This window comes from Lytechinus pictus, chromosome 3, assembly GCF_037042905.1.
Source record: "Lytechinus pictus isolate F3 Inbred chromosome 3, Lp3.0, whole genome shotgun sequence".
NCBI lineage: Eukaryota > Metazoa > Echinodermata > Echinoidea > Temnopleuroida > Toxopneustidae > Lytechinus > Lytechinus pictus.
Genome location: NC_087247.1, coordinates 76607371 through 76679459, shown reverse-complemented (window position 1 = coordinate 76679459; position 72089 = coordinate 76607371). Strand labels below are relative to the sequence as shown.

Below are 72089 nucleotides of genomic sequence, written 5' to 3'. Positions count from 1 at the left end.
ATTACGAATGTATGCGGATTACTCACATCAAGGAGCTGCCCAAGCATGTCATAAAAAAGCACTGATGAGTGACAGCATATGATAGACTGCAATTAGAACTTATTTTGCCCTTCTGACAAAATTTAAAAGTCAGCTATTTACTCACTTGAGTTATATTAAAAATATCCTGGACTCATGGCTGTTAGTGATTCCTGAGCAGAGATAAGATATGAAACAAAGTTAAGGAACAATTACTGTATCATAGCATTCAGATAAGGCAAGGCACATCACCTCATTTATGTTAATAAATGTGCACTATATGCTTCCAAGTCTCAAAGCAATCCAAAGGTGCACAAACTCATGACACCATGCCCTTATAATTTCATGACTTAAGTGATATGATGTAATAGTGGTTTCATTATTACATCATGAGTTATGTTATTGTTGAATGGTGTCATGAGTTTATCTGCAAAATACAATACAAATCTGCAAGACAATGTGCGCCAACTTGTTTTAATTTCTGCTAAATTTTCATCAGTGTTTCAATGGTCCACATTTTACTGTCCCATTGTAACAAAGAAATGCCCCTTGCCCCTACAATATTGTTGAGACCTATGTCTCATTGGCTTTTTTGTCACACCATGTCAAGGACAAGTCAACCCCAACAAAAGTTTGATTTGAATAAAAAGAGAAAAATCCAACAAGCATAACACTGAAAATTTCATCAAAATCGTATGTAAAAATAAGAAAATTATGGCATTTTAAAGTTTCACTTAATTTCACAAAACAGTTATATGCACACCCTGGTCAGTATGCAAATGAGGGAACTGATGACATCACTCACTCACTATTTCTTAATCTTATGTATTTTTTATATGAAATATGATATATTCTAATTTTATCCTCATTTTCTTGTGAAACAAATTTTTATTTCTCCCTGAATATGTTGAATTACCATGGCTTAAAATTTTATGGTTCAGTCAAGGTGGTCCTTATTGTCAAATCTGCAAAAATTGAAATAATGTATAACTCGAACAATAAAAAACAAAAGAAATAGTAGGGACATCATCGATTCTCTCATTTGCATGTGACTAAATTGTGCATATAACTATTTTGTGAAATATAAGCGAAACTTTTGAATGTCATAACTTTCTTAAATTATCAGCATTATGCTTGTCTTATTTTTCTTTATTGATTCAAATCAACATTGTTATGAGGTGGACTTGACCTTTATATGGCAAATAAAGGTAATGGGTTGTTGTGTTTGCAGTCTTAGGATGAGAATAAAAGCCGTTATTAAGTTACTTGTATCATTTACATGATTGGTTATGTGCTAAGAACAAAGCAGTGGCGTACCTAGGATTTTCCGAAGGGGGGGGGGCAAATTCGTCCGCCAAAAAATTTGACAAGCAAAAAAAAAAAAGATCTTCAACAACAAAGGATTTCGTACCAGAAAAAAAATTTGACAAGCAAAAAAAAAAAAAGGTCTTCAACCACAAATCAACCACAGATAAAGGATTTCATACCAGAAAAAAATTTGAAAAGCAAAAAAAAAAGGCCAAGTTCAAAGGAGCAGGCCACTTGTGGCTCGTCAGGGATCAGTCCCTTGCATGGGTTGTGATTCATCAGGGGGGGGGGGCAATCTGCCCCCCCCCATAGGTACGCTAATGCAACAAAGGTATTTTTTAATGTACAAAGGGTGATGGTTGTATCAGGCTTTGAGAGTTTTATGGTGCAATTGAAATATATGTATATGTCCATGTTTGTACAATGTAGATTTCCAGTATTGTGGGTTGATTGTGTGTTATTCAGGAAGTTAAAAAGTGTAAATGAATTATTTTCAGTCACATTCTCAAAATAACATTTAAAGATTTATATTTGAATATATTTTCAGATGGTATACATTTCAGTATATAACAAATATAACAAACCCATCATCTAATTGTCCATCAAGTTCAAATATAGTCATTCATATAATACAAATTTAGTTCACAAGAAATTGTATGAAATGAAATCACCAAGTGCTTTCTATGGCGAACAATCAGATCATGTTTGGTTGAATAAGTAAACCTACAACTCTAGTAATAAAAATGTATTTGTATTTAATTTCAGGGTAATTAAGAGAATTTAATTAAGTGTAACCAAAAATATGTAAATATGATTTTATACATTCTTAAATCTGCTGCTTTGTTTGAAAATAAATAACTAAAAAACAAACATATGTCTAATATCCTTGATTGACTACTGTTAACTCTGTATTAAGTACAAACTATATTTTGATACTTTTACATCAAATTTGAGCTAAGAGGTCAACATAAATAAACAAGTGGAATACCTCTGGAAGTCCTGCCTACATTACGATTCAATATAGCAGCACTGAGTGCTGACTTTGAAATGACTATAGAATGATTATTCACAAAAACCACCATTCATATTGTAATAAAATACAATGTTCATTGATCCTAAATGATATTTGACCATGATCATGTGACCGAAGACTTGTGCAAGATGATCAATGAATCAGTGATACCTGATTACCCTTATGTCCACATTTCATGAACTATTGTAGATCCATAAACTTTCAAAGTTATGGCAATTCAACACAGCCAAAGTTGATTGACCTTGGTCATGTGACCGGAAACTCATGCAAGATGTTCAGGATTCTTGATTATTTCTATGTCTAGGTTTCATGAACTAGTTCAATATACTGTCTAAGTTATGATGACATTTAAAAAACTTAACCTTCGTTTAAGACTTCAATGACGACGGTGCCGTCACCGTCTGAAAAGCGGCGTCTAGTCTCGCTCTACTATGCAGATGAGACAAAAATGAAGAGGGGGAACATTGTGGAAGTGGAAATAGTGACAATCTTCAATTATTTATGCTGCCCATTGTGCAAATTAATGGCATAGGAGATTTTTCCCGCTTACTTTGCCTTTATATAAAATTTAATAATGGTCAAATTAAATGACTAAGAACCCTTAGATGATCCGATGAGGACCTAACGTACCAATATAATTTTGCATGATAGAGTTGCACACATTATATCTTCCTCATGCAACCTTCCTGCAATAGTGAACATGGAAATTCATCGACTTGAATTTCAAAATCTAATTTAGATGACTTAATTATTTCGAAGCAAAATACAATACAAGGTTTCTTTGCATTAAAAGCAACTTCCTACTATGGTAAAAAAAAATGTTATTGGCAGCTGAGCACTGTTCGAAACCCAGTCATTACCATATTTACAAGGTTGCCATAATAGTAAGCTTTAGACAAAGTGACTCAAAATTTAATCAGAAAAATTTCACAAAAACTTGACAATCAAAATATATAAATACAGTCATTGTTTATTACAAAAAGAGGCAAGAATATTTATTCACTACAAGTCAGGAGTGGGATATCAAAACTACTGTTGAGGTTAAACAGTAAATGCTTTCTGAAACTAAAATCAATACTGATAAGATCAATTAAACTTTTCATTTTGCTGAATAGTCTCATTGTATAGTAAATCAATATAAAAAAAGATACATATCAATTGTTCTCTTTCAGACTTGTGAGGTGATGAAAGAATTCAATGGAATTTCAATAAACAAAGGATTTCAAAAGATTCTCCTCAATATACACACTGATTCTGTGTATTGACTAGACATGTATTTTCTACTGTTGAGTTTTAACTTAATCCATGTTCAATTACTCCTCCATTAATGATAAAATACACCCTATTATAAAAAGAGCCAATTAATATACTAAGAGAAGTGCAATGAATACTCTCATTGTTTACAAAGTAAGCATAAAAAGGGAACAGGATATCAAGTTAAAACAGTTATATAGACTATAGAGCATTTGCTCGTTGTGATGTCACAAGCAGTCACACTGGAAGACCAAACAATAGGAGACTTGTGCTACCAGACTCATGATATCACAGCTGGATGAACAGGTTTCTATTGTATAATCCTCCAACGTGGATGAAGGATGAAGTCACTGGGAATGCTCTATACCATGAGTAAGACACAACAAGGTTTTACAGTAGAAATTATAAAGTTCGCTACAACTATTTCTAATTTAACATTCCAGTTTTAAGCCATGACATAACTTTAGTTGGACCAGACAGCATTTGCAATAAATGGTACTGCTTCTTAGAAAATTGTGGAAGACAAACTCATGCATACATGAATCCTTGAGTAAAACTGAAGTGTAGTACACAGCAAAGAAGGAAAAATGATTTCACAAAAGTGCACTGTGAATAGTGAACCACTATCACTTTTAAATCAAACAAAATACAAAACTTGAGAAAAATATATAGATCCAGTAAATATTTAAAACAAGTGGAGCGCCTCTGGCGGCCTCACCTGCACTAGCAGCAGTGCTGACTTTGAAAACTACCATAAAATGATTATTCACAAAGAACACCATTCATATAATGATATGATACTATGTTCATTGACCCTAAATGACATTTGACCTTTATCATGTGACATAAGACTTGTCAGTGATACTTGATTACCTCTTGGCTGTCAGATGGTAAAACGGTCTAACTCGAAAAATTTGACTTTTTGAGGTAAATTCACTTTCCTTGTAAAGTGAGGGCGCTCTTTCCAATGGTGCTATCGAGAAAATCCCATCATGTCTTGATTTAGAAATAATTTCCGCTATCTTGGTACTCTTTTGTATTTTTCCCTCAGATTTAATGGTAAAATGGTCTATCTTTGAGTTAGCCCATTGTCGGAAATATCGTTTAGAGGTAAAAAGAGCTATCTTTGATATAAACCTTTTACCCGTCTTAATTGAGATTTTTTGATTATCGCTGTCAGATGGTAAAATCATGGACCTAGTAGGTCCATGGTAAAATGGTCTATCTTTGAGTTAGACCAGTTTACCGCCTCGTCACATGGCCATCAGATGGTAAAACGGTCTATCTCGAAAATCGCTAAAGAATGTTGTGCATTGGCGTAAGATGGTCTATCTCAGGCTATCTCGAAGATAGACCATTTTACCATCTTATGATGTGTAGTTTGAGTGTATACATGTGCTGTGGTTAAACAGTCTATCTACACAAAAATCTCATTTATTTCATAATTAAAACCCCAAATAAGCTAAAAATTATTCAGTTATTAGTTTTTATTGTGCTTCTTATTTTCTTATTGCTAAAAATGCATTATTTCCATCTCATAAAAAAGCTCAAACCTCTCAACTTTAAAGTCATTTTTCTCACAACAGTGATTTTCGAGATAGACTGTTTTACCATCTGATGGCCGCTCTATGTCAACATTTCATAAAATATATCCATAAACTTTCAAAGTTATGATGGCAAATAGACAATTACCCCCAACATGGCCAAAGTTAATTGATCTTAAATGACCTTTGACTTTGGTCATGTAACCTAAAACCCGCACAAGATGTTCAGTGATACTTGATTAGCAGCAGTGCTGACTTTGAAAACTACTATAAAATGATTATTCACAAATAACACCATTCATATAATGATATAATACTACGTTCATTGACCATAAATGACATTTGACCTTGGTCATAAGACTTGTCAGTGATACTTGATTACCTCTATGTCCACATTTCATAAAATATATCCATAAACTTTCAGAGTTATGATGGTAATTCAACAAATACCCACAACATGGCCAAAGTTCAATGATAATAATGATAATAGGCATTTATAGCCCCATCTATCCAGAAATAGTCTACATGTATTCCGAGGCGCATTGTTTATTGTTATTATTACCCCGGCTTTAGCTCGAGCTGCCTTTCAGCGCTCAGTGCATTCAAGGAATTAATCCTGCCGGGTACCCATTCACCTCCCCTGGGTTGAGTGCAGCACAATCAGGATAAATTTCTTGCTGCAGGAAATTATGCCATGGCTGGGAATTGTACATAATAATTGTACATATATATTGCACAATTTCTATTTGTTTCATTTACAAGTTTTATGAAATAGATCCATAAACTTTTAAAGTCATGATGGTAATTCAAAGATACAAGTTCACTGACCCTGAATGACCTTTGACCTTGGTCATGTGACCTGAAACTCGCACAGGATGGTCAATGATACTTGATTACTCCTATATAAATTTCAAGAACCAGGTCCATATTCTTTCTAAGTTATGACATTTTAAAAACTTAACCTTCGTTTAAAATTTCAATGACAATGGCGCCGTCAGAAAAGCAGCGCCTATAATCTTGCTCTGCTATGCAGGCGAGACAAAAAAACCATAAATAAAAATCCTGATTAATGATACAAATCCCATTACAAAACTATTGCACTTCATTCAATTTTTTTTTTCTTCAAACGTTGCATCATCCAAAATAATAGATATACATGTAAAGCAAGGATATGACTAGAACTGCTTGATTCTGCTTTAAAAGTATCCATTAAATTGATTTAACTCACACAGTAAATATTTCTATAAAACTATAAAACAGCACGACTCAATCACACTTTCGCATCTTTCATACAATATCTCAACAGGGTAACAGAACTGGTTGAACTGAAGTGTCAATGAAAGTATTGAAACATGCACTCAGCTCTGATAAAAACTACCAGTATGTGTATGCCATGGTCACTGCATGTTTTTAGATAATCAAACATGACTGTAAGTCAAAGTATTGAATTATCATACACATTTTAAGATGTATGACCTCTGTGACATACATACATGTACATGACCTTCGATAACTGTTCCCCAAAACTAATCAGATCATTTGAAGCTGATACCTAAATTGGTTATTGAGCTAGCACAAGTACAAAGCACTTTAAGGTATATAACAATCTATGTAATCTTGAACCTATGACCTTGTGACCTGCAAACGTATCAGATTATGATCACTCCAATATACATACGGGACTAGGGGTCAAATTGACTCCCCCCCCCCCCCCCCTCAGATCTCGCCCGCTGAATGCGCGATCGCAGCGAAAATTTGCATGCGCATAGAGCTGGAAGGAAACTACAAGACTGTATAGTAAAATTTTCAAAAATCAATTGTTTATAGTTTTTATTAAGTAATTATGCAAATACATTTAAGTGTATGAAATTTGCCCTAAATTTGTTTTTTTTTATGTTTTTGCCTTTAACCCAATTTATATAGCTGGTAGAAGGCTAATTTTGGGCGAGAGTATCAATTTTTACATTTCTAACAAATATCTATAAAAAATTGCAAAATATAATTAATTTCTTATGTATTTCATTGGTTTTTTTTATTCTTATGTATTTCTTATTTTTTTTAACCTTTGTTTTTTATTATTTTTTCCAATTAACTTTGTCAGGGACCGTTTTGTGATCATAAATAGCATAAAATAAAACCATTCAAATCAACAAAGTACAAATAATCATACATTTATAATTTTTGGTTGAAAAACACAATTTGCATTGACTTTGTACACGGAATCACGTTATTGAGCATTTTGGGGTCTGACATGCACTTACAAAATGTTGCATAATTTCGGAACCATGTATCCCGGCATCGCAAATTTGGTCTCAAAAGATGTAAAAGACTTGAAAGTAAAAAGTCAGCGAGCGATGCTGTCAAAAGGTTTTGCGCTACGGCGTAGTGACGAAATTTGTCGATGGGGTCAAATTGACCCCCCCCCCCCCAAGTTTAATAAGGGTTAAAAGGCCTACCATTGACAAATCATGGGGAAATTGAATCAGTACGAAATTTGTAAAAGGCCAGTTGACTTGCATAATATAATACGTCTGTCATGAGAGCCCGTCGGACTAATGCAATAAAAGTTTAGACAGCACAAATTTGGCCATTATTTAATTATAAATTTGATCGTTATTTACTTCGGGTTGTTGCGGTTTCCAACAATCCCAATTCCTAGACCCTAATAGCAGGTCTCTTGATTGCTAAACCAAAACAAATATCCTCTGTGAAGTCACATGTTTCAACACAAAAACATGCAGTTCACTTCTGGTTGGCGAGTCTACTACATGTCGGGGAAGGCGGGGTAAGTTGAGCATAGGGGCAAGTTGAGCCACCACCCCCAGGTCAATAATGAATGAGTCGGACATTGTGGTGGTGTCATGTATTGATGACCCATTATATAACCCTTTACCCAACCACATTGTTTTCGACTTTGAAACAAAAAATACTTTTTTAGACAGAAAAATACAAATTTCCGGAAAAATAGTAAAAAAGGGTGTGAAACAAAGGAGTGCTTTTTACCCACACACGTCTTTAAATAAAATAAAGAAATAAGAACAATATTGTTAGTCCAGGTATGGATCTTCATTCTTGTCATAGTCTTTTAAATGATGGATGCATATTAAATGTGTGGATGTGAAAATATCGCATTAAGTTCGGACTGGGGTACTTTGAGCCAGCAACCATGGGGCAAGTTGAGCCTTGGTAATTTTTATGGTGATAAGAATTTTTAAAAAATAAAAAAAAAATTGAAAAGCCATTGATATGCAGGCAGAAAGGTGTAAATTCACATGACAGTTCTTTTACTTTTAGATGATGTTAGTATTTATAGAGAATTAGCAAGTGAAAAGTCTTGAAATAAAAAACTGACATGCTGCTTCTTCCTGCATACATTTTGTACATAGTTTTTGTGGCTCAACTTACCTCAGAAGGTGGCACAACTTACCCCACATATGGGGTAAGTTGAGCCATTTGACATTGTTTTTTTCAAAGGTCACAATAAATTTCAGTGTGGGGGTAGAAAGTTATATATAGGTGAAAAATATTTCAAATCTAATTTAATACCCCCATCTCACTAGGAAGGCGATTGTGGCGACCATGGCGATCTATGTAAATCCCGCAAATCGTAGCAGAATCTTCCTCGAATTCTATTTTTAGCCTGCTAGACGATTGCATTGCGACTTCTATGCGACCGACCTGCGCTGAAGGCGATGGTAATACGCTGAAAGTACGACGATGCCACTTTCTTGCGACGATTCAAGCAGATGTGATGCGCTGCTTCTGCGATCAAAGCGATCGTACAATGAGGCTCATACGCTAATAAGGACCTCGGTACGGTGGTGCTACGAATGAAGCGATTATGTTACGTTCATGATGGGCTCTTGAAACGATTTCAAGCAATCGGCATACTAATCGCGGCACATGACACATTTTTCAGTCGATTGCAAACCTCCGACCAACTTGGATGTCCAGAATTTGGTTGGACTTATACATCTTGGCATTCTAAAAGAACATCAGTTGAAAGTTGAATGCGAGGACAGGAGAAGGAGGAGGCCAAAAAGATACAGGGTCCGATCCTGGCTGTCACCTAAGTCATAATATACAATATTTTAAAAATTTCATTCAAAAGCTGTCGATGAGCCTAATAGTTAATATGAGGGATGCATCCAGAATTTCATAAAAGAGCATACAAATCTTTGATATTCTGTTTATTTTTTTCCACAAAGTTTGTCACTCAAAAATATTTGGTAAATTCCTTTCAAATTTGCTGACAAGAAGTAGTCTACTGATGTGAGAGCACTCATAAAAAGGGAGGGGGAGGGGGGCGCACAATGCCAGAATCTCCCTAAAGATTGCCTTTCCCAATCAATACATTAGTGATCGAATCATTAACAAAATTTGATGTTGTCTACTGTCACTGTGGTTAGAATTCAATTTATTTTCAAAACATAATCAATTTATTTGTTTTTGCAGAGGTAACCCATTTCGTCATCAAGACATGTGAGCGTCTTTTTTCTCTTTCCAGCTGGCTCAGCAGTAAGATTTTCATCCTCCTCCTGTACCCCCTCCTCTTCCTCCTCTACCTCCTCCTCCTCTACCACCACCATAACCCCTTGATCTTCCTCTTCGACCGCCGGCCTAAGAGGGGTAGCTTGGGCAGCTTTCCCTTTTCTGGTCCTTTTTCTGGGAGGTATGTTTGAAAACGCCGTGGTATCGCCTCGTAATCTGTTGCAAATATGATAATCCACCACCATCGGCACGGTGTTTTATAGCAGCGCAGACGGTTGTTGCGCAATCGCTGCCCAGTCATCAGCGGCGCAGCAAAAGCGCAACGCGAACGCCTGTAGCGGGCTGAGAACGTGTGCCACATGCCACCCAAAGAAGGAAGCGTCGTGGTGGAAGCTGTGTGAAGCGTGTCGAGCGCAAGGCAGTCGCCTTGTAAACGGAAGCAGCGTAGCAGAATTGTCTTGGGAACGGGCCTGAAAACCACGGGCGATCGGTGCCGTAATGCGCTTATACTACGCTTTATGCGTTGGGGCTCCGTTACAGCTACGAATTTGTCGTTTGTAATACGCTCACGACTCGATTGTGATGCGCTTTAGCACCTCCGCGATCTCGCTACGTAAGTTTTGAACATGTTCAAAATTTTGTGGCGACCAGGAAGATGGTGGCGATCCTTGCCGCTTCAGAAAAGATCAAGGTACGACGGAGAAGATTGAAAAGATCAAGGCACGATCAAGCTATGTTATACCACGCTTTGTCGATTTTAACGATCGCAGTGGAATCGCCATCTAGTGAGATGGGGGTATAAAGGCAAGGTACTTATGTCTACAACATTATTAGTCATATCAATTCTAACATACAAAATACAAAAAGTGTCACAACTTACCCCGCATTCCCCTACCTATCACTCTCCCATTAGACCTCCCAGACATGCCAGCATCTATTAATAACAACCCCAGGCAGTCTGGAAGAAGGCCTTGTAATTGCTCTTCCATATCATAAGCTGTTTTCTCATCGAGCAAAATTTGAAACAGGGCAATAAATCATGGCACTTGGAATAGACTATCCTTGTAGTGAAAGTAAGCCAAGTGAAAGACTTGATTCCCTTCTCTGTTCTGAGATAGGCCTTGATTTCCCCATGATTTGTCAATGGTATGCCGCTTTAAGGTATACAAAAGACTATGTGATAATTTCAACCTCTATTACCTAAACCCTAATCACATCATTGTCACTCTGAATTATTGTGCACACGAATGACATTTCTTGACTTGACATATCACAAGAACAAAAATGGGACAGACAGAGCACTCAAAAGCACAATGTCTCCGACATCACCTAATATGGGCACAGGCAGCTCAAAGCAGTCATTTTTATCCCCTAGAAATAAACATACAAAGCGATACTTCACAAAACCTGTTCCCATTAAAACATACAAAGATATTTCTTTTTGCTGATATACATTAACTTCTTCTTCATCATCTGTTAGATACTTTTGTCAAGGAATATAACTTAATAATAAATGTAAGGTCTTTGTTGGAACATGGTGTTTGAATAGGTTCAATGGCTACAGAGTTGAGTGAATAATCAGTTATCTTAATTGTTAGGAAAAAGTATGCAAATTTTATTGAATTAATTCCAACATAATTGTCAAACTTATCTGCAATATATGGATCTTCATTTTTTTTTTTTAATAGATTTTTAACATTTCATTCTCTCTACCAAATCAGAATGAATGATATTCTTCTCCTAATTGCAGTCTCAGACAAACAGAAATAAAACCTCTACCTGGAACTTAACAGCACCCAATTCTACCATGTCCACAAGGTATCTGAAAAATTACCATAGAAGAAGTAGAGTAAAATATTTGAAAACATATGATTGTATCTATCTGTTTAACAGTTCTCTCAAAGAAAAAACATGCACAAGATCTAATAACTGTACAGTAGGTTAACATCCAAAACCATTGCAGGTTATCCATCTCCATAATGCAGGATTAATTGATACATAACTGTCCACAAGTGTCCATTCCATTCAGGTAACACTTACTTGATCCTAGCAATACTTAAATAGAAGTGTGGCTTGGTACCATGGCAGCGAAAGAGTCTCCAGTATGAATTTCCCTCATTTTACAATGTAGTAATTGGTAGGCACAAATGGCATCTTAGTAACCACCCCATCAACAGTCTTCTTACGCACTTGGAACTGTACCTTTGTTCCATTCTTGGCATGGGCTGCTGACACATATCCCATGACAATATTGGCCTTCAAGGATGGAGATGGGCACCCGCTGGTCACATGACCTATACACTCGCCAGATTCACTGTAGATTTCCCCTCCTATAAGATAAAGAGTGAAAATGAATGAAAGAAAGAGTAAAATGGCTGAAAGGGAGAAAGTATAAAATAAAGAAAGTCTATGTACAACTGTGTGTCAAAATGCCTATTCACTAAAATGCCTATTCACTTTGATATGGCCACTGGTAGCGATTAGAGTAGTGAACCTATTGTTCAAAGGGAATAGATGACGTATTTGATCACAATTCAATTCAATTCAATTCAATTCAAGGTTTATTAAACACATGAGTCGCAGCCAAATGGCTGAATTGGTCATGTATACAAAGTAAAAACAATTAAAAGACTCATTACATATTTCAAACATTAAAAAGCAGTACACCTTTGTAAAAACTGACATGAGAAATATGTGTATAGGCAAGAATACTTAGGCAATGAAAATTTACATACATGTACATAAGATAATGAGGAAAATGTACATTAAGAATAATAAAAAAAAAAAATAATAAGTAAGCTGTAAAAGATCAATAAAAATATATGTATATTAAATAAAAGAGTTCATGACAAAACTTGATATTGCAAGTAGGCTGGTATTTCTTTCAAATGAGCAATGGGTTTATTGATTGGGCATGTCTTTATTCAGGAGATCTATGAAATATGGTATGGGGCTATTGCGAAATCGATTTGTCTTACATTTGTATTGCTGATATCTAGGAGTATGTCGGAGATTGATGGTTAAGTTTTTTGGAGGAGGTAACCAGGTACTGAATGTTGGATGTTTGGTTAAAGACATTGCGAAATCCAGGCTGAGTTTCTCCCTTCTGTATTCCAGAGTAGGAATTTCACATGATAGGCAAGCACTGGCATAATCTGTGTAGTTTGGGCCCAACATGATTCTACAAGCTCTTTTTTGAATTTGCTCTAAACTTCTTACATGTTTCTTTGTAAGCCCATTATTAAAAACTGGGGTGCAATATTCCATAACAGGACGAATGTAGCCCATGTATACCAATTTCAGATCCGATAGAGACAGCCCATATCGCTTCAAAAGCCTAAACATGTACAACTTCCTGTTACATTTTTTGATGATTTCTATGATATGTAGGTCCCATTTTAGATTGGATTGGACGATTACACCGAGAATTTTAACAGATTGAAGTTTTTGTAGAGGTAAGTTATCAATATAAAATCTTGGCTCAGCAGGAGGATATTTGGAGAATGTCACAACTAGTGAAGAACATTTTGAAGGATTCAACTTCATGTGGTTTAGGGAGGACCACTGATCCAGATTGTATAATGTAGATTGTATGTCAGAAGGATAATTTTCTTTACGACATTCCAACAAAGTAAGGTCGTCTACATATTTATAGCAATCGACTGATGTGTTTTCACAAGCATCATTAATCATAATCAGGAAGAGGATAGGACCTAATTTAGTCCCTTGGGGCACGCCAACGTGATTGGGTAAGTAATTAGACAAAGTGCCTTGATATTTTACACATTGTTGACGATTTTCCAAAAAACTTATTATCCATTTAATGATACAAGGTCGTACATTGAGTTTGATCAACTTCCTAACGAGGATGTTATGATCCAGCCTATCAAAAGCCTTTGTGAAATCAGTACACACAACTGTGGATAGACTCTTGCTCTTTTCGCCATTCTCATACATTTTGTGGAGCAAACTCACAAGATAATGAGTGGTCGAAAAACCAGAGCGGTTTCCGAATTGTCGTGAGTCAATTTTGTCAGTGATATCTTTAAGAAGCCATTTGGCTATAAAAGATTCTGCAATTTTAGCAAATTGACTTGTTAATGCGATTGGTCTGAGATTGTTAATGGTTGCCGGTAATGATTTCGGAATTGGGGTTATTTGAGCTTCTTTCCATTGTTGTGGTACTATTCCCGTTTGGAATGATAGATTGATCAAATCAGTTAAAGGTACACACAATTCATATGCAAATTCTTTCAAGATTCTGAGAGGTAGGTCATGAGTTAATCCAGCTTTACCAATCCGCAATTTCCTGAGCTTTAAGTACACATCATAAATTTGAACATGAGGACATGAGCATGGACATGGTAAGAAAGCAGGTAAAGACGCGTTGTCAAAAGGGGGAATGTCAGCTGCGATTGAAACAAAATGCTTGTTAATCGCATCCGCTACCAAATTCAGTTGATTGGGATCAGTACCAGGGATTTCGATATTTACCGGGTCAGTATTCCTATTGGTAAGCACTTTTATTTGCTTGTACCATGGACCTATTACGAATGGACATTCAACGAATCCCCTCCTTTGACCCAAAGACCGTCGCCGCTAATCCTTTTATAAACAGAGCGCTGGCAGCTGACACCCATCAAGCCGGTCGTAAAACACGCTCTCACTGATGGACAGCCGACATCAATTGTACGCTGCTCCTACCCATTGCGATGTTGTTCGTTCACTTTATCAAAAGCAACGCACAGCAGCGAACGTTAGCGCTATGAAAATGATAGCAGAAACAAGAAAACAGGCGTGCATAAACGTATTTTTTACGTACATCGCTAACAACCGGAAATGAAATGCATTGACATCACCTTGCAGATCCGTATATCTACGGCAAAAAAGCAGTTGAAATTCGACGAAAAAATCTGCGGAAAAAACGTTAAAACTTCATCTTTTTCGGACAGTATTGATGTCGATAGTAGCGCTTACCTTCGGTCAAAAGTTGATTTTCATTTGGGCATAAAATTCCACAGGATTGATGAAATTTCACGGGATTTTTTTTGATGGACAGACGACAATCGCACATTATAGACAGCCTAAAATAATGTACTGAAAAACCGGATATGAACTGCGCATTGCATTCTAGGTAATGTAGGACTTTCCCTATTGGCAATCGGGGCTACAACATGACCGTCTTTGGTCGAAAGAGGGCCAGTGATCAATCGGTGACGATCATCGGGCGAAAGGAGCTTGTGTAAACAATCGCCCCGGGCGGTCGTCGTAAAAACCGCGTAAAGAGAAAGTTAAGGGTTAGACAGCAATTTTGACAGCTGGAAACAGGTGGTGGTCATAAAATGCTCTCGTTGAATGTCCATTCGTAATAGGTCCATGCTTGTACCATGCTGATGGATTGTCGGTTTTTAGATTACTAACACGGGTGCTGTAATAATGACGTTTAGCATCAGATAAGGAGCGAATTACTTTATTTCTGAGCTTGCGCCATAATGTTTCGTTGCCTTTCTTGAAGGCCTTTTGCCTACTCCGGATCAATGATTTGACATATGAAGTTATCCATGGTTTATCAACGTTATAGGAACGTACTTCTTTCGTTGGTAAGTACCGGTCTAAATTTGCCATTGTTTCGCTTAGTAATAACTCACATTTTTTGGATGGATCTTTCGTTTGGTAGACTTCTTCCCATGTATGTCCTGTGATCCATTGTCCGAAATCCCTCAATCCACAATCACCTACCCCACTTGAATATAATACTAATATATGTTACAAAAATGTACAAACTAATAAAATATAGAATTAATACTTCACTTTAAAATTGATTGCTCCAATATATAGACGGTTATCTCTAAAACAATTAAAAATTTACGTAATAATTGAGAAGAGACATTTGGATAATGGAATTTGGAGCATATAATGTAAGAATGAGCAGAATAATGAAACTAATTTTGAACCCGTTATAGAGAACCACAAGTTATGGCAGGAAAACAAAATTATCTTCAGCTATGATAATGGACTGCTTAGGAAGAATAAATATCTGAAAAAGAGTAATCTCACCTCGAATTGGCGGTCCAGATGACACTATTCCAATTCTTTTCCTGCTTGGCTTTTCTTTTATTTGTTGTAGGATATGATTTGCTGCTGGAAAGTCACCTAATTGCCGTCTCCTCTTACCTGAAATATAGCAAGATTGAAATGAATATCATATGACTTCACATCATACCTCCTAATGTAACTGTCACTGTAATCTTATCAGAAGCAGTTCATCAATTATAGGTCAATATGCCATCACATGATCATAACTGCGAGGATTGCATTTGTCATATCTAGGATTTAATGTGTAATAACTGGGTTGTAATGTAAACGATGGAAGTATATTCACTTAGGTGATGTCAGGTAGTTTACTTGATGTATGTCCTTGTGTGTACTCATCTAGTCACACACCTATTTTAGTTCTCTATTATGAGGCAAAAATTGTAAGTTTATCATAAGCCACATAAATGCATATTCTGATGGTGAATCTACACAGACTGTGATAAAACAAATATTGCCTGGTCTATATGTTTAATAAATAACATTTCAATTCCTCTGCGAAACTATGTATTTCCCTCGGGAGAATATTTTACCTCAGTGCTGCACGCTTCGGGCAAAATATAATCCAATTGGGCAAAATATAACTCTGTCGGGGAAAGGAAATGCTAAATTCAAATTCTAGGTAGGCAATATTTATTTAAAATCTTGGCCCCAATTCCTACACTAAGATTAAATGTAACATATGTTCTGTATATAATCCAGAACTACACACAACAAACAGGCAAAAGTTTTGTACAAGTATATTGTATATTCCATTCCATTCCTAAACCAACATACTCTTAGTACAAAAGATGGTAATAACCACCAATAATTCAATGCACAGTATGCAATTCAATTAAATGTGAAAGTGTCCAAATTGTAAACAGTGGCATTGGTGTACATGTAATTGTGTACTTCTTCATAGAAGATGCAATGCGCACAATCACTAAGCATGTAAATTGCTTTTTTTTTTACACTTTTTTTTGGGGGGGTGGGGGGGTTCAATTTTAACCATTAATTTAGTCCATGACTTAAAAATTTGGATTTTGTTCTCTCCTCTTTATACATGTCAATGTTAAATCAATTTGAAATAAATAATTGTTAGCACAGTTTAATAATTTTCTTGTTCCAAAAATCAAATGAAGAACTGTCAAGATTGAGAGTTAAACTGTGTACTTGTAACAATTCTTCCCAAGACAATAAATACAACCTGATATAATGACCATAGGTGAGGGACAGATGGATGGAATAAACATGTACCCATGTAAATCATTACACTAATCTAAAATATAAAATATGCAGTCTATAGATAAAATCAGGTGTTAAAAAAAGGTGAGCATTGTCAAACAATCTACGGGTTAGACTTCTCACCTATAGTCCACACGAGAGTGGCTTCTACAGGAGTTGTATCATCATCAATGTCATTTCCATAGAGACATAGCCCGGCTTCTAACCTAAGACTATCCCGAGCACCAAGACCTGCCATGATCACTGATCCATCAGTTGAATCAAGAAGAGTTGAAGTTAATTCCACTGATCGCTTACTAGGGACAGAGATCTACAGTTAGAAGAAACAAAGTGCTGCAGGATTTTAGAATTGTTTGGAGTCTAGTGAATATACAGTGCATCTAAATAAAACAAGGCAAAAGCGATTTTGTGTCTCGCCCACTTATGAAAATAACCAGAAATATCGTGATTTGCGAGGGCACGCAACAGAATTGTATCGAAACTTCATTGTGAAATGACTGGGATGGAATAACACTTGTCATTAGAGCCTTGCACGTAAACTTTAATGTTGACCTAAAAATGACCTTTGACCTTACCATGTGACCTCCAACTGCAACATAACATGCAGGTCGCCTAAGTACATCTACCATCCAAGTTTGGTTGAAAAGTGACTTACGGTTACGGAGTTACATGTAGGTTTCATAAGAGTCTTGCACGTAAACTTTAACGTTGACCTGAAAATGACCTTTGACCTTACCATGTGACCTCCGACTGCAGCCTAACATGCAGGTCCCCCAAGTCCATCTACCATTCAAGTTTGGTTGAAAAGTGACTTACGGGTTGCGGAGTTAGGTGTCATAAGGGAGTCTTGCATGTAAACTTTAACGGTGACCTGAAAATGACCTTTGACCTTACCATGTGACCTCCAACTGCAGCATAACATGCAGGTCCCCCAAGTCCATCTACCATCCAAGTTTGGTTGAAAAGTGACTTACGGTTATGGAGTTAGGTGTCATAAGAGAGTCTTGCATGTAAACTTTAATGTTGACCTGAAAATGACCTTTGACCCTACCATGTGACCTCCGACTGCAGCATAAAATGCAGGTCTCCCAAGTCCATCTACCATCCAAGTTTGGTGAAAAGTGACTTATGGTTGCGGAGTTAGGTGTCATAAGAGTCTTGCATGTAAACTTTAACGTTGACCTGAAAATGACCAATGACCTTACCATGTGACCTCCGACTGCAGCATAAAATGCAGGTCCCCCAAATCCATCTACCATCCAAGTTTGGTTGAAAAGTGACTTACGGTTGCGGAGTTAGGTGTCATAAAAGAGTCTTGCATGTAAACTTTAACGTTGACATGAAAATGACCTTTGACCTTACAATGTGACCTCCGACTGCAGCAAAACATGCAGGTCCCCCAAGTCCATCTACCATCCAAGTTTGGTATAAAAGCGACTTACAGTTGCGGAGTTAGGTGTCATAAGAGAGTCTTGCATGTAAACTTTAACGTTGACCTGAAAATGACCTTTGACCTTACCTTGTGACCTCAGACTGCAGCATAACATGCACGTCCCCCAAGTCAATCTACCATCCAAGTTTGGTTGAAAAGTAACCTACGGTTACGGAGTTAGGTGTCATACATAGAGATATATACTAATAACGCTAGAGGGCGTACTTCGTCAAATCTCTGTGATTACGCGGAGACCAGCCGCCATTACTCGATAGGTCTTCGCAGCCTGCCATGCGCGTACAGTACCTATGGGGCATGTACAGTGATAGCACAGAAACGAAACAAAATGATGACATGAGCTCGAAAGCAAATAGAAAAGCAAAATTGTAAATCGCACTGGATTAAAGTTCAAATTAACAAAGAATCTATCAAAACTGAGGACAAAACTGCCTATATAGACCTATCTATAGGGCATAATCCTACAAATAATACAGTCCAACGATATACCGTAAGTAACGGTGTATTAACCGCACCCGTGTATAAACCGCACCCCCAACTTTGGACTAAAAAAAAAAAAAAAAAAAAAAAAAAAAAAAAAAAAAAAATCCTCACATTTACATGCATATTTGAGGTACGAAGAAACAAAAACTAAGTTAAAGATTTCAAAGTATTCAAAGAGATTACCAGTATGCAGAAATCTGCTGTTCTTGATCAATTCATCTACAAATGTTAGCAAGAAAGAAAGGTCCCGCCAATATTGGCAATTTACACACTCACTCACCTCACAGTCACAGTGTACACACACACAGCACTGCCTTTCTTGTACATGTACATTTCAAACTTCGATACGGTACCACTACCAGTACATCTTATCAAATTGTGATCTGTGTCTTTCACATTTCTTGCATCACAACCTCACAATCACTTTTAGAATTTGTCTAGCATTCGATGTCTTAGCATGAATTTTGGATACGGGATTACAGGAAGGTTCAAGAAACAAAGAAATTTGTATTTTTTCCAGTTGTTTGACGGCTTCGTGCCGTCTCTATCGTGCGTGGTGCACGGTGTACATGGTATCTTATGAAAAGCAAACGGGAAAGAAAAAAATAAGCTGGCGCGAAACGGGACTTTGAGGGGTTAAATTAAATGAATAGCGCCAGCTTAAGTCGCACTAAAACCAAAATACAACGCAAGCTAGCTCTTGGCTCTCGCTCAGCTGTGACAAATTATTACCGAGAATGCTTGGCGTCTCTATGAACTTAGCCAGGGAACTTCGCTGCTTTGAATCGAGAATAAAGTCGAAATTAGTGTCATGAAGGTGGGTGCATTTGTTACGACAGTATTTGATCATAAGATCATAATAATCGCTACCCATTACCCGCGGCTCATACCCCTCTAAACGACATTGCACTGGGCGGCTACGGCCGGCCACTCGATGTGTTGTGAACTGGCAGACTTCTTACATGTTCGGGAGTGGCTACGCGGGCGGGCTCAGACCCGTCACCGTGTATAAACCGCACCCCCGACTTTTGCTTATATCCCGCCGAGAAAAAGGTGCGGTTAATACACCGTTACTTACGGTACATCCCCAATCGTTTTTGCTTTGGTCATAACATTTCGATGTATCATATATATGACTTCTATTTTCTGATGATTTGGAAGGGATGAATATTAAAAATAACATGCAGCTAGGCCTAGGCATATCGTTCTAGGTCCTGCAAATTTAACATGATCTGGTGTTCAAGTTGACCTCAGAAATTTCATAGGCCCTTTCACAGTGTCTGATGCATCCGAGACACAAGGTATCGAAAAAAACACGATTGCATTTTTTTTTGAAGTATAGTTTCCTAATTACTATGATGCTGATTGCTGATAATTTATTCCTTTACTTTTGATAATTTTTATAATTTATTTTCCATATAGATCTACACATAGAAATCATATATCAGATTTCAGATTCAGATTCAGATTCATTTATTTCACACCTCTTTGAAATACAAAAATACATAAATACAAATAAAAATCTTATACGACAGAACAGATATTGACAAGTATAAAGTATAAGTAGTCATAAACAGATAGTAAAACACAGTAAATAAAAACAATGATTTCCGCTGTACGGCGGATGTGGGGGAAAGACAGAAAGCCATTGGCCTATCGAGGTCTATCCCCCTGATTACCGTACAACAGGAAAAACAAAACAAACACAATGCAAGAAAGGGGATAACAGAGGAATTAAAATCCTAACTAGCGGGGGAGAGGGGGGGTGGCAGGCAAAGGAGGGGACACAAGTGTTAATTATTTAATATTGTATAATATTGTATTGTAATAAGTCATTATGGCGTATATACACATAAATATACTGATACAGATGTATATATAACATTTAGAATTTCACTTAATTATTCTATATTTTATGATAAATATGAATTAAAAGAAGGAAAAAAAATATATTTGCACCAGCATGCTGTATGACATAAGAAGCAGATTAAGCTATAGTACAGTATGTAAGAGAGCATGTTTGTATTTTCTCTTGAATATGTTTAATGATTGACTATCTTTTAAATGATTTGGAAGGCTGTTCCAAATCTGGGGCCCTTGATAGCATATACTTGCTCTGGAAACATCATATTTAAGAAGTGGAATATATAGGTCTGTAGTATTTCTGCAGTTATATTTATTTACGTTATAGTTATAGAGGAAATATTCATTAATTGAGAGAGGAAGTAGATTATGTATAATAGAATACATAAAGACTGCAACATGAAACTTATAAAGGTCATTCAAAGGGATAATTTGTAGTTTTTTTAATAATGGTTCGGAGTGAGCATAATAATTTGAGTTTGTTATAATGCGGATAGACTGTTTTTGAATTTGAAATAATCTTTGGAAAAGGTATCTATGACATTGTCCCCATACAGTTATACCATAAGTAAGATGCGAGAAAATCATCGAATAATATAAATTTACAAGGACCCTCAGTGGGAGGAGGTCCCTTACTCTGTATAATGCTCCAGTAAATCTTCATAATTTCCCTGAAATATAGCCGACATGATCTTTCCAAGTTAATTGTGAGTCTATCCATATGCCAAGAAATTTCACAGTATTTTCTTGTTTTATTTCGATGTTATTTATCATTAATTGCATATCACAGTTGATGGATCTGCCTTTCGTGTGGAATATAACATATGAAGTTTTTTAGCATTGATTTGTAATTTGTTACATAGAAACCATTGCTCATAGATTCTCAACTCATTTTGTAAGTTATTTTTTATCAATTCAATATTATTGCCTGACAGGAAGAAACTAGTGTCATCAGCAAATTGTATCACTGATGTATTAGTACTAATATTTTGAAGGTCGTTGATGTATATTAGGAATAACACTGGCCCTAGAATTGAACCCTGAGGGATCCCAGTAGTAATAATTTTCGGTGAAGATTTAATATATTCTAATTGCAACATATTGTTTTCGGTTTGATAAATAACTTTTAAACCAGTTAAGAACTAACCCTCTAATGCCATAAAAGTATAATTTGTCAAATAGAATACGATGGTCCATGCAATCAAAAGCCTTCGACAGATCAAGGAATATCTCAACTGTTATCTTCTTCTGTTCAAAAGATTTCACTAATTTGTCAACAAGCTCAATGAAAGCTAAATTTGTATCATAGCCTTGTCTGAATCCATATAGTTTTGGAGATAAAATATCAGCTTTTCTTAAATACAACATTAATTTTTCACAAGCAATTTTTTCAAATATTTTGCTAAATACACTCAATACCGAAATGGGGCGATAATTATTCAAAATATCCGTGTCACCACTTTTATAAACGGGAGTAACTCTTGCGGTTTTAAGGCTATCAGGGAAGACACCCGATTCTAACGAATTTTTTATAATAACATGCAGGGGGCGAATAATAAAATGGATAGTTGACTTTATAAGTTTAGTAGTGAAGCCGTCGTATCCGTGACTCTTCTTTAACTGTAGTTTTAATACAATCTTTAGAATATCATTTTCTGTAATATCAGTGAAAAACATTGAGTTTACATAGTTACCTTTAAGGTATTGCGTGTGGTCATGTATACAATCTGTATTTTCAGCAATTTTATTGTGTATGGTACTGCCAATAGAAGTGAAAAACATATTAAAGGATTCAGCAATTGTATGAGCATCACTGGTATAATTTCCGTCACAGTTTATGTTCTTAATATTCTGACATTTTGGCTTTCTGTTTAGTATTTCATTGATGACTTTCCAAGTGGCTCTAGGATTATTTTTCAAATGCTGAAATTTTTCATCAAAGTATTTACGTTTTGCATATCTTATTTCACTGTTCACCTTATTTCTATGTGCTTTGTAATTCACATGGTTAGTAACGGTAGGATTTATAACATATTTTTTAAAAAGTAAATGCTTCTTTTTGCACATTTTTTTCAATGATTTCATAAGCCAAGGTTTATCTCTCTTTAAAGTATTGTTTCTTTTTTACTTTTATAGGGAAACTATCATCATGGAGTTTTGAATACATGTGTATCAACATTTCAAATTGCTTATTTACATCTTTTTCATTTTCTAGAAATGACCAGTTAGTGGCTTGCAGTTTGTTTCAGAATAGATATAACTTTGCATCAGTGTACTCTCGGATTTCATGTTCTTGTACACAATCTAAACTATTATTAGAATTATTTCCGGATATAATAATAAAAGGAGATAGGTGGTCACTGATATCTACAGTGAGTATACCCGACTTAATAACCTTTTCGGGGATATTACATATGATATTGTCTAAGGCGGTCGTTGATGTTGGAGTAATTCTTGTCGGTTTTACTATTTGTGGATAGAAGGAAAAAGTAGCCAGAGTATCAACAAAATTATTAACAGAAGAATTTATGTTATAGTGAAGAATATTTATATCAAAGTCACCCAATAGTGTGGACTGTTTCTTTTCCTTTGAAATATCATTCAAAAGTATGGTTACTAGTATGTCATCCATAAATTTTACCTTTGATTGATTTGGTGGTCTATATATCACGGATATTATATGATTAGTTGGTTTCGAATTGATTTCTATAGACATGCTTTCAATATTATCATTGAAGATATCAAGATCTTGTCTTCTTTTAAACTGTATATCACTGCGTACATAAATACCTATACCACCCCCTCTCTTCATTGTACGAGATTTTGCAGTGAACGAAAAACCTGGTAAATTATATCCTTCCTCATCACCTTCTTTGAGCCATGTTTCAGTAACTGCGATAATGAATTGATATGAATTAATGTGATGTAGATATGAACTAAGAGCATCAAAATTTCTTTTCAGGCTACGGCAATTAAAATGTAAAAGAATATATAGCGGTAATCTATTAAGATTTGATATCAATTGCTGAAATTCATCAAGGGTATGATATTCGTTTTCAACGGATAATTCGTCATGATTTTCTTCATCTAAATGGGTATTGGTTATTGGATTTCTACATAAAAAACAATCAGTACGTCCAGTTCCGGAAATTTGCCTGCCACAAGAACATGATATACCATTAGACATAAATGTATGAAGTATTACTCATAAAGGACATAGAAATATTAATTATTGCTTATTAAATAAAAACAAGCAAAGAAAAAAAAAAAAAAAAAACTTTAAATATAAAGTTATCAATTACTCATTAAAAAAGAATGAAACACAAAATGGTGTAAAGATGTAAAGATATATAGAATAGGGCCTAACTCCTGTCCCCATGGTTTTAAACGTCGATGTAAACCAACATCACAATAACTCGTGAGTCATAATATGACATTTATTGATATTTGAAAATGATGTATGCATTGGTCCAGTTAATTGATAAATTGCCAATGTTGTCAACTATCCGGTCATATTGATTACTTATATACGTGCGAGCAATTTAGAAATGTTTGTTGATAACAAAATTTGCATATCAAATGCGCGCATGCAGTAGTACAATTTTGCAATGTACAGGAGGCCATGGGGTAAAGTGTAGGATGTTTACAGTGTATTATTGACTTGCAAACATTTCAATATTTCGGAAAGTAAACAAATTACAATGCGTGTTTAACGCAACATAGAACAATTTCACTTTGATTTTCTGGAAAGTCTGAACTTGATTCAATCCGGCTGAAATACTATGCAGATCGGCAAACCGGCTGAAATATTATGTTAATATATTTATGGCCGGCGTTTGTGATCCTATAATGATTGGACCAATATTATGTGAACAAATCAAGGATAGAATAATAAGGAGAGGAATAAGGAGGAGAAGAGAAGAAAAAGGGCGGGAAGACTGAGGATATTTTTATTATACTACAAAGATTATTATTACTAAAACTGAGTGTATAAAACCAGTTGATAACAATATCATGAAAGAGATTCATAAATGCAAACTTAATAAACTTATCATATAAAAACAGTTGCAAAATTGTGAGTACTAAAGCCAAACATAATATTATTTGAATATTGCAAAACTGAAAATACTTGGAATAAGATGTTATACAAATTGTCAGCTGTTGAGTGATCATCTTAATTACCTGTCTTGAAATTGTGTTAATTAACTGTGTCTGTGTTAACTTTATGGCAAAGATTTCCAAACACTGGCACCGGCCTATGTAATAAACCGGTAAACACGCGTTTTGCATATTCAGTTTTGTTTGTCATTTTAAAAGTATAACTAATTTGATCTTCTAATTTTCTTCTTTCAATTTCATTGGCTAGCCTATATGGACCTGAGTTTGATTATTCAGGTTTGTTTTATAATAAGGTTTTTTTTTTGTTCACGGATGAACAAAATCATAATATCATTTACATATGGGGCCGCAGAATGATTTTGTAACAGGGGGTGCATAAAATCACAATCATTTATTATGTCATGTTCATTTTCACTTTAGGGAGGGATCCATGCAGTCGCACCCCTTGTATTTTGTTTTGATCAGTGTGTCAAAGTAATTTTGATTGGGTGCGTATGACACTTTAATTACTCCCACCCCTTAAAAAGCGAATAAAAAATTGATTCTCAGTGAAGGGAATTAAAAAGCAAATAGTTATTGGAAAAAGTCATTCTCTACATTTTTTAATCAATATAGGCCTGCAGATTTTGGGAATTTATTATGTTCCTATGAGAAAAAAAATCAACACGTACACTCTGAATTCCATGGATTTAAAATAAATCCAGATCGGCTGTGACTGGTAACCAGCCAAATCTTTGTTATATTTTTAATCTGTAGGATTAACTTTTAAATCTCAAATGATTTAAATTCAAATCTTTTAACTTTATATGTTTAAATCCTATATGGTTTAAATCTTAATCTAATATTCGGCTGGTCACGATTCAAAGCCGATCTGGATTTATTGTAAAACCTCGGAATTTAGAAAGTACACTGGTGTAACGCCAAGAACAGTAATGAGATACCCTTTATACTACTTGCTATAGCGCATAATCAAAGATCAAAACACTAACTTATACAAATTATTGTTAATGATATATTTCTTACAAATTAAAGCAAGTTACATAATAGTAGGCCTATATAGAAATTAAAATATTATATCCAACATAAACAAATTGGTCATGAGAACATCAAGTGACGTGAATGAAGGAAATGTGGAAAAGGACGATGCAGTTAAAGGTAGGGATATCCAGCGGAGAAGATGGGCTAATTTGCTGTCTTTTGAATTAATTGTCAATCTTTCCATTAATGTACGTTGTATATTTTTATCTGATATAATAAATGTTTTTATCTATTATCTAAAAACAGAGAGGTAAATGCAAAAATTATATAAGAGAATTTCATCCCGAGAAGTCAGGTATAAATGCCAAATTCACAGCATAATCCCCATGTAATCACACTAATAGTTAATTGAGATGCAATTTGTCATTAATATTTTCGATTGTAATGAGGTTGGATTCTTTTCTTCAAGAAAAAAGGCCGGAGACGGCATTCCTTTTTCACAGCGTTACAACACACGAGCTATGTGTACATCCGGGTACTTCTGCAAATCAAGACCTATCGAGCAATGGCTGACCACGCTCCGCGCAATCACAGACGTTAAGTACGCGCGCCTATGGCTACTCCGCACTCTAGCGTAATTAGTATACATGTCTATGGTGTCATAAGAGAGTCTTGCATGTAAACTTTAACGTTGACCTGAAAATGACCTTTGACCTTACCTTGTGACCTCCGACTGCAGCATAACATGCACGTCCCCCAAGTCCATCTACCATCCAAGTTTGGTTGAAAAGTGACTTACGGTTACGGAGTTAGGTGTCATAAGAGAGCAGGGGTGTGAGTGGTCACAAATAAAAAGATCTGGAAAAAGCTGAAGAGTGTTGAAAAAGTCTGAAAAAGAAAGAGCTCTCATACTTTTTGCACAGAGGAAAGCCAAAAATAAGCTGAAAATAACAACAACAAAAGTCTGAAATCAGATAAAAATCTGAACTCTCATACCCCTGAAGAGAGTCTTGCATGTAAACTTTAACGTTGACCTGAAAATGACCTTTGACCTTACCATGTGACCTCCGACTGCAGCCTAACATGCAGGGCCCCCAAGTCAATCTACCATCCAAGTTTGGTTGAAAAGCGACTTACGGTTGTGGAGTTATGTGTCATTAGGTTTGTGACAGACAACGGACGGACAACGGACGACATTTGGATCCCTAAGTCTCGCCTTCACCTCTGGTGGGCGAGACAAAAACTCAAGATTTAGCGATAATTTATCATAACTTAATCATAAATACAATAGAAAATGACCCATGACGAAAACCTGCATTTGAGAACACTATACCCCAGTTTCCCTTCTCATCAATTCTCTTCTCCAAGTACGACAAACCCTAACTGCCCCAAGCAAGCAATTTAAGTATCAAAACACCTGTTTCTTGACCTCGGTCCGAAGATAACACAAGAGACCGGCATATACAGTCACAGCAGGTTGGATTGCAATGTGTGTAGTTCTGGTGAGTGTCTAAGAGCCTGCTATGGAGTTCCGTGTATACACGTGAAAGTGCAACTTTTTTCTTTTTTCTTTCTTCCTTCCTTACTTTATTTCTTTCTTTCTTTCTTCCTTCCTTCCTTCCTTCCTTTCTTTCTTTCTGTCTGGCTGTCTTATTTTTTCTTTCTTTCTAGGCCTATTTTTCTTCATCCACCCCCTTTCTACAGTACGTTTGCGATTAAAAAAAATAGTTACAGTTATAGTTTGTATTTAAATTAAGAATAAGACTTTGGGGGGAAAAAGAATAATGATTTCATATTTGTTTGCATATCAGCCGCATGATTATTCTACTGTGTATGTTGGTATGCCATTACTTCTTTTTTTTTAACGTTAGGACTGTATCAATGCGCGAGTGAACGGCATGCATCCCATATTTTCTTGCTGGACAGAAACTATGGGATATATATGCATGCGCAGCGCTGAGCGCCGGTCCCTGCAAAGCATGCCGTCATTTTATTCGCTTACTTTCCTTATTTCGAGGTCAATTTCCTTCGTTCGAAATTGAAAATGGACTAACATTGGATTACTGAATACAATATGCCTTTGAAAACGTGATTAAATATCGAATACAATAATTTCATTCCGAAGGTCCTACTACAGGCAGAGAAGTCTTACGTAATAGCACAGCTGTTGTTTATCTTTTCGTCCTTTGCTCAACGCTCATATACTGGCCTGTGGAGGTGAAATTGAGACAGCGGGGCTTGGAAATGATTTTTGGGATTTCCAAATGGAAAATGGGGTATAAAACCGCAGTTTGCAATCTGAACTGTGGTCTTTCTCCAAATGGGGGTTTGACGTAATGTTATTATTGTAAAGCTTAGAGTCTCCTCTTTCATCTGGTACAACATAGAATATTTCTCATTCATGCATGAGTGAGTAAAAACAATTTCAAGAAAGGATACCAAAAAGTCGTTTGGCAGAAGGGTATCTGAATTTCAAAAAGAAAACCACATGCTTAACACATGGACCTGGCCAAGGCGGATTATCTATTGTTACTGGGGTTGCTGTGACAATGCTTAGCACCCCCACTAACAATAGACTAATCCTCCGTGGATAGGTCCCTGGCTTAAAAAGTTCAATATCTGCTCTTTATTTTGATGCCTCAATCACAGAAAATGGTCAAGAAATAACAAACTTCTGTTCCTTCGAATCAATGCTTGTATTGTCATAATTTCATTTAGGCGGGACGTCAATATCCGGGAGGGGTGTGCAAACGCGTTTGCACGCCCTCATTACTTTTCATGCACGGGCTTGCACGCCACGAAGTTAATGAGGTTGAATTTGCATATCAATAGAGCACCCTTGCGATCATCGCGGAGTGACATAACGAGCCCGTGCAGTCGCGTTCTGGCACTTCTATTGTTCCCGGGCATTGGGCTGGCAAGCCTAGAGGAATTTATTGGCGCGTGTAGAGAAGTTCCTTACCTCAATTGTTTGCCGTGAAATGTTGTGAGGGGGCAACTACTAGTATAATGAATGACGATGTGTGCCGTAACTAATTGGTTGGAAGGCGTGACAAGTATTCAAAGGGACAAGAACCTGGACGCAAAAATTTTGCTCCGGCGAATCGCTTATTCATGCTTACACCTTCGTCACATTTGCTATACGGCGGCCGTACGGCGAGTCAATAACAGCCGTTTTAACATTTTATGTACGAGCTACATAATGTGGTTTGTATAAAAATGAATAAAACGGCTGCATTCGACTCGCCGTACGGCCGCCCTAGAGCAAATGTGACCAAGGTATTAGTACCTGATGATGTGAGCTTCCAAAAATATGTATATAATTCCCGTAAATTCCTGACAAAGATGGAAAGGGAAATGAATTTTGTTTTGGCTACCAGCGGAAGTAAAATGCGATCCGTCAAAGCGTTCGATCAACCGCGGCGACTGCGCACAACGTCTACAGGCGCTGGACCCACTTAATCAGCTTGCAGAGCTCTGTTCGCTCCTGAAGATGTGACTACAACCGTGCCTATAATAATTCCAAAAGCGCTGACAAATACGGCCGCATTGTCACTGGTACGTGATTCCTCCGAATTAGTCCTCAGAAAAGTTTAGTCACGACTCAGTATCGTTCTTGCAGTATACCCGCACGCTTAAAATCAGTTTAATAGATATGGTAAGACCACCACATATCGACCACCTCTTTTGAAACCGACCACCTTGCGCGCGTTAAAATTATTGCGTATTACAAACGATACGCGCGGGAGAGTAGGCGCAGTGTCCATAGAAACGGTAAGAATCGATTTTACGAGAAAAAAAGAAGCAACAAAAAGTAAAAATTTAGTAGAATTAACCAAAATTGTATTGACCAAACCCAAAACCCGCTGAAAAACCAAGAAATCCGATAGGAAACGGCTTTAGAACAAATATCCGTCGTCAATCGTCGAATCATGCGTCGGAGCTCGCAGTGGAAGTAGTGAGGCGATCATTTAGCATGTTGACGTCATAGAACTGATTTGAAAGAGTAAAAATATTTCGCCACCGCGACAAGAATCGGCCGTAAACTTAGTGTACCGCGGGTGGTCGGTTTCAAAAGACGGGTGCAAATGAGCAAATGGAAAATCGTCGCATTCGTTGATCGTCGATATATACGCAAATTGAATCGGAGTCGCCGAGCGAAACATGGGAATCTGATCTGCTCAATTTTCTGCACAAATGAGACGAAAACTGGGTAAAATTGATGAATATTTTCGCAGATATGATGCTTAGAAGATTAGGTGGTCGATAAGGGGTAGTTCCAACCATACCATGTGCGCGCAAGCATACACAATACAAGGTACTTGAGGCAGAGCTTTGCCGCTATGAAACAAAATTCTCGCTACGTACTATAGCTCCAATGGCTCTAGCTTTTGCAGTAGCGTACGCATAATTTTTGAAAGGCAGAGTTCGAGTTCAATGAAAATTTGACAGAGGTTTTCACTCCCCCCCCCCCCATTAGGTCTTTTCATAACAAAAAAATTACAAGCAAATTTTTTTTATCTAAGTGGAGGGGGGGGGGGGGTGAACTCCTGCAACATTCCCTGACCTTACCTCGGTCATTTTTGCTCTATGACGGCCGTGCGGCGAGTCAAAAACAACCGTTTTAACATTTTTTTTGTAATAGCTACAAACACGTGGTCTGAATAAAAATGGATAAAACAGGTGTTTCCGACTCACCGTACGGCCGCCGTAGAGCAAATATGACCGAGGCATTAGGAACGCCAAATCATGAGGATGGAAACTTGGATAAAGCAATGTTCATTATTCAATATTTGTTATGACTTCTCTTAATATCATGAAATGGCTGAGCAAATTACTTGTATATTTCTTTAAATAACTCAAAATGATGAAGAAACGAGTATTGATTTGAAATTATGAAATGATGAAGATTGACTTGCATTTTTACATTACAAATTTTTATTTTGCTTCTCAAATGGGGGGCATGGACCGACTGTGCCCCCCCCCCCCCCCCTGCGTCCTCCAATGCTCATCATGGGTACTAGCATTCGTATTTATGCATACAACTTATTGAAATCCTCATCCATTCCCATTTCCCAGTCATGTTCAGTTCTTAATCTCCTTTGTTATTCGTTCTTTGAGTAGTTCGTAGTGGTCAAGAATTTGTTTAAATTATTCTCAAGACCCCAATGCACTTGAGTTACTTCGTTTTAGGAAACATAACTCTTAAAGTCCCTTTGAAGTGAATGCCCCGGAGCGACTTGAATGGGTTCGATTAACTACACCGTCTCGCACGTGTTGCGAACAAAGAAGGTGTGAAAATTACAATTAACAACTAACAATAGGAAGAATCCGTTTCAACTGAAGTTACGCAACGATCTCTGATAATCTCTAATTGTGCTTTCTTGACCCCAATGAATCCTCCCAAACCACATTGTCCAATGACGGAACTACTACAAGTAGTCAGCGTTTGTGAAAACGGAATGATGATCGAGGATGATATAATGGTGATGGTAATAATGATGTTGGTGATAATGAAGAAGGATAAGGAGGATGAGGATGAAAGCGGTGGTAATGATGATGACGATAATAATTTTTTTTTTTTTTTTATCTATAAACATAATGATGTGTGAATAAAAATGACATTATGATCGTGATGATGACATCGAAAAGAAAGGTAATGATGGCTGATTATGATAATGGTGATGATTATGATTGTAATCCCAACGATGATGGCAATGACAAGAATGGTGATAATAATAATTATAATGTTATAATGGTGATGGTAATAATGATCGTAATTGATCACGAGAATATTTATTACGACAAGATTGATGATTATGGTAGCAATATAGTGATGATCAGAGGATAATATTTTGCTGTGGGGGACAATAATGATGCACCCTATGAACAAAGGATATATCCTCTGCTCCGCCGCCCGCGGTGATGATTTATTAATGTTTTATGATGAATTTATTAATGTTTTATGATGATGACGGGGATAATGACAGTGATGAAGGTGCTGAGATTAATTATGATAATAATCCTAGTTTTTGATGATTACAATGATTATGATTATGGCGATTGTGATGGCATGACAGTGGGGGAAGGGGCATGCTTGTCGAGATTGAATTTCATTTGAAAATTAAAGGTAGGTCCTAGACTGAACAGTTTCATGAGTGTTTCTCACCAAGGCGAACTTCTACTTGAAGCTAATTACGGAGCTGCAACTCTCTTTAGTTGGTTCGAGATTCGACCCATGAACCTCATATACAGAGAACGAATGATCAATAACCAGGTAACATAATGGTATACGATGTCAATTATGGACGAATTTTTCTCCTTATGTCTATTTATCGTATGGTTGACATCACAATGAGGCAAAATTTGATTGCATGGTGACTTCTTAAAAAAAATCCTAAGTTTGGGATTTTTAAGGGGAAGGTAACACTTATGCTGGATTTTCCCCAACAAATATGATTTTTTAATCTTGTAAGAATGATGGTTGAGTGAACAGGAATTGTAAATTTAGTGTAGCCTATTCATCTTGTAGACCTAAGCAGTGTGTTTTCTGAGTCGGAGTAATGTGATGGTACCTGTTACAAGCGAGAGGGCGAGATATGGTAAGACTTGGTTGAAATGGCATTCATCATTTTTTTGTCATTTTACAAATAAAATTCGTATGTATCTCCACCCCCCCCCTCAATTTCCCAGACCCCTCTCACTTCCTGGATGGAAGCCTATTCAATTTTTTTTTCTTTTTATTGAATGATTACCAAGAAATTGACTTGATTATAATTTATGAAATACTTTATTGAAAAACTGAATGTTTGATTGATTACATTGCCCATTGAAATAGTTGATTTATTGATAAATTGTTGATTGATAGGAAAAGTTGATGCCCCAATTATCATTATAATTAAATTAACATTCTGCTCTGGACTTCACGCGTACATGACAATAAAAATCAGTCACTCAACAGAAGGGGAGGGCGAGAGACAGGGAGGGGGGCTAAAATGTTCTGTTGACCCTTTTTCCATCAACCTACTTCTCCCACTTCCGTCAAATCTCACCCCCTATTTTCCTGACTCCAATGAACACATTGCTGAGAGCCACATGATAATGTTGAAATGTTGCCCAAGATGTGTAATTTTGTGTAATTTATGTGTAATTTTTGTTCAATTTAATAATTCATGAAACTTGCTTTTAAAACATTCATAACTGGTTGATCAATAATTTATCACAACGCCCTTAACATTGCAAGTTCCAAAGCCAAATGATTTGCCCCTCAAAAACTGACAAAAAATGGAAGGCTAATTCCAGCCCAGCATAATTATCATACCGTTTGTTTCAGTAGGCAGTGTTCGCTCAATCGTGATAGTATTTCAACTTTTTGGTGTCATATGAAAGTTGATTTTAATGGCTTCCATAACATGTAAGTCTTTCCCCCCAAAGTGATATATTTTTTATTTGGCAGCCATTTCAAAAGTGTATAGTTTTTTTGTGGGGGCGCACTGTGGTAGTAGAAGGGAATAGTTATAATGCCCGTAAAAGAAAAAATTTATAAAATAACCAGAGAACCAAATAAACGAAAAATCCATACTCCACAACCCGAGCCTCAAAATAGAGGCTCTTCAAAAGTCCGGCAAATGCAGAACTTGCTCTTGTACAAGTGACTCGACCCTGGCCTGGTACTTCTCCAATACCCAGTAGAGTCGAGACGACGCGTCGCGACGGTTGGCCGTGGATCTACCGGTAGTCAACGGGGGTCAAAGCTTGTGCAGTCGGAGGCAGCCGGACTTGGTGCAAAACAATTCCACTCACAATTTTACGATTGGAAGCCAGCATTAAGAGAAATGTAACAAAGTCGGGTACAAATACATATTTCTAATACCGGTAGATATAAAACTTTAATGCATGACTGATTACGACCCTTTATGTGATAATCGCTTCTCTTCAAGTCGGATCTGACTTTTAGATAATAGGTAATCTACACATTTTCGTTTCACGAGTCTTATTATGGTATCGGCAAAGTGAAAATAAAAGATCAATACAGTCGAGCCATAAGAAAAAAATTACGAGGAAATTAATTACGTGCAAGTCAAATATCTTAGAGTTCAGAAAATTTTGAATACAATTAGAGCCAGGAAAGGGGGGGGGGACTTACGAAATAAGGTATACGGGGATGTGCCGCTGAAATGGGTCGCTCTTTTGGAAGAAATCTCCGGGATGTCCACGTTTAATGAAGTGCATATACTTTCACAGTATTGACATTTCAGAAACTTTTTAACATTTGCTAAGATTTGATGTACACGAGATGACACTCAAAACTTCTTTTCTAAAATCTTGTACCATTATTTGAGAACTCGGTGTAAATACCAATAAATCATGTAATGGACCTCAGCACTCTTCATGTAGTCAGCATGTTCGATTGATACACGTTTGTAAAAAGTAAAACACACACATTAATTATATAATTGATTTATTTGTTTTCTCATGTCTTAAAGATAAAATAGACCTATGTTTTTATCATAAAGACCAGCCGCCATTAACAAATTTAATAAATATCATCCTGTGTCTTTTCTTTGATCATGTAATGTTTAGAAACATAGCTGCTGCATAATTAGTGTGATTCATTTTTGTTTTGTCAAAATTATCTCATCGGCGATTCCGTTAAAAATGCCCTATAATGGGACCTAGAGTTACATGTATATTTGTATTTTACGTACATTAAAGCCACCGACAAGCTATGAATCGGCTTGGAGAAGACATGCACGCAACTATAATAGAGTCTATAACCATGGACCTACTAGTACACAGTAGTAACATACAGACAATGAGGCATTCAGCATGTTCAGGGTTTCAAATTCAAACCGCTATACGCAATCATCTATAGCATAACTTCAATTGAAACGGATTTTTCCTATTGTTAGCTGCTTTGTGATTTTCACACCTTCATCCATTGTTCTCAAAACGTGCTAGACGGCGTAATTGACCCAATTCAGGTTCAAGGGGTCGTTATAGCTATATAGGATCGTTGACTTCAACCAAGGACCTATAGATGTACAGTGCAGGCACATTATGGCCCACTCTAGACCGTTGCATGAAATCACCCGAAATATCTTAAATATTTATGAATGCATAATGAGGGCGCGAAATCTGATGATATTATGGCCTGAAATGTGGACATTTCAAGCACCTTTGTAACTATAAATATGATGCATCAAGTTAATATATTTAACCATTAATGCGAACGCAAACCGTGAGCCAATTTTTTTGATAAACTGTCATGAAAAGGGGATTTCAAGTAGTTTGTTGTATAATCAATATTGAGACATACATAACTCGCCAATCAAAATGCAAGCGTGCAGCGCTAGCTGAGGCGCGATAGCTCAGTCGGTAGAGCGGGGGTTTCGGATTCCGGTGAACTGGGTTCGATTCCCAAGTGGTGCGCTAGTGCCCTTTGGTAAGGCATTTATCCTCATTACCAGGTCCCTCGGAGAGGACCTTAAGCCGTTCGTCCCCTGGTTGCTTGCTCACAGGCATTCGTGCTTTCTTAGCAGTCAGGTAAAACAACCTCGGTATAACCTTGATACGATTTGACAATCAGACCCAAAAAGGGATATTTTGAAAATTTATGGAATGCACGAGAATAATAGGTACCAATCAAAATTCGCGAGTGCGCAGCACGAACAGAAAATATTAATATTCAGACCATAAAACTGACATGTTTACAGAGCACTTTTCAAAAATCAATTTGTAAATCACACAAAATAATGAAGTTGAATTTCCGAGGTGAAATGTGTTTTGTAAATTAACTTTCAAACTTGATATCTAAACTCATTGAACAAGATATGAAAATCACCTAACAGGCAATGCGAGGGCGAAGCGCGAGCGAAAATTGTATAGAGTGACCTGAAAGATTTTTTTCCCCAAGTCTTTCCCTCATCTTATTTTATTCACTCGTCTTCCTCTTCTTTTTTCTCCTCTCTTTTCCCTCCTCTTTTCCCTTTTTTCTATCTTTTTTTGCTCGTCCAAGGGGGGGGAGGGAGTCCCTCGCGCCCCGAACCGCCTATGCTTTACGGAAAACAAGGTATCATAACGAAATGCATATAGAATATATTTTAACCTGTTGACACCTTCAAACAATCTTAAAAGATGTCCTGATAGATCGCAAATATGAAAGGCTACCAACTGACTTCTATTTTGTCTTATTTACGTTTCCAACTTGTCGAGAAAATGCATCTTTAATATTTCTTAACGGAGAACAATTAAGGGATCATAACGAAAGGCATATCAAATCTATTTTGTCTTGTTGACCCCTAAAAACAATTTTTAAAACATGTCCTGATAGATCGCACACCCATCTGAGATGTTTGTGACTTCTATTTTGTTTTATCTACGTTTCCAACATCGTCGAGAAAAGACGCATTTAATATCTCTTAACGGAGAACAAGGGATCACAACGAAAGGTATATCAAATCTATTTTAACTTGTTGACACCTAAAAACAATTTTTAAAACATGTCCTGATAGATCGCACACCCATCTGAGATGTTTGTGACTTCTATTTTGTTTTATCTACGTTTCCAACATCGTCGAGAAAAGACGCATTTAATATCTCTTAACGGAGAACAAGGGATCACAACGAAAGGTATATCAAATATAATTTAACTTGTTGACACCTAAAAACAATTTTAAAACATGTCCTGATAGATCGCACACCCATCTGAGATGTTTGTGACTTCTATTTTGTTTTATCTACGTTTCCAACATCGTCGAGAAAATACGTATTTAATATTTCTTTACGGAGAACAGGGGATCATAACGGAAGGTATATCAAATCTATTTTAACTTGTTGACCCCTAAAAACAGCTTTAAAACATGTTGTGATAGATCGCACACCCATCTGAGATGTTTGTGACTTCTATTCTGTTTTATTTACGTTTCCAACATCGTCAAGAAAAGACGTATTTAATATCTCTTAACGGAGAACAAGGGATCACAACGAAAGGTATATCAAATCTATTTTAACTTGTTGACACCTAAAAACAATTTTAAAACATGTCCTGATAGATCGCACACCCATCTGAGATGTTTGTGACTTCTATTTTGTTTTATCTACGTTTCCAACATCGTCGAGAAAATACGCATTTAATATCTCTTAACGGAGAACAAGGGATCACAACGAAAGGTATATCAAATATGATTTAACTTGTTGACACCTAAAAAGAATTTTAAAACATGTCCTGATAGATCGCACACCAATTTGAGATGTTTGTGACTTCTATTCTGTTTTATTTACGTTTCCAACATCGTCGAGAAAAGACGTATTTAATATTTCTTAACGGAGAACAAGGGATCATAACGAAAGGTATATCAAATCTATTTTAACTTGTTGACACCTAAAAACAATTTTAAAACATGTCCTGATAGATCGCACACCCATCTGACATGTTTGTGACTTCTATTTTGTTTTATCTACGTTTCCAACATCGTCGAGAAAAGACGTATTTAATATTTCTTAACGGAGAACAAGGGATCACAACGAAAGGTATATCAAATATTATTTAACTTGTTGACACCTAAAAACAATTTTAAAACATGTCCTGATAGATCGCACACCCATCTGAGATGTTTGTGACTTCTGTTTTATTTACGTTTCCAACATCGTCGAGAAAAGACGTATTTAATATTTTTAACGGACAACAAGGGATCAAAACGAAAGGTATATCAAATATATTTTAACTTGTTGACCGCTCGAAAAATATGTATCACCAATCAATATGAGATGCTACCAACTTCTATTTTGTTTTATCGACGTTTCCAACTTTGTCGAGAAAATGCATCTTTAATATTTCTTAACGGATAACAGGGGATCATAACGAAAGGTATATCAAATCTATTTTAACTTGTTGACCCCTAAAAACAATTTTAAAACATGTCCTGATAGATCGCACACCCATTTGAGATGTTTGTGACTTCTATTCTGTTTTATTTACGTTACCAACATCGTCGAGAAAAGACGTATTTAATATTTCTTAACGGAGAACAAGGGATCATAACGAAAGGTATATCAAATCTATTTTAACTTGTTGACACCTAAAAACAATTGTAAAACAGGTCCTGATAGATCGCACACCAATTTGAGATGTTTGTGACTTCTATTCTGTTTTATTTACGTTTCCAACATCGTCGAGAAAATGCGTCTTTAATATTTCTTTACGGAGAACAGGGGATCATAACGGAAGGTATATCAAATCTATTTTAACTTGTTGACCCCTAAAAACAGCTTTAAAACATGCTGTGATAGATCGCACACCCATCTGAGATGTTTGTGACTTCTATTCTGTTTTATTTACGTTTCCAACATCGTCAAGAAAAGACGTATTTAATATTTCTTAACGGAGAACAAGGGATCACAACGAAAGGTATATCAAATATATTTTAACTTGTTGACACCTAAAATCAATTATAAAGCATGTCCTGATAGATTGCAAACTATTCTGAGATGTTTGTGACTTCTTTTCTGTTTTACTTTCCTTTCGTCAATTATATTTCGTCATGGAGAACGGGAGTTCATAACGAAAGGTATACAACGTAAATTTTCACTCATTCGCCCCTCAAAACAATTTAAAAGCATGTCCTAATCCGCCACCGTTTTGCTTTTTAAATTGGTACTTTGTACAGGAAGCTAGCCCCAGGCAACCCCTATTCCCCCCTCTCGTAGATCCGCCCGCACCTCACGCGCTGCATTCGCTGCAAAGCTTCGCTGCAAATGTTGATCCGACGTGCACGCCGAACACTGACCTCATTTTATGTGAAGTGTACGCTGGCGCGCTGTGTGTGTGTGTATGTGAACCTGCACTATTCAGTGTATTCTCGTGCGACGCTCCGGCGGATTAGCCAATAGCGATCGAGATAATAATTGCCCCGTTCCCCAGCGTGTACGGATTATGCAAATTAGCTTTAATGTAGAATATAACGGTACTTCGTACTAATCTCTTGGAACTCCTTTGCACACTCTCATTATGGAACAATGGCTATGCACGCGTTGGAACGCATTTGGGGTTTTGACGCCTCGCCTTAACAAACATTTTTACCACTTTCCCACCTACGCTATTGCATGGTTAAAAAAAGACTTTATGCATGGCTGATTGTCAACAAAACTTAGTGTAGAGTAAGTCTAAAAGCTAGCATGTAAAACATCTTCATTTCATGAAATTAGTGAAATTGAAGCCTTATTTCAAATAACCAGAAATTTGTTATTTCTTGACCATTTTCTGTGATTGAGGTATAAAATTAAAGAGCAGATATTGAAAAAAAAACATTTTAAAAATGTGGTTTTCTCTTTAAAACCCTGACACTACCTGCCAAGTGGCTTTTTGGTATCCTTTCTTCAAACTGTTTTACTCACATGAATATAATAATATGTCCATTTATATAGCGCAGTTACTATGTGCATATACTCAACTGCGCTTTGATACTTGGTATCATATTATTACCCTGGCTGTAGCTGAGCCGCCATATTAATAAGCGCCAAAGCATTCACGGAATAAATCCTACTGGGTACCCACAAACCTCACCTGGGTTGAGTGCAGCACAATGTGGATAAATTTCTTGCTGAAGGAAATTACGCCATGGCTAGAATTTGAACCACGACCCTCTGTTCCAAAGTCCAGAGACTAATCCACTGGGCCATAACGCTCCAATAAGTGAGAAATCTTCTGTGTCTTACCGGAAGAAAGAGGGGCCTCTAAGCTTTACAAAGATAGATCATTTGTGATTAAGTTATTATAAATCATCACTAAATCTCGGTTTCGTTTTTTTTTGTGGGACGCATTGAATAATTTGCCTGTGGATCTCATAGTCCTGGTCTTGCTAAGCAAGGTAAGTTTTAAGCTAAATCAATTTATACATGTGAAGGCAATTGAGTTATTTCAATTTCCTCATGTATCATTGAACATTTACAAAGCTTCTTTAAAAGGGTGGTTATTCCATTTCTAAGTCAAGCTAAAAAAAGTGCAAACAGAGAGAAATGAAAAGATAGTATAGAACTTTAGTACCTCGACACCATCTTCTCCGGTATAACCACATCTTGTCACTCTACATTTTGGGATACCAAAGACTGAGGTGTTAACTCCTGACATGAAGGACAGTTTGCTGAGATCATCTGAAACTCCAGCTTGTAGCACTCTGACCATGGCTGGGCCTATACACCAAATACACATATGACAGACTGGTATATTGGAATCGTTTCTATCATTATCAGGACTTTAATGCAAATACACCAAGGCCATGGACTTGAGATTCAATTCAGCTCAATTTTTTATTTGTCAAGCATTCATTTAAAAGCACAGAATTGGCCTCAAGCTCTTGGTACAGAAACTATGGCATCTCTGTAAAAGATCAAATGTTACACTTAGAACACTAAGTACGGATACCGTGTGAGTAAAAAAAAACTTGACACCTCACAAATCCCCAATTTAAGCAAAAATTCTATTATGAACACATCATTATCAGATATGGCCTGAAAGAACATCATCTCCCAAATACTTTAATACTATATTTATGTGGTATGTGTTAACACTGGATGATCAGGAGGTACTCTTTGTAGTGATGTAAATTCTGATTTGCGCCAAAGTAAGGCATGACTGCAATGAATGATTCCAGATGTCATTGACAATGATGCCATAATCCAACAACGGTTGCATTAACATCCATTTCAAAACACCTTTTTCACTAATTTACATTATAATTGTTTAATAAACACATTGTAGTATCAATTCTCAAGTTAACTTCATTAAAAAGGGATTTGCAAATATGTTCACTAATACCTTGGTCACATTTGCTCTACGGCGGCCGTACGGCGAGTCGAAAACAGCCGTTTTAACATTTTTTGTCCAACTTCATATAGGTGGTTTGAATTAAAATTAATAAAACGGCTGTTTTCGACTCGCCGTACGGCCGCCGTAGAGCAAATGTGACCAATGTATAACTCATTTAGATTATGACATCATTGGCATTTGGATTCTTTCATTGCAGTCATGCTTACTTTGGCACAAGTCAAAATTTACATCACTACTGAGAATATCTACTAATTATCCAAGCGTTAACGCATTTATGGTATCAAATTAATTGGGAGAAGCTACTCTTTCAAGCCATATATAATGATCATCTGCACATGTGATATTTTTTCCTTAAAATGGGATTTTTGAGGTGTCGCCTTTTTTATTACTCACACAGTACATCAGAACAGAAATAAAAATAATTATACACAATGAACACCCCCTATTGATAAGCCTCAATACCCCTTTCACTAGCCAGCCATTTATGCAATTTTTTTTTCTCCCATTTGTGCTGAAATTTGTAGGAACCTGCTATATTGGCTTATAAAAGTTGTCTTTTCTCTAAAAATATCAAGACTTGCATTATTCATTAATATTAAGCATGCAGAAATACATGGTTGTTTGTAAATTTCACATAACACATCTGATGACCTGTTATGTTATGTGGCATACCTTAATTTATGTTTTACTTTTTGGGACTGAAATAAAGTCTATTAACATTCTCATAGATACAAGAATTGATGCTGGTTAACAAAAATAGTTTCAATATATCGTAAAAAGATCAGATTTCAAATTTAAAGTTTTGAGGAACCAAGCTGATTTAGAATCTAATTTTTGTGACTTCATAAAGACAATTTTATGAAGCACTATCCTGGTTGTACTAGCCCTTAAAATAAAACAGAAATTGAGCTCTATGAGAATATTATATGCTGTTACTGGTACTGTTTAGGGTAAACTATCAAAGATACACAGTTAGCATTTAAATCTCTTGACCATAGAACTACAAGTTTCTACAAACATCTAATCATATTCACTGAAATGGCCACCTTCATTCCCCCTCCCCTCTTTAATCATTTGGATTCTTTGTGTCTGATTACCTCATACACGTAGATTTGTATTCATAAATGCATTAGCTCATCAGACTACATTAGTACATGTATAGTCTCATACTAAATGTACATCTCAGAGAGTATTGCATTTACTTTACTTGTGTGGAACACACAATTTTAACTAGAAATAGAATCAATGAGGACAATTTAAAACAAATAATCATCCCTTTATTATCATCACTCAATTACAATTTATTGACATTAATAATTTCATCATTATAGAAAACAACAAGTTGGACTACTTAATTCTTGTAAAAGGGGATTTGCAGTTTTCTACAAGTTTCACCATAGTTGAAAAAAGGCTGGCCAATCAATAATAAAAAATAAAAGCTTCTGATAATTAAATGATCTGAAAAGGGAAAATATATTGCAAAGAGATTCTCTGAAACTTAGGTGATAACCATGTGATAAACAACTCAATCTAAGTTACAACTTTATATTGACAATGACGAATCCACCTCCATCACAAAAGTGCCACCTTCTGTATGTTTTACTATTGAATGTAATGTGCAGACGAGACAAAATAAATAAGGCATACTTGAATGATGCAGTCAAATAACAATCAGATACATCTTAGTTCTGCGTTTATGTCAAGTATTGGGGTAGGATATCAAAATAAGATGAGGTTTAGGATGAAAATAAGGTTATAGATCAGAGTAAAGTATAATGTTATAGGGTGAGGGTCGAGGATAGTATTGTATATAAGACCTGGTGAACTCAAGATATTGATGAAAATTCATACTGACCTTGCAGGGCTATCAATGCCATATCTGTAATTGGTTCAAATGATACATCATGACCCTCTGATATAAATGAATCCAGTTTGTTCTACATTTATAAAAAGATTGAACAGACATGAAATGTATTCTGTTTATATCTATTTATTATGCAGCATACTCATACTTACAACAATGTGTGAATTTCACACCAAGTAAACACACCCTCCTTTATTCCTCCCTCTCCCCCCCCCCCCCCCACCCTCTCTCTCTAACTCTATTTTTTTTATTATTGTTTTTTATTTTCACTTTTTTATATTTGGTCTATGCATCCTCTTCCTCTGCAGAACCCTGCTTGCTCTTCACTGAGATGCTGGTCTACTGCGCTTGTTATAAGTTTCTAAATTATCTTCGAAAAAATCTTACTAGGGATTGATAAGGGAGTGATTTCACACCATTTATTGCAGTTCCTCAGGTTCCCTTTCTTTGGAATTTTGACTATAACACCTTCTGACCTGTTGATTTTGAGAAGGCATTTGACAGCATCCATAGAGAGAGCTTGTGGCAAAGTCTCCACTCGTATGGGATACCAAAGGACATTGTCCAGGTTATTAAGAGCTTTACATGCAATGCGGAAATAGTGACATAAAATTTGAAGTTAAATCAGGAGTTAGACAGGAATGTGTCAAGTCTGCAATTCTCATCACAATCACCATTGACTGGGTAACGATAAAAACTAATCAAGATCACCCGAGAGGTATCAGATGGTCCATATTTTCCATCCCGGAAGACCTCGATTATGCTGATAATCTTGCCTTATTTTCACATACACACCAGGACATGCAAACAAAGATGACAAGGCTGAGTGAGTATACAAAACAAGTTGGCCTTAAAATCAACGAAAACAAAAGAGAGATAATGAAATTAAATAACACAAATGTGTTACGATATACAAGTGAATTTGAAAGATGCTTATGGAGCAGAGGAGTTCAAGTACCTTGGTAGTATTGTCACAAGTGATGGTGGGGCAGAAATGACATCAGAAATCGTCTGAATGAAGCATATGTATCCTTTAAAATGTTGAACAAAGTTTGGAGATCGCAGCAGTATAGCACAAGAACAAAGCTGAGACTGTATCAAAGCTGTGTCCTGTGCTGGAGAATGACTGAAAAAAAAACTGTCAGTCTTTCATACAATAAGCCTCAGAAAGACCCTTCCAATTTTCTGGCCAAACAAAATCACAAATGAAGAACTACTCACACAATGTAAACAAGAGAACCATAATCCCCAGAAGAAGATGGAAATGGATAGGACATATTCTCAGGATGGATGCCCAAAATATCACCCGTGTAGCTCTCCACTGGACACCGTAAGGAAGAAAGAGGGGACGGCCCAAGACCACATGGTGCAGAACAGCAGAGGGAGAACTAAAAAACCTAAGGCACACATGGAGAACTATACAGACCTTGGTCCAGGACAGACAGAAGTGGAGGACATTAAGAAAAGAAAGTTACTAGCAATAGCGTATCCAGCATTAACTATGACAAAGAAATGTACGGGCCCATGAAGAAGCATAATAGAGTCACTATTGTCCCCAGACAAATGGGCCCATGAAATTCTTTGTAGGATCTGATACATGCATGACTATTATTCCTGTTTTATGAAAAAAATGTAAAACTTATGTACATCACTGTTATGTTTATTTGATATATTCTAATTCATTCCAATAAGATCAACTTACATTGAACTTAACCTTTACAATTTAACTCATATTTGGGGTTGGACTGGGTCTTCATGGCATGTGATTAGGTGCAGGGATACAAATTTTGTGATACCATTGAATAATTACCACCAAAATATTTTCTTTAAAATTTAGTAATGTAATGTTAAGAGCTAATACGGTACCAACTTATAATTATGATTTCAGTCTCCTATCATTTAAAATAAACAGTAGCACGACAACATAAAATATACCTTTATATGAGCTTGATCTTTGTCTGCACATCCTGCATTGGAGACAATGTATAGATGGTCCTCAGAGGTTTGATTAATGATAAGGTCATCGATAATGCCTCCATGGTCATTGATCAGGAGGCTAAGGGTACCAGTGTTTGGTTTCAGGGCTTCAACATCAGCTGAAAACAAATATAATAGATACAGATTTATTTTGTTGATAGGATGAAGGGGAATTTATCATACATCAAAAACTAGAGGGATTCTAGCACACAATCAAAATGCATGCCTAAGCCATTGCCAGACCAAGAATATAAAAAATTCAAATAATGACCTCTGTGATCTTTGACTTTGTGACTCAAACATCTACTCGATCATCCTCACTCATAGGAACAGTGATTTTCTGTGATCGCGGAAAACGGACACAATTCACGAAATCGGCCTTTTGAAACAGAAATCACGGAAATCATTTTTTTCTCAAAATGCACAGAATAGCAACAGAAATTACTCCCAAATCCTCAACAAAAATCCGACTATTAACTGGAAAAAAACACGATCTCACTTCGCTACAGCAATCATGACAATCAACACATCATAACTGCACTCGAGCCCCTCCATCACTCGATCGTATCGAAATTAGTTCACACACATCCACATATGAGGCAGAAACACTGCCGTGTTTTGCTGCCCTCTGCGTTCGGTCATAATGCATGATTGCGGTGATTCAACAAATCCAAAATGACGGATAGGCGGAAGTCGTCGACTGCTCAAAATGATGTCCAAAAAGTCTTCAAATCAGCAATAAAATCTCATTTAACCATAAACTAATGCTAATAATGTGAAAGGTGAGGATGTATTCATGTTATGTTTCTTTAATTAGTTTTTGTCCTCGAATCTCTACGATTAAAATCGATTTTAAAGCATTGTTAGTACAGTGGCAGATACAAATTTTGACCAGCGCGAGCATTTTGACATCGTTACTCATTGCGTATTGATTTTCTATGTAAATAGAATTGTCACTTTTTCATATACATGTAAACAAAGACATGCTGGAACAGAATTTAAGATTTCCTGAAACTGAAAAGGCAAATTTTGAGAAACGTAAAATCACTGTCACTACTCATATCCTACATACATGCCACTTGCTCACTGAAACCATCCTGCCTGTGGGGAATCTACATGTAGGACTATGGTATGCCAATGCTGTACAGAGCACACATATATTAAATATCATTTTTGTAACCAAAATTACTAATTTCCATACAGTTGCAATTTATTTCTCATTAGGAACTTGGGAATAATTTTTTCATTCACCATAGCGCTCAAAAACTTGAATTTGGGGCATATTTTTGTGTACGCCCTCTATTGGTGGAAAGTAATATGGCAAGAAAATTTTCATTTTTCAATCTCTAATTTTAATCAAGAAAAAATAATTCAAGAATTAAATTTACTTAAAGGTGAAGTCCACCCCAGAAAATTGTTGATTTGAATCGATATAGAACAATCAAACAAACATAACGCTGCAAATTTCATTGAAATCGGATGTAAAATAAGAAAGTTATGACATTTTTTAGTTTCGCTTATTTTTCACAAAACAGTTAAATGCACAACTCAGCGATATGCAAATGAGAGAGTCGATGATGTCCATCACTCACTATTTCTTTTGTTTTTTATTGTTTGAATAATACAATATTTCAATTTTTACAAAAAAAATTGACAAAAAGGACCAACTTAACTTAACCATAAACTGTTAAAACAAAGGCAATTCCACATGTTCAGGGATAAATAAAACTTTTTTTCACTTGACGAGGAGAAAATTAGAATATTTCATATTTCATAAAATAAAATACAAAAGAAATAGTGAGTGGGTGACGTCATTAGTCTGCCAATCCCGGGGGGGGCCACTTCCATTGACGAGTGGATACCATGCGCGACCACGGGGTCTCGAAAAGCACCCTAAACACGTATTTTCCATATTCTGAAAATGCACCCCTTAACAAGTATTGGCGTCTCAAACTCTACCCTGAACAAGTATTGGAAACAAAACTATACTCTTGGCAAATATTCCCTGAAATGAACCCCTAAACAAGTATACAGCGATATTTTATTGCTGTGTCACGGGTCCGTCGGTCGTCGGTTTTACCTAATTTACACACCATTTGGTTTAGTACCTACGGCCCCATCTCCCTCACCTCGCGCAAATCGGGACTCTAAACACGTAGTATTGGGGCAAAAAGGACATGCTTTATACAACATTTTAATTTTGTTTTATCATCCCCGCAAATGTGACCCTAAACACGTAGCTTTCCTAGCGAAATAGATACCCTTTTTTCATTATTTTTGTGTTTTTGACACCCTTATCACGTTACGTACGTAACGTGCCCTATCTTGAAAAAGACATCCTTTTTACGTGTTTTCTTGGTCGCGCATGGTATCCATTCGTCAATGTAAGTGGCCCCCCCCCCGGGCTGCCAATTTGCATACCGACCAGGATGTGCATATAACTGTTTGGTGAAATTAAGCGAAACTTTGAAATGTCATAACTTTCTTATTTTACATCCGATTTTGATGAAATTTTCAGTGTTTTGCTTGTGGGATTTTTCTCCTTTTTTTCAAATCAACTTTTTGTTTGGGTGGACTTGTCCTTTAAGAGCCAAGTTATATGATGAATAGCTGTAATGGAAACTGACAGTGTAAAAAAATCAAGCATTTGTCCCAAAGAAAACGAGAAAATAAGCCAAACATTGCCACCCTTATTTTACCACACATGGAGATGTAACAGAGAACAAGGTTATATCATAACCTTGTTCATTGAATGAGTGATAAATGCATTGGAATTGATCCCTAAAGATCATTGACCTTTGATCTCTTGGCCCTTAAATCTAATGAGATCATTCTTACTCCATTTGCATGCTTTAGTCGGGTACAAAGTTGAACACTCAAATGGTTCAATAGGGGAAGGCTAGGTAAGTTGAGCACAGGGCAAGTTGAGCAACCACCCCCAGGCCAATAATGAACTAGAGATGCTCGGCGGGTCGCGCAGCCGAGCACATGTATCCCCCGAACCCACCGCGTCATCCGTCATTGCGATATATAGAGCTCACACAGAAATTTGACAAATAAATACAATCATTATGGCGACAATGACCCTGCCCACATTTTTCCTGTGGGTATCAAATTTGATGACAATAATATGACGTAGCAGCGTGACTCTGCAGAACCTAAAGTATTGTCCAGTATCACCTGTTGGGGAATAAAATTATAGAGTACCGGGGTAATCTGGATATGTTTTGTAAACCTAACCCTATCAAAAATGATAGGCATCTTCGCTTCACCTTCTAATATTGCTTCTAATATTGTTTTGTTGAAAAGTGACTTTTACGGTTGCGGAGTTAGGTGTCATAAGACAGTCTTGGATGTAAAGTTTAACGTTGACCTGAAAATGACCTTTGACCTTACCATGTGACCTCCGACTGCAGCATAACATGCAGGTTCAATCTAAACACACGAAGAATAGTCAAGTGTTGCATTGCATTGGGGTTGCATCCTCGCTATATGTGTTGCCATAGAGCTATTAGGCCTATATTTAACCCCGTATTAAACAAACCCTGTTCTATATCGTAGAACCCGCCCTAAAAGTAATCGCTTTTCTCTTCGCCGGGCGTTCGCCCTTTCCCTTTCTTCATGCTTGGCTGTAGACAGAATGGTGGTGGCCGTCTGTTTAGAGTTTTAAATATTTTTGTTTTAATTTTTTTTTCCAATTTCTCCTCTGTACTTTGTGAGTGGAGCCAAATAATCTGAAACTGACTGAAACATTCAGGAAAGATAAAAAACAACAAAATATTGAATGAGAGTATGTTGTATTCAGATCCCTTTATGATGGCTCTCCTGATTTTCTTTCACCAATCCACTTCTTTCTTTCTTCACTTTCCTCCCTCCCCCTTTCCTTTAGGGAGGGCCAAGGAGTCAGTATCGTCAGTATACAGTAAGCTGCACAAGCGCCTCGTTCCCGTATTTAGCACGCCAAGCTATATACGAAGAGAAAAGGTGCATAAAAGAGCTACAATCCACATGAATAAAAATCAAACTCGGCCCTTGCCCATATCTGGGATTCTCGTATCTCTTTTAGTCTTGGAGTACTTTCAGATTCATGAAATAAGATTCCGAAAGTAAGCCGTATTTGGGCAATCCTTTGCTTCGTCATTCACGTCCGATAATCAACGTGTCTGAATCCTTATTCACGTACGATACAATCATGGAGCTGTAGCTCAGTATAATATTCTTATCCTGTGTGTGCTATCGCTAGTAGTGGATTATATCTTAAACTAATACAGAGCGCAAGCATGTCGCCAGCCGCCTAGCATCGGCTCATTGAGCCTGCACGCACCGTTCGATGTTTGCTTTCTACTCAGCTACACACACAGTACTGCACTTTGTTGATACGGGGATTTCTTGATACTGCGCATGCGCCATGACGTATTCATCAATATGCATGAGGTCGTAATGAATATGCTTGATTCGAACGGTGTTCTAATATCAATTTATTTTTACCCGGAGAGGGCGTCAACAAGAAAGTTCCAAGGATAGTAGGTTAACCGATATCTGTTATAATAAATGTTTCACCCCTCAATATCATTAAATAGAAAAGTTATGCAAGTTTTTTTTCCGGGATAAAATAGAGCAATAATATAGGTATTTAATGAATGTAATAATTTCAAAATTGATTCATTGCCCTTGTCTGAGATCAACCAATCATACACTATACCTTTAAATATAATAAAGACATAACAACATTGTTATTAGTCCAGGGTCCCATTTTAATACAAAGAGTTACAATTGATCAGATCAACCTCAACTACATATGGAAATCCATTAGGGTCATAATTTTTGCTCCACGAATTTTGCACAATGAACTCTGTAAACAAAGTACACTGAATTTTCAAGAGAGTGATGAATGTACTGTATGCATCATAAACATATCTAGAAAAGATTTTGAATAAACATGTATTGTAGATGATGATGTGGCTGGCCGTCCATAGTTGTGGTTGATTGTATCAATCGCAACTCTTTGTAAGACGGGGCCCAGGTATGGATCTTCATTCTTGTCATAGTCTTTTACATGATGGATGCATGAGAAATGTGCGGATGCAAAATTATCACATTAAGTTCGGACTGGGGTAAGTTGAGCCAACCAACATGGGGCAAGCTGAGCCATGGTAATTCTTATAGCAATGTATATAAAAAACAAACAAACAATTATAAATAGGTGAAAAATATTTCAGAAGAATTAAATTTTAAGGCAAGGTACTTATTTCTACAAGATTATTAATCATCCATATATCAATTCTAACATGCAATAAGCAAAAAGTGTCACACCTTACCCCGTCTTCCCCTACCTATTGCAAGAACAAGATGACCACTATGATTCCTGACCTTTGACCCCATTAACCCCAAAATCTTACAAGATCATTACTGCTCAAATAAATATACATGTACAAGAGCCAAGTTTCAAGAATAATGCTCATAGGAACAAGATATTTTTGGGTATACAATAAGCTGTGGCAATAAAACTCATGACCAAATACCCTAATCAGATCATTGTAGCTCCTTATACATACTCGGATTTAGGTTGAACTTTGGACTTCTCTCAAATAGTTCTTTAATTATAGTGGGAACTAAAACAGGATGTTGGACAGACATACAACCCAAAAAATAATGTCTCTGGCAATACGGAAACAACTTACAGTGGACAGAGGCATAAAATAAAATCATTTTTATTTTTTAAAAGGTTACTTTAAAAAAAAATTAAAGGACAAGTCCACCCCAACAAAAAGTTGATTTGAATAAAAAGAGAAAAATCCAACAAACATAACATTGAAAATTTCATCAAAATCGGATGTAAAATAAGAAAGTTATGACATTTTAAAGTTTCGCTTAATTTCACAAAACAGTTATATGCACATCCTGGCTGGTATGCAAATGAGGAGACTATGACGTCATCCACTCACTATTTCTTTTGTATTTTATGATATAAAATATGAAATATTCTAATTTTCTCCCCATTGGAAGTGATACAACGATTAATTCCTCCCTGAACATGTGGAATTAGCATTGTTTGATACTATATGGTTCAGTCAAGTTGGTCCTTATTGTCAAATCTATAAAAAATGAAATATTGTATAATTCAAACAATAAAAAACAAAAGAAATATTGAGTGATGGACATCATCGACTGACTCACCTAGTTGTGCATGTCACTGTTTTGTGAAAAATAAGCGAAACTTTAAAATGTCATAACTTTCTTATTTTACATCCGATTTTGATGAAATTTTCAGCACTATGCTAGTTTGATTTTTCTCTTTTTATTCAAGTCAGCTTTTTTCCTGGGGTGGACTTGACCTTTAACTTTAACAAATATTTAATAAGCAAGTACATGTAAATGATATAGTGAGCTTCCTGTAGGTTGATAACATACATGTAAGATGGACAGATCATCTGATCTGTGCTTTAAATATATGAAAGGAATATCTTTTATAACATTACTTCAGAACTGTTTACCTTTTGAAGACAAGTTATCAATAATTTCATTCTCACTTTTGTTGAATAATGATGTTTTTTTTATTCATTAGCATAATTATACAAACCAACTGTTAATGACTCGATAAACTTGATCCTGTCCTTTCCATAGATCCTGCTTTGAAGCATATGTGACACATCAAAGATGGCTGCAGATGTTCTACAGTGAAGGTGCTCCTTTACAAGTCCAGATTTATACTGAACTGGCATGGAGTAACCAGCAAAAGGGACCATCTTGGCACCATGCTCCTTATGAAAGTCTGATAGCGGAGTCCTTTTTAATTCACTCTGGAAAAAAGTCAAGTGATATATAATTACTTGAAGTAGGTCTGAGTCACATCTATTTTATAAATCATTTAACCACTTTTTATTATTCAGGGGCATTGGACAGGGGGGAGGGGCATTATTTAACCAGTCAGTCCGCAAGCCCTGAAAAAGTTTTATCCAAGTGATATTCATGACTAGAGGGTTTTTGCATAGTTAATGAGCTTGGTGCGAACCAAAACACCTCTTTTTATTCAGCCATTGCTGCTCTAAATATTGACCAAATTTCATGTTTTTGGTATCTTTGTAAAGAAGAAGAATCATTCTTTTAGGTCATGTGTTTGGATTTTTAAAAGAATGTTGTAATATAGGAAAAACTTTTGATCTAAAACATGAAACAAAATATTTTTTTTCATGCAACAAAAGTTGTTGTTTTCACACTTAATTTCTGTTTGGGCACAAATGATTTTTAGATCATGATAAAGCTGAAGATCTAAGCTTTAATATGATATAATTTTTATAAGAAGATGTATTTAAGATGGGTCAGCAGCCAGCTTTTCAAAGGCCAAGTACATTTTGCAGCTCAAAAACAAGAATACTGCGCTCTGATTGGTCATATAGACCACACACCCATGCAAATTCCAATGTTCCCCACACTGGGCCTCTGCAAGGTCACACTCACCATGTGGTAATCTCTTCAAATTACCCGCGCCTGTTTGTTTTGAAAATCGTATCCAGCAAATCAGAACTCTGGATTTTATGTTACTCAGAAATTTCAGAAATCTCGTCTTGCATCTTGATGGAAAAAGCTGGCTGCTGACCCATCTAAAAGATGCCACATATCAAGAGTGACATTGTAAGAAAGTATAGAGTTTGAGCTTTCTGATGATATAAATAATGTTGGTGCCTAAAACACAAAATGTTGCACAGTTTGCAAGTGAAAACCGAGGAAGAAAATTCTGTTTGATGCATCTTTTCAGGTAAAAAAATCACTTATTTATCAAACTATTTCATTGAAAAGAAATGACCAAAATAAAAGAGTAACATTTACTCTTGCCCATGGTACAAAAATAATCAATATTACTCAAGGAGAAAGTGGTTAAATTCTTTGAGAAAGAAAGTCTCACAATTCACGAGATTTTGCAGGGACATGAATTCAGCCACGAGAGGACTTGGATAAATCTTGCTCATTTGCTCATTAACACAGGGGCTTGCGGACTGACTGTAACAGTTCCTGAAATTCTTCACATCTAATATCTATGAAATTCCCATCCACTGACTATAATTGTATTTCCTTGAAAGTATTCTGTAGTTTAAAACTACCAAGAAAATGAGGAATGAAATATTCATCCACCTCTTGTTGACTGTTACCAGCAGATGCATTAGCTAGCCAGCTCCAAGGTTGGCCCAGGGCAGGGGTCTTCCCTTATGGAGGGCAAGACCCCTTGGAGACTGTGATTCTGTGAAATGAACACCTGACATTGTGCATTAAAATATTGCATTTTGACAAGAAGGCCAAGACAGTTTTTTCCAAAAAAAGTAGGATGCAAGTATGGAGCTTCATGAATACAATCAAACACATTTGCGCTATCTTTACAATTTAGTGTTAACCTGAAAATGACCTTTGACCTCGCGATTTGCATGCTGTCGCCAAGCGAAAGACAATAAAATCAAGATGGCGACGTAAACACGATGGCGAGTTTTTTCCAGTCTTTTCATGACATAAAAGGTTTCATTCTCCTTTAATTTTTACAATAAACCAGTTTTTGATCCGACTATTGTCACTCGGAATATCCGATCGAGTTCACCGTCCCGAAGTTCGGGTAGGTGGAGCGTAGTGGAGTGGAGCCTGCAAGAACTTCGCTCGAGGTAGACTATGGTATGCCAATGCTGTACATAGCACATACTTTAAAAAATCATTAAAATATCACTTTTGTGACCAAAATTACTAATTTTCATACAGTTGCAATTTATTTTTCATTAGTAACTTGGGAATAATTTTTGTATTCACCAGAGCGCTCAAAAACTTGAATTTTGGGCATATTTTTGTGTACGCCCTCTATTGGTGGAAAGTAATATGGCAAGACATTTTTCATTTTTTAATCACTTGCTCACTGAAACCATCCTGCCTCTGTGGAATCTACAGGTAGAACTATGGTATGCCAATGCTGTACACAGCACAAACTTTAAAAATAATTAAAATGTCACTTTTGTGACCCAAATTACTTATTTCCATACATTTGCAATTTATTTTTCATTAGTAACCAGGAAAAAAAAATTGTATTCACCAGAGCGCTCAAAAACTAAAATTTGGGGGATATTTTTGTGTACGCCCTCTATTGGTGGAAAGTAATATGGTAAGAAAATTTTCAGTTTTCAATCTCTATTTTTAATTAAGAAAAAATAATTTAAAGAATCAAATTTACTTAAGACTCTAAGGCCCGAATTCACCAAGGTGGTTTCTGCAGAAACCATGGTTTCAACCGTGGGTTTTGCTGATTTTGCAATTCACACAGGTGGTTTCAAATGAAACCATGGTTTCAACCGTGGGTTTTCGGCATGATTTTGAGTCAACTGTTTTAGGTGGTTTCAAACCGTGGGTTTTTGAAAAACCATGGTTTTTAGGCACATTGACCAATCACAGAACAGTATTTCGGTACATTGCTGAGCAAGTGGAGATAGACGACGATAAATAGATTTGCACGAAAAGAAAAGAAGCGAAGCGTCTAATATCGGTATTTGCCGAGCTGTGAGAACATCATGAGTAATTTACCATTTTATAGCGACGATGAATATTTTTTTCTTCGTCTGTATGTATTTGTTTGTAAAGAAATATTATAATTAATGCTGTAAATGCATGCAGAGTTAGGAGCGGAACGGTGGACTTGTGACAGGAAAAGCATTATCGCACGCAAGTTATTTCCTAGTCCCACGCGTGTAGTTTTGTGTCCTGTCAAAAGATTATGAAGAGCTCTCCGTACCGAATCGCTCAGCTCTGGAGAAGTGATGCATGACAAAGCCGCCAAAGTAGTCAGACTTTCAACCACAATTGTGCAAAATTCAAAAAAATGTTATTCTTAATTTATACCTTAGTTTGATATGATTTTTTAGTAAATAAATTAAAGTAACTGCACAATTATCTAAACAGCATCACTTAATGGGCATGTTGCCTTGTTGGGTCAATTTAGTGGATGGGAAAACACTTCCTAACTGTGTCTAGTCATTGTTAATTGCTTGTAGATCCTGTCTCCAATAATAGTGCTCACATTTTTTTTCAAAATTCACTTATTCAGATCCAACTGGAGAAATGTTGGAACTAGATCTAGCCTCGAGGACGAGGACTCTGATGATATTTTTATAATTTTGAGTTGACAGTGTCTTCATGGAGCCGGAGCCCAAGTTGTTAGGCACGCGCTAGGCTAGGGCAGGCCTGCTTAGGGCTGTGTCAGTGTGTGTTGAAGTTGGTAAAATTGTCATTGATGGAATCCCCTTCAATAATATATCCACATCACTGCCAATTGGTTAGACTGAATTGAATTAATTTAAATTTCATACCTTTTTACCACCTAAACTAAAGCATATAAAAGGAATAACAAATATTTTAATTTTCATAGGGCCTAAAAATGAAAACATGAAAAATGAGAGGTTTCTTACCAGACCGATCTAGTGGCCATTGCAAAATCTTCCCATCCCTTGCTCACCCTGCGTAATACAATAGGCTTGACTCGGTTTGTTTATATGATGTAGCTACAATACGATGAGCAATGTTATGAAGCGCCATTCTATAGAACAATTCATTGAATGAATTATTTTAACAAATGATAATATGAATTAACATTTTGGTTGGAAATACTATCGTTTAATCTGGCAGATTTTAGAGATGTTGAATTATGTCCATTAGATTTAAAAGTAATTTAATGTAGATCTACCTTTACTTTGTTTATTTCCTCAGTAAATTTTTGAATGGATGAAAACATCTTACAACATGCACAGGCTGTCCTAAGAGACTATGAAAGGAGGATTGTTAGAGAGGTATGTTCATTTTTGTTGTTTCTATGTGGGCTATTGTCTATTTTCTAAAAATGTTCTTTGTCACCGTCTAAAAAAATTGTTATCATAAAATTTGTTGTCATGATAAAGAACCACTTATTTTGATCAATTTCAAACTTGGTTGACGTACACATCTGACAATTAATGAAATAATCTGAATTCTGTGTCACATGATCAATGGTCATAGAGTACTAGACCAAAAGCGTCAGTCTCTATATTTTGGTTCCGCTGAACTGAGTAAGGATTATAGTGAAATGTCCGAAATTGTTAAGGAAATCCCCAGAAACAACGGTTATTCCTGTCTAATAGAGTACATGCCTAAATGTCGAATATTTTGTAGATCCAGTTGATCAATTTATATTTATGAGAATGACGATGTGATTAGGTTGTGGCAAATTAAGGAATTAATAAGTCAACTGACCAAATAAGCAGATTTCTCAAAAGGTAGGCCAATAAATTTTGACAATATGCAGTAAAGGTAGTTAAGAATACATAGTTTTGTTTTTTTTCAATGTTGTTTAAATATTTTCTTTTGCTTCTTACTCTAGTCTAACTCAATAGGAATAAGCCAACCAGAACTGCAGTTAGGAGTCATTGGCAGGAGGAACCATTGTGACTTGTACGAAGATGAAGCTTTCAAGCACAGTATTGCTTTTCAAAAGAGACCACACACTACCTCATCATCATGCTTGAAGGTGATCTGAGCCTGAGGAGGGACAAAGGGCCTAGTGATCGACTACCTTTGTTTCTGCAAGTATTGACAATTCTGCGTTTGTATGCTGTAAGTATTTTTTTAAATAAGAAAGTTAGGACATAAACATCTCAAGACAAGCCTAGTGTATGCAAATATTAGTGATGTTGCTGTAAAAAGAAATAGAACTCAATGTAAAAAGTGATAATAAATTTTGGTAACTGCCCATTTTTAATTCACAATGAAGTGAGCATATGATTTTTTTTTTTGAAAAATATAGAAAATACAATCAGAAATGTATATTAGAACTAGAAGTTTTGTCATCCATTGTGGACAGATTCTTCCAAAATCCATACTTTACATTTAGGTTGTATCATTATCTTGGTTATTTGAAAAAAGGTATTGCATCTGCTTTGCTCAATGTATGTTTGTCACACAAATGTTTATGGGGTTGGGAAAGGTGTAGCCTTTAGACCAGTAAAGTAATGTTAAACTGAGTTCTATGATATTTAAAGGATTCCATATGGGATCAAAACATTTTTTTTATTCTTTAGATATAAAGACAATAAAATATTTATTTCTTGTTTTCTCTTTGTCATCTTAAAAATAACTATAAAAAAACAGAGTAAGGTGCAACTTCTGGCAATATATCTTCATTTACAGGATAATTTCAGGGAATACAGGGTGATGAGGCATCAGTGTTGCAATCATCTGTTTGTTGAGTGATCAGATGTTTTGCAAGCCATAGCAAGAAGAAAGGTTTTGTGAGAACTTGAGATTGAGGCTACCCAACAACAACTGTTTGAGTACCAGTACAGTACTACAGGAATTCAAGAGTCATAGGTGTGTTCGATGGGACCCATGTCTACATATCTTGGAGAGAAACAAGCTTTGTACTTTCTTGATGGGCAAGTCCACCCCAACAAAAAGTTTATTTTGATATAATAGAGAAAACTCCAATGAGCATAACACTGAAAATTTTATCGAAATTTGATGTAAAATGAGAAAGTTCTGACATCTTGAAGTTTCGCTTATTTTCACAAAACAGATGCACATCCTGGTCATTATGCAAACGAGTGACCAAGTGACGTTCTCCACTCACTGTTTCTTTTTTGTAATATATCATGAAATATAATTTTTTTTTCTCATAATGGCTAATAGTAATACAGGTGTATGTATGGTTTGATGTCTCCCTGAAACTTGTGTAAAAAGCCATTGTGGCAACCTGTACTCAATTCGATGAAGAGTTTTCTCATAATTGTGAATTCTGTAAAAAATCAAGTATTATAATATATTTCATATAGTGATATACAGAAGAAAGAGTGAGTGTGTGACGTCATAGACTTGTTTGCATATCACCTGTTTTGTGCATATAAGTGATTTTTGCGAGTAATTAATTTCTTATTTTACATCCTATTTTGACGTTTTCAGTGTCATGCACGTTTTATTTTTCTCTATCCATTCACATTAACTTTTTGTTGTACAGTGGACTTGCTCTAGAACAGGTATTTTCTGTAATGTACAAGTAAGAATTTCATTATTTATTTGTGTCTTCTTTTTAACACTTTTTTTTACAGGGGGTGGGGTTGAATCAACCTCCCTTGAGATCTCTGCCAATGATCGCATTAATGCCTTGAAAATTGGTATGATAATAGTGGGGGATGTCATGTGCAATGCTGTTTGGTTGATTTTTCCGAAATTGTCAGATCTTTTATATTAATTAATTATGCTAATTTCTGCATAAATCATACTTTTATACCATTGCTAACAATCAAAATGAAAAAAAAATCCTAGATTGAAAATGAATTTATGTATTTTATTGTTTTATGAATTTCTTATGTATATCTTTTTTTTCAAGATTTTTTTTGCCAAATTTATAGCAGAACATTTTTTGAAGCATAATTATGTTGAAATCAAGTAATTTCAGCTGATGAAAGTAAAAATAATCATGTCCATATGAAGAAGATGAGAAAACTCAACATTGACTTTGTACACAAAATCATGTTTTGGAGTGTTGAGTAATTTTCCAACAGCATGCCCAGGCATCGTAAATTTGATCTCAAAAGATGTGCAAGACTTCAAAGTAAAAAGTCGGCGAGCAGCACGGTCGTAAAATTTCGCACAGCGGAATGGTTGTGGAATATGTTGAGGGAGGGGGTTCATTCACCCCCCCCCCCCGGGGTTTTAGGGTTAACCCTAAATCTCCCGGGGTATTTTTATTCTTGTCATTCCCGGAGGGGGGGCCATTATGGCCCCCCTTAAGATCTCAGCCGCAGATTGCGCGATCACAACAAAAATTTGCATGATGGTAGAGAATGACATAATCTACGCAGTTGCATTGGTAAATTTCACTGAATTCATATATTTTTATTTATATGAATTAATTATGCTAATTTATTCATGAAATCATACTTTTTGCTCTGATTCACTAAATAAAGCTAATAGAATGCTATTTTTTGGTGAAAATATTCTTTATAGCATTCCTAACAATTGTGAATGAAAACAATTCTGGTACCAAGACCGATTTCTTATGTATTTTATTGTTTTTTTAATTTCTTATGTATTTTTTTGTTTTTTACTTTTTGTTTTTTCGATGGAAATAGTTCCAGACTTAATTCTGATCATGAACAAGGCAAAATTAATTAAGTTTAATCAGTAAAAGTAGAAATAATGATACATTTATGAATTTTGGCTAATACACAATCTGCATTGGATTTGTACATGAAATAACGTTTATGAGCAATTTGGGGTCTGACATGCACTTACATAATGTTGTGTAATGTCGTAACTGCGTACCCGGGCGTCACAAATTTAGTCTCAAAATTTGCGCGAGACTTGAAAGTAAAGTCAGTGAGCGGCAAGGTAAAAAAAAATTGCGCAGCAGATATATTGCGAAAATTGTCGAGGGGAGGCCATAATGCCCCCCCCCCCCCGGAGAATAAGGGTTAAAAGAGCACATTATTACTAAGAATTTCACATGAATACAAGTATTTGAAATTAACTTTTATCAGATTTAGTTTCTTTCACAGACTACATGTATCTTCAATGATTTTTTAATCCAAACAGTCCTTACAAAAAAAACACCATTTAAAGGGGAATCCAACCCAAATAAAAACTTGTTTTTGTAGGGAAAAGAAAAATCAGACAAGTTGATAGATGAAAGTTTGAACAATATTGGACAAACAACAAGAAAGTTATGAATTTTTAAAGTTGTAAATATTGGTAATCACTATTCCCATGGAGACTTCAAATTGGCCGCATATGGGATGTCATAGTGATGTAGAAAGGACTACTCTTCCATGTACTCCAATACATATTTTGGCTAAAATGTCATTTTTCCCAAAAGTGTTATTTCAAATAATATTTTTCTTTCATGAGGACATAAAACAATATACTACCTGGGTTATATTTAGATTACCGCCCCAGGGGAATGGGTACTTCCGGAAAAAACCACAAATCCCTGATAATAAAGTACATGGCCTATGGGAAAGTTGTCCTTGCCCCTTGTCATAATTTACTCACTCAGTTGCCAATTTAAAATCTACATAGTATTAGTGATCTCAATTTTAAAGCAGCTATAACTTTCTTATTGCTTGTCCGATTTCTTTCAAACTTTCACCATTCTGTTTAATTTATTTTTCTCCTTCCCAACACAACATTTTATGGCCAAGGCTGGATTCCCCTTTAATCAGGAAGCATCAAATGTTCCTCATTTACTTTTTCAGGTGAAATATTTTCACATATTTTAAATTGTCTATTTCAAATGCTTAAGATTAGAACTTTGATAGCTCACAGAAAGTTTATTGCATGCCCCAAAATATGCATGTCCATGAGGGTCATCAATTCAAATTGCTCTCATTTCTTTGTTTTTGCATCAGTTGTGTTTACACTTGGTTCAGATAACCATTGGGGATTAAATACCATATGCATGTCCAGGAGGATAATAAGGTCAAAAGATCATATTGCATACACTGTAGTTTGATTGTGATATCAGGCGAGACTGGTGGTTTACCTTGTTTTTGGTTGAAATGTGTTCTTTTCAAGTGTCCCCAGGGCAACAGCCCAGCTGGGGCAACCAGGTAGCCTTATGAATAGAGCTCAACTTGGGCAACCAGGAAAACACTAGCTTGGCCTGGCACATGCACATTTAGGGGGCATGAATGAGACAAATTAAAAGGGCAATTAATGCATTTTCTTGGAAAAAATATCATTTCAATTGACCCCAAAGGATAACCCGATGGCCTAGTTGGGGAAACCAGGTAGCCTTACAAGTAGAGCTCGACTCAGGCAACCAGAAAAACACCAGCTAATAATTAACAATAATAATTATTCATTTGGGCCATTACTGTATTGTAATTCAAGAATGATGTGGCAATATATCAAAACTTGGACTAAGTATTTATTTCACAAATGTTTGTAATTTTGCAATGTTTTCAAAATGCCAATTGAGTATTAGATTTTCAGTGTGTTATATTTTTATGTAATTTCCTGGTGTGATTTTCCAAGGTGCAAGGTGGTTTCATGCAAATTAAAGATATACAGAAAAGATAAAAGAAGAGTAGTCTTTTCCCTTTTTTTCTGATTTGGATGAAATAATCATGAAGATGATCAAGATGACTTTGGTGGTGATGAGGATGATGATTGTGTTGGTGCTGCTGATGGTGACAAGTGTGGTGTAATGGTGGTGATGGTATCGATGGTTGTGATGATGTTGGTGGTGATGAGGTTGATGATGACAATAAAGATGATAGCAATGGTGATGTTAATGTTGATGGTAATGTTGATGAGTGATGACGATAGTAATGATCATGCCCCTTTCATCTCCATCACTCCTCTTATCTATATGTATCCCTTTCATCTACATCTCTCCTCTTATCATCTCCCTTCCTCATCATCTCCATCCCTCGTCTTACCATCTCCATCACTCTATCCTTTCATCTCTCATCTCCATCCTCCGATCCCCTCCATCCCTCATCTCAATCACCCTCATCACCTCCATTCCTCCCATTATCTCCATCACCCTCATCAACTCTATTCCTCTCATTTCCATCCCCCTCAACATCTCAATTTTTCTCATCATCTCCATTCATCTCAGGAAAATGCATATACACAAGATAGAATTCAACAGTCAAAATACTTGTTTTGAAATATAATATCCCTCTGTAAAGTGGGTTTTATTATTTGCCATATAAAGTTGAATAATTACATAGTAAACAGTGTATACTAAACAAAATTTGCTTTTTTGAAAGTGAAACTGAAAGTTTTCATGCACACTTTCAGTGGATATGAAAATTTTTAAAAATTCCAGGGAGGGGGGGGGCAACTGCTGCGTAGGGCCATGCTTTTGAACATTTTGGGGGCCGGGAGTATATCGTCCCAAGCCGGCCCCAATGTATATTTTCCCTTAATACTCAAAGTAACAGCCACGTAATTAGCATAGAACTCATTCTTAGCTGTACACCAGGGAAAATTAATATAAAAAGAAACATTATTCATAGTAAGCCAGGGAAAAAATTAATGATTTTTTTGGGGGGTTCCATTTTCATTTTTTTGTAAAATTTTGGGGGCTCCTTTTTGCATTTCGGGGGCTCTTTTCAAATGCTACGTTTTTTTATTTTGAGGAATACATGTACCTGTTCACTTATTAATGGATTATTACTTATTTAATATTGTATGATTTTTTAAGTTATTTTTTTCATGCTTAGAATTTTGGATTTGGGTGTGTTTGTGTGGGTGTGACTGTGAGTTGAACTTGGATATAAATGAATTCAATATCTAATTTCTACTCCATCTATTCAAGTACAATAACCACGTACGTGCATAGCGCCAACTTAATGTGTTCCGCCATCTTGCTTGTTGGTTGCCGATCAAATGCGCATTTTCAAATTTTTTTATACTCAGTCATTAGCCGTGACTGAAACATTGACCAATCAAAAACTAAGATTCTACAAGAAATATGAATATTCATATACGAAAGTATAAACATAGATAATTCAGTTTTATGTGAAATTTAAACCCAATACTTCAAAATAGGGTAAGTTTTATGTCTCTAAAATGACCCTTAAAACCAGAATTTTATTCTTAAAAAATAAGGATTTTTACAAGTTGCCATGGTAACGCGGCCTGAGATACAAAATCTTAGCAAATACTTCATTTTAGTGATCGAGGATGCATTTGTTCACGGTATATGTCTACATAAGTTATAACATTTTTTTCCAGACCATGGATGAACTTTCAAAAAGAGAAATTTTAGGCAAGTTTTTACGATTTTCGGCAATTTTCTGACACAGGCACTTTGAAGACGTAATTTTTACAGAATTAGAAGAAGACATTGTGGATTTTCCTAATTATCACGACGGATATGCAACTTACTTGTAAACAAATCAAACAAAGTCTATGATACATTTTCGATAATGCGAAAAGAGACATTCAAGTCTCTGATTGAGAGCCGTAGATTGAACATTCGCACGGCGCAATGGTAACGTTTTCGCCGAATTCGTCGGGGCGAAAACTCCAAGCGAGCCGTACCACTCACCAGTCCCGAACGCTGCGCTGTATGTTTGATGATATATCTGGTGCCATTTCGTGCTTATAAATTTGTTTTTTCTACAATGCCACTATCTCATTAAAATTGTTTGTCATGATAACATTGGAAATATTATCGTTTAATGGCCCAAAGGATCGACTGTAATAAAACATACTTTGAAATATTGTCAGAGAGTAATTAGTTAGGTGATGTTTATGGTCAGAATTTAGTCATGGCTTCGGGTGAACTTACGCGAACGAGGTCACTTGCTCACGGGGCGAGTCGGCCTGGCCCTTTGGTGGAAGGCCGTTGGGCAACGTGCAGTGCAGCTAGAGCAGAGTTGGGGAGTTAGGTAAAAATACTTTGAAATAAGTAATCTGCAAATATTTTTGTCTTATCCCTTTGGATTAGAAATTCAAATTCTCAAAGTTGAAATCCAATTTTAGACAGTGACATAACAAAGAGTGGTGCTGTTATGTTAGGGGGGGGGTCTTGCATGCCCCCAATTCACGAACAAGAAAAAAAAGGAAAAGGAAAGAGAATCTTGCGAAATTGTTTAATTGGATTTTTGTAACAAAAATGTCTAAATTATGCTCATGTCGCTTGCTTGCAACTATATACTTTTATAAATTTTGCCCGATATATATATGCCATATCGTATACTGGTAACCCTCAATTTTTTTCGCTCGTTACGCCACTGATATAACAGCTACTTTATGCTAACATTATTTGGTTGCGGGATCAAAGCATCAGCTACAGCTAAACATACTTTATGCCTGTTCAACTTCCAATTCAGGTTTAGGTCTGTATTTATGAGATGTTAAGATCTATGGGTGCCTTTATTATTTTCATTTTCAATTAAAACAATTATCATTAATTATGTATTAATTTAGTATTAACCTCCATGATACATTTTATTGTGTTAAAATCATACAATTTCTGTACATTAAGCCATTTTAAAAACATGCTCAATAGCAGACCCCCCCCCCCCCATATATAAACACAATAGAAGTGTATATAGAATTAATTGACCCCCCCTAGCTCCCCTATTGAGGACAAAATGAAAAAAATGCTCAAAATAATCGACCGCCCCCCTTTGACGAGGCAGCTGTCGGTGGCATGATGTCTTCATTGACTCTTTTTTTTTTGCTTGTAAAAAAATATTGAAGAAATAGGGGCTACTCTAAGTGTCTCCTATGAAAATCGATCTGGATCTGCAAGTGCATGGGGCTGCGCCCTCTCCAACGTTATAGCTACCCCATATCTTTAGGTTCTAGCTCTCATCTTTTTCAGCTCCCTGATTTTTTGGAAGAAAAAAAAACGGGGCGAAAGAAAAGAGTGAAATAAATCAAATACGATTAATCAAAATGTGAGTTGTTTGAAAGAACTTATCAGAGAAACTAAATTAAATTCTACAACCATGAAGAATAACAGCAATCTTGATTAATTCTGTTTGAATTGTTTGGGTTTTTTTTCAAAATCAGAACCAATCAACCTTTTTCTGATTATTCTGTCACTTTCCACATTTTGGAGAAAAAAATTAAGGTGTTCATCGACGCCCTGTACTGCATGATGAAACTGTATCCCCACTCGGCCCTCTTAACCCCCCCCCCTCGCCCTCTTAACTCCCCCCCCCCTCTCTCTCTCTCCCTCCCCCCCCCCCCACCACAAAGCCCCTTGCTCGATCATTTCTCTTATCTCACCTTGACCTTAATTAATTAATCTTAACTATCTGGCGGTACAGTCAAACGTGACTGGTCGCCATCATAGTTTCATCCCCAACAAACACGGAACAAACAATAACAACAATTCTTTTTTTTCGACCCAACATCATTCCTTTCAATACGCGTAAGGCCATACGTGGGCATGCACAAACAACGTGGGTTCACAAAAACAGACCCGCGTTTGGACTAAAATTGTGATTAAAATAAAAATGTTATAAATATAACAAAAATATTGGTATAATAAAGGATATTTGATTAACGGAAAAACATCCATCGCTAATTCATAAGAATTCTGAAAAAGATTTGAACGAGGTTTTTATCAACGGTAATCAAGAGGAAAACGCAGATCTCCACGAAAATTGCATTTCTCTATTGGGGAGTCTAAATTTGGTGGGAATGAACTCATTAATAACTTAAATATACATGACAATGAAGAAATCATCAAGCTTCATTGGCAGTTTTGAATAATATACCCGAAATGTAAACTCTGTCTGAAACAGAAAATCACCATCATTGAGGCCTTTACTGAGCGAATTGTCCCCCAGAGCTCTGGCAGAGAGACAGAGCTCAGACTGGCTAGCTAGTACAAGTGCCAACACGTACGTACGTGAGCCTCCCGCCGGCTTTGTAAAAATAGATGGAGCTTTGTTTGATGATTTATTGTCTGATATTTACCTCATCCCCTAGAAAAATAGAACAAATTATTTTTAAGTTATAATCAGCGAATGAGATAAGTTTTTTGGATGTAACTAGGCCGATTTGAAAAGCAAAGCCGAATGACAACTCACCAATGCGAGGTTACTAGACTCTGGGATTTATTTCCTGTGTAATTCGACTTATTTTATCACAGAATTGTGATATCTGTAGGGGAAAATGTGCATTAGAAATTGCACATGGTGGTAGTCATGATGGACCCCTATACATTGATTTTGATTTTTTTTCATACCATGTGTGTGGAAAAACGTGGTACCGGTACTGAAAAAAAGACGCAACTTCGGAATTAAAACTGTGCTCCTCGGCGTGCTATTTCCAAGGCTTGTTCATGGTTTTGAGTGCGGATTTTTTATTATTTTTAAATGGTAAGCGGAGCTCGAGCATATGGCGCTCGTGGGCCGCTGAGTTGTTATCGCTCGGCAATAATTTCGGGGGCGACATTAAGATTTTATGTCGCCCCCGAAAGCATGATTTTGGGTGATTTCGAGGGCGACTTTAGGCATTTCCGGGGCTAATTCGCTCGCCGCCCCCTTGTATTTTTTTCGCTGTAGTAAGCTGCAAGAAAAGTTAAAGAAAATAAATCAGGGGAAAAACAAGGAATTCATCCATGTCATTTTAAATTCTGTAAAAAAATAATGCCAAGCCCCTTATTTTTATTGATCGCTTCCTTCGGCCCGGCATGCCCACACAGCCCCCCCCCCCCCCCTGCAGTGCCTGTGCATGTGTACTGCTACATGCAATTTTAGCCTGAATGATGAATCGAACATCTACAAGTCAAAGAAATTGAAGCCTATTACCACTTAAAACCAAGCTATACACCATGGGAAATAAATATATACATACAATTACAAAATATTTATTTTAAAAAAGTAGCAGGGCAGATCCTACGATGTCAAGCTTCATCTAATTTTGTCTGAAGGAGAGCAGCAATAGACATTCTACTTTGATCGATTAACAGGCTTAGTCCTACAACATCGTTGGAGTAAACTAAACTCAGCCAAGCTCTGCTCTTTGAGTCAAAGTTTGACTGTACATGCCACTTCCATTGGGGATATCTTCGGGTCTGAAGCGCCCCGAGCACCCCGGCAGCTACGGGGGCCGAGCTACGTAGTATTGCGATAAAAAGCACCGAATCATTTATCCGTTTTTCGTTACTCACGATTAGAGAGAAAAGGTGACAAACCTCAACAAATCGGGCATCTACACTGAGTTTTAATCTTTCTATGAAGAAATTGAGTTAAGGGAATACAAGAGAGTCTATCTTCTGCGACAAAAGTGAAGAAAATAAATTATCACAAAATTAAAGGAGAATGAAACTCTTGGAGCAAGTTAGCTTTTGTGAAAGCAGAAAAATCCAAGAATAAGATCAACAAAAGTTTGAGTAAAATAGGACTAGCAATAGAAGAGTTATGAGCATTTGAATGTCGAGATCACTAATGCAATGGAGATCCTCCCATTGGCAATGCGACCAAGATCTATGATGTCACAGATGAACAACTCTCCCCTTTTGGACACTGAAAATATACCCCAAAACATCTCTTTTTGCTCATTCTAATCATATGACAAACGATTCATCAATGATATAATGTTGTGAAACCTCTGTACTTGTCCTCTCATAAAGAGAACACCTCACCTTGTGATAGACTCTATAAAAGTGAGAATATAAGTGAAATAAGTACTAAAGTAATGAGGGAGTTGTACGTGTGTGACATCACAGATCTTGGTCGCATTGCCAATGGGAGGATCTACATGGCATTAGTGATCTCAATATTCAAATGCTCATAACTTTCTTATTATTCATTCAATCTTCCTCAAACTTTCAACAATATGTTTCTTTGATTTTTCTCTTTGATATGGATTCAGCTGGTTTCAAGGGTTTCATTCTCCTTTAAGTCAGTTGTTGAGCGGGGGCCCGGGGCCGAGTCGAACACCAATTCAGTGCAGTGATTAGACAGGAATAACCGTCGTTTCTGGGGATTTATTCAACAATTTCTGACATTTTACTGTAATCCCCATTTACCGACGGTAGGGTGTACGTGTGGGCTCGCATGTGTTCTCATTCCCTCCCTTTTGTCAATTCACAGTCCAAAGTTTGATGTAATTTTACACATCGAATTTACAATCAAAGGATGTATAAACAACAAACTTTTAATTCATGATATTCCAACATTTAAATACTTTAAACGATATAGATGAAAAAGGCATGAAAAATATACTTTAATCAATGTTTAATTGGGTTGAACACGATAAAAATGGTCAAAATGGCAGCCAAACTATAAAATATTTACAAACGAACGTCAACAATCACGAATGTGATATCGATATTGCTTTCGATATTATACGATCTGCTCCATATGCGAACGAAACCGAAGATAAACGATACTAGTTATACTAGTACTAGTACTAGTTATAATCGCGATATATCGATTCGAGACATTAAGTTAATAACGATAATGACGTCATTCAAGATGGCAACTTGCAAGAAAAACCGTCAGGTCAGGTGAAAATGTCTTAGATGACAGATTTCTCAATCATCCAGAGGATTTTTTTCAATAACTCCGGCCCAAGGTATGCAATTACTTAAGTTATTTATATTTCCCTGATAATGGAAACCATGAAACTTTCAATTTTGCTTAAAAAACAGTTTTAAATCGCGATCTATAAAACGCTAGTTCACTATACGTTGGCTGTAGGTACGGGGCCCCATCCCCTTCAGTCTATGTATGGTGAGTGGAGCCAACGTAGTTCAGCGGAACAACCAAAATACAGAGACTGAAGCTTTTGGTCTATGCAGTGATATGGTACGGTACAGCTAGCTAATAATACAAGCGCGCTAATATGGGATCGCGAGATAGCTAGAAGCGCATAAAATTACACTTTTTTTCAATTTTTTATATTTTAACGAAAAAAGTTGTAGTAAGTGAAGAATCAGACCGTATTGCCAGTACTAGCTGTAGAATGTAAGTTTTTAATGAACTGAGCATGCTCAGTACACGCTAAAAAAGGGGAAATCCCTGGTTTTGAGGTTAAACCCACGGTTTAAACCATGGTTTCATTTGAGTCCACTGTTGAAACCATCATACCATGGGTTTTGGAAACCATCGTTTGTGAATCGCAAGTTTTAGAAACCATGGTTTTTGAAAAACCATGGTTTCTAAAAACCACGGTTTCTAAAAACCATGGTTTCAAAACAAACCACCTTTGTGAATTCGGGCCTAAGACTAAGACTAAGACTAGTAAGAGTCAAGTTATATGATGAATAGCTGTATGGAAACAGTGTAAAAAAAAATCAAGCATTTGTCCCAAAAAAGCCAAAGAAAAAGAGAAAAATAAAGCCAAACATTGCTACCCTTATTTTGCAACACATGGAGATGTAACTGAGAACAAGGTTATATCATAACCTTGTTGTTCATTGAATGAGTGTTTTTAATTAAGAAAAAATAATTTAATTTTAATAAAGTCAAGTCAGAATCAAATTACAATAGGGCCCTAGCTGTCATTAGGGATCCCAAAACGAAAATCTAATTTTTTAAATCTATGTTTAAAAGCATTGAAAAGTACCTCACCTGAATCAGCATATTAAAAAACCCCAAGTGAATGACTTTTAGTGTTCCAAAGAGATCTAAATATCTGTTAATCTGAGGCTAAAGTGGGTCCGAATTGTGACAGATTTGTGTACAAATTTCATTTTGAAATTTCGTCGACACGTATGCACAGAGCTCGGCACTGAACGAGGGATTGTGGGCGTGTCCTTTCTCGCCTCGGCCTATTGTTACCCAAATACACAACTCGAACGAAAGTGCGTTCACCGTCCCAGTTAGTCTCGGTTCCGAGCTTATCCAAATAAACAATGATTAAATAACAACAAAAAATAGAAAGAAGAGAAAAGAGAAAAAAAAAATGGCTCAAATGCAGTCGTTTGGTGACGGATAGTATGCTCTGACCTCTTGCTGATATAAGGATTAGATATGACATAAGTTTTATGCCATGATAACTAAAGCATGGGGGGCGGGGGCACTGACTTTCAAAATAATAAATTCTTTAAACATCTATATCTAGGCAAGGGAGGGTCCAGGATTTTCCAAAGGGGGGAGGGCACTATTAGCGGCGGCAATCAAAAAAATTTAGGGGGGGGGCACCAAAATTTTTGACAAAAAAAGGTTATCAAAGGGGGGGACCGAAAAAAAAATATTTAGCCCCCAAAAAAGGTAACAACGTCCCCCCATAGGCAGCGGGGGGGGGTCGTGTCTCCCCTAAATTTGAGGTGGGGGACAATCGCCCCCCCCCCTCCTAATTTTTTTGTCGATAACCTTTTTTTTTTGCTTGTCAATTTTTTTTCCTGCGTGCCCCCTAAATTTCAGTGGACCCCCCTAAAAATTTCATGGGGTCTCCCCTAAAATTTGGTTGATAAACCTTTTTTTTTTTTGGGGGGGGGGGGCTTGTCACAAAATTTTGGTGGTCCCCCTCCCCTAAATTTTTGCTTTCCGTTGCCAATGGTCCCAACCTCAGATTTAGGGGGGACAGGGCCTATGGAGGGCACATTTTCCCGATGCAAATTTGATAAGCATTACAAAATGTTTTTACCAAAAATTCAAAGTCATTTCGTCCCTAAAAATTGACAAGCAAAAAAAATTGGGCCTATATAATATATATATAAATATATATATATATATATATATCCTCACTTTCAAGGGGCATGCTTGGGTAAAAAGGGCATGTTTATGTTACAAATTACAAATTTGGCTCTCGATAATTATGCCCCTTGGATCCACCAGTAATCTAAGTGGAATTTTTTGTTTTGAGTTTTGATATGGCTACCTTCTCGGAGGGCGTCCTCGCCGCGGTAGCTGGATAGTGCTGCAAAAGAGTAGGCCTTATACATCTTTTGCAGCATTAACTGACACTCCGAGACTTATAATTTTACCTTATACTTAAAAAATGAATAATACAAAATAAAACATAACACTTGTTTTTGGAGTAAGTTGATGTCAAAATATATTCAGTCTGGGGCATGAAGACTTGGAACTCTGCCCCATATCATTGTACTTGCCTCGCTCGATTTGTATCATAAAAAAAATTAAAAATGTTTCCACATTAAAATATAGATCTAAGTACAATGGCCAGAAATAATAGTACGAATAAGCTAGCAGAATTTGTATCATACCACCCATATTATTGAACGCCAACGAAGGCAGTTTCTAAATCCTGTTTGCTTTATCCCACTTTTCCACTAAGATTTATCCCTTTTGCGTGTCATATGAAAGCAGTTTTGTGCGCAGATCTAGCGTACCGGTAGGACCACATGCAGTCATTAATAGCTCTCTTTAATTTTTTTTCAACAAATGATGTCTCATGCTTTCGTTAAAATTAATAAATTAGAATCCTTGTATATGGCCCTGGGAAGTGGGGTGCTCGGGTTGTGACCCCCAAGTTTTTTTTTTTTTTTTTTAGCTGGTGGTGCGTTTTTTGTACACGTATATAGTTTAAAACAGGAAGAAGAATGACATTGATTTTTGTACCGCATTATTTTCATTAATTTATTGGTAGAAATTTAAAAAAAAAGTTTTGAAAAAACATTTTTCAAAACTATTCCGCGGCTCCTGGAAGAATGGAGAGATGGACGGAAGGAGAGAAATAAATACATGTAGGATGAAGGGGTGGATCCAGCTTTCGCCAAAGGGGGGGGGGGGCAAATTTTTTTTCACCATTATTTTTCCCCAATCGGCCGCGCGAATATGATTTATATTTGTTTCTTTGAAGAAATGTCACTTCTTAGCTTTTGTCTTATAAATCAACATAAATATATAATATCATAACCCTTTTTATATAGTGCGAGCTAATTTATTTAAAAAAATATGTTTTTCCCCAAAGTTTGAAATTTCTGGGCAATGTTTATCATGAAAAAGATGTGTATGCAACTAAATAATTACTAAGAACGCGAAGTGCGAACAGAATTGAAATCATAGGCACTTTTTGTAACTTAAACAGGATAGGTATATAACTTAGCAATTGATGCGAAGCGCGAGCACAAAATTGGAAGATTTAGACCTAAAAACGAGAAATGTCTAGTCATGTCTTTTAAATCATCATGGAAAGGATGTCAAATTGCCGATCTTTGTTACTTTAATAATGCTCGCGCAAATTAGCGTGAGCATAAGATTTTTGTATACGTTTTGAACTGATCAAAAAGGTACCTGTTAAGGACTGCTTATTTCACTTAGCCATGGAGACGTTACATATTTCAACAATAAAATAATGCAAGCGCGAGCCGAATTTTTTTTTACACTTCTACATAAAGAATGGAAAATTTTAATCAATTATTGTGACCATGAACAGGATCGTCGTTATAAAACAATTAATGCGAGCGCGAAGCGCGAGCGGAAAAAATCGACATTTAGACCTAAAAAATGGGACACTCTATTCCTGTTTTGTATAATAAGGATGAGTAATAGGGGTTCTTCCTACATAAAAAATGCGAGCACAAAGCGCTAGCAGAATTTTGTTTTTCAGAAACTGGATAATAATTGAAATACTAACAAGTTGAGTATCTAGATAGACATGCGCTCGCGTGTTTCCGATTTAGGCCTACAATCTAGGCATTCTGAATATATATTTTAACATGAAATTGAAAATCAAAGCGAGCGCGAAGCGCGACCTTAAAATATTTGACATTCTGATCTGAAAAAGGGGTCAATTTCAGCTCAAGTACTTTGTGAGGTGGATTTGGATCGCACTTAATAAAGAGTTGATAGATTTGACAAAGGACCGGGACATGAAAGTGATGAATATCTTCCTATTCCTCTTGCTAAGAGCGAGATGAAACAGAAAGGACAATTTAACCATTACAATTAATATCTGATCTATAAATGCCTAATGAGGCGCGAAATCTGATGATAACATGGTATGAAAACTGGAAATTTCAAGCACTTTTGTAATTATGAATATGATGTATCAGGTAATATTTTTAACCGTTTATGCGAGCGCAAGTCGCGAGCCAAAATTTTTATAAGGCCAAGTCACAAGGATTACCCTCCTTTTAACTGCCATTATCAATATGTTACTACATTATAACCATGTAT

At 36.3% G+C, this 72089-nt stretch overlaps 3 protein-coding genes and 1 long non-coding RNA gene across 4 annotated transcripts in view; 2 read left to right on the top strand and 2 right to left on the bottom strand.

Moving 5' to 3' along the window:
- Positions 1-84, top strand: part of LOC129258042 (uncharacterized) — a 6488-nt gene extending 6404 nt beyond the window's left edge. Inside the window, exon 5 of the mRNA XM_064097744.1 lies at positions 18-84. Within this exon, the coding sequence (XP_063953814.1) occupies positions 18-82 (65 nt within the window). The 3' untranslated portion in view covers positions 83-84. The remainder of the gene's footprint in view (positions 1-17) is intronic.
- A 6880-nt stretch (positions 85-6964) lies between these two features.
- LOC129256676 (aminomethyltransferase, mitochondrial-like) lies at positions 6965-18935 on the bottom strand. Its single transcript, XM_064097743.1, has 4 exons — positions 18908-18935; positions 17092-17278; positions 15706-15822; positions 6965-11978 (listed from the first exon to the last, which is right to left on the bottom strand). The coding sequence occupies exons 2-4, from the start codon at positions 17204-17206 to the stop codon at positions 11764-11766; spliced, it is 447 nt and encodes a 148-aa protein (XP_063953813.1). The 5' UTR covers positions 17207-17278; positions 18908-18935; the 3' UTR covers positions 6965-11763.
- A 16844-nt stretch (positions 18936-35779) lies between these two features.
- Positions 35780-51324, bottom strand: LOC135153698 (aminomethyltransferase, mitochondrial-like). The gene is made up of 4 exons (XM_064097742.1): positions 51110-51324; positions 44488-44648; positions 42544-42625; positions 35780-40051 (listed from the first exon to the last, which is right to left on the bottom strand). Exons 1-4 carry the CDS (start codon positions 51273-51275, stop codon positions 39843-39845), a joined length of 618 nt encoding a protein of 205 aa, XP_063953812.1. The 5' UTR covers positions 51276-51324; the 3' UTR covers positions 35780-39842.
- A 3931-nt stretch (positions 51325-55255) lies between these two features.
- LOC135153697 (uncharacterized) lies at positions 55256-61485 on the top strand. Its single transcript, XR_010293210.1, has 3 exons — positions 55256-55337; positions 55904-56136; positions 56710-61485. It is a non-coding gene; the product is annotated as an uncharacterized LOC135153697 (long non-coding RNA).
- The last annotated feature ends 10604 nt before the right edge of the window (positions 61486-72089 follow it).

What these genes read in the sequence shown, in the direction of transcription:
- LOC129256676 (XM_064097743.1), bottom strand. Translation starts at nt 17,206, where the DNA reads ATGGCAGGTCTTGGTGCTCGGGATAGTCTTAGGTTAGAAGCCGGGCTA. An exon ending in CACTCTCGTGTGGACTATAG is followed by an intron (nt 15,823 to 17,091) that starts GTGAGAAGTCTA and finishes GCTATATTTCAG; the next exon opens with GTAAGAGGAGACGGCAATTA. An exon ending in ATCTGGACCGCCAATTCGAG is followed by an intron (nt 11,979 to 15,705) that starts GTGAGATTACTC and finishes TTTATCTTATAG; the next exon opens with GAGGGGAAATCTACAGTGAA.
- LOC135153698 (XM_064097742.1), bottom strand. Translation starts at nt 51,275, where the DNA reads ATGGTCCCTTTTGCTGGTTACTCCATGCCAGTTCAGTATAAATCTGGA. An exon ending in TATCGAGTCATTAACAGTTG is followed by an intron (nt 44,649 to 51,109) that starts GTTTGTATAATT and finishes ATTTGTTTTCAG; the next exon opens with CTGATGTTGAAGCCCTGAAA. An exon ending in AAGATCAAGCTCATATAAAG is followed by an intron (nt 42,626 to 44,487) that starts GTATATTTTATG and finishes TTATAAATGTAG; the next exon opens with AACAAACTGGATTCATTTAT.